Source organism: Gossypium hirsutum, chromosome A02 (assembly GCF_007990345.1).
Source record: "Gossypium hirsutum isolate 1008001.06 chromosome A02, Gossypium_hirsutum_v2.1, whole genome shotgun sequence".
Classification (NCBI taxonomy): Eukaryota; Viridiplantae; Streptophyta; class Magnoliopsida; order Malvales; family Malvaceae; genus Gossypium; species Gossypium hirsutum.
The window spans coordinates 13,937,827-14,009,915 of record NC_053425.1 but is presented as its reverse complement, the minus strand read 5'-3'; the positions used below and the strand labels follow the sequence as shown (position 1 = coordinate 14,009,915).

At 34.6% G+C, this 72,089-nt stretch overlaps 3 protein-coding genes across 3 annotated transcripts; 2 read left to right on the top strand and 1 right to left on the bottom strand.

Annotated features, from left to right (window-relative positions):
• The first annotated feature begins 30,147 nt into the window (after positions 1-30,147).
• LOC107951483 (SWI/SNF complex subunit SWI3C) lies at positions 30,148-36,167 on the top strand. Its single transcript, XM_016886546.2, has 7 exons — positions 30,148-30,472; positions 30,608-31,102; positions 31,833-32,368; positions 33,469-33,832; positions 33,928-34,001; positions 34,595-34,858; positions 35,488-36,167. Exons 1-7 carry the CDS (start codon positions 30,454-30,456, stop codon positions 35,953-35,955), a joined length of 2,220 nt encoding a protein of 739 aa, XP_016742035.1. The 5' UTR covers positions 30,148-30,453; the 3' UTR covers positions 35,956-36,167.
• Positions 36,168-36,455: 288 nt separating this feature from the next.
• LOC107951484 (uncharacterized) lies at positions 36,456-38,765 on the bottom strand. Its single transcript, XM_016886547.2, has one exon. It carries the CDS (start codon positions 38,763-38,765, stop codon positions 36,624-36,626), a length of 2,142 nt encoding a protein of 713 aa, XP_016742036.1. The 3' UTR covers positions 36,456-36,623.
• Positions 38,766-58,193: 19,428 nt separating this feature from the next.
• LOC107951485 (probable receptor-like protein kinase At1g11050) lies at positions 58,194-60,390 on the top strand. Its single transcript, XM_016886548.2, has one exon. It carries the CDS (start codon positions 58,348-58,350, stop codon positions 60,193-60,195), a length of 1,848 nt encoding a protein of 615 aa, XP_016742037.1. The 5' UTR covers positions 58,194-58,347; the 3' UTR covers positions 60,196-60,390.
• Positions 60,391-72,089: the final 11,699 nt, after the last annotated feature.

Genomic DNA, 72,089 nt, shown 5'->3' with positions numbered 1-72,089 from the left:
CCACACTGGTTTTACTTGAAGCTCAGCTAACAAGCTGCCATCATCCAACAAGCTTAAACGGGTAAGCATAGCCTTCAAGTCTGACTTAACCCTACGACTCAACACGTCGGCTACCACATTTGATTTGCCAGGGTGGTATTCAATCGTACAATCATAATCCTTCAATAATTCCACCCACCTATCCTGCCTAAGGTTTAGCTCCTTCTGGGTAGGGAGGTACTTCAAACTCTTACGGTCTGAATAAATCACGCACTTCTCCCCGTATAAATAATGTCTCCATATTTTTAGCGCGAAGACCACCGCGGCTAGTTCCATGTCATGGGTTGGGTAATTCACCTTGTGAGTCTTAAGTTGCCGTGATGCATACGCAGCCACATTTCCTTCCTGCATCAACACGCATCCCAAGCCCACATGCAACGCATCACTATAAATCGTAAACTCCTTCACAGGCTCTAGCTAAATCAACACAGGGGCCTCAGCTAAGACCTTCTTAAGCTTTCCAAAACTCTCTTGCTGCTTGTCTGTCCATTCAAACAGTACTCTCTTCCTCAATAACTTAGTTAACGGTGCAGCAATTACTGAAAAGCCCTCAACAAACCGCCTATAATACCCTTCCAAGCCTAGAAAAATTCAAATTTTCAAAACTGACTTGGATGTTTTCCAGTCTAACACCGCTTCAATTTTCCAGGGATCCACCTTAATCCCCTCAACTGACACCACATGTCCTAGAAAAGTAACCTCCCTTAGCCAAAATTCACACTTACTGAATTTGGCATACAACTGCTTCTCCTTCAAAATATGCAACATAATTCTTAAGTGTGCATCATGCTCATCCTCATCTCTAGAGTACACTAAAATGTCATGTATAAAAACTACCATTAACCGATCCAGGTAGGGTTGGAAGACTCGATTCATAAGGTCCATGAAAGCAGCAGGGCGGTCGTCAACCCAAATGGCATCACCAAGAATCGTAGTTCCCATAACGAGTTCTGAAAGTTGTTTTATGAACATCCGCCTCCTTAACCCTCAATTGGTGATACCCCAAATGCAGGTCAATCTTCGAGAAAACAGAAGCTCCCCTAAACTGATCAAAAAGATCATCAATTATTGGCAGAGGGTACTTGTTTTTAACAGTTAACTTGTTTAACTGACGGTTGTCGATGCACATTCACAACGTCTCATCCTTTTTCTTCACGAATAACACTGGTGCTCCCCACGGAGACACACTTGGTCAAATGAATCCTCGATCCAACAATTCCTAAACCTGTGCCTTAAGTTATACCAACTCCTTCGGTGTCATCCGATAAGGGGCGATGGACACCGAAGCCGTATCAGGTAACAACTCGATTCCAAATTCTACTTCTCTACTGGGCGGCAATTCCGGCAGCTTCTTGGGAAAAACATCAGAAAATTCCTTAACTGTTCTCAACTCCTCAACAATATGGCTCTTAACCTTCGTATCACTAATACAAGCCAAATGGGCTTCGCATCCCTTTCATACCAACTTCTCAGCCCTTAATGCCGAAATTACATTCGACAGATAGTTTCGACGTTCACCAATCACCACCACCTCTTTACCCTCCGCTGTTCTTAACACCATTCATTTTATAGCACAATCCAAGGTGGCTCGGTGTTTCACCAGCCAATCTATACCCAAGATTAAATCGAACTCACTAAACGGAAGCTCTATCAAATCCGCTAAAAAGGTAACCCCTTGGACTACTAACGGTACCTCCCTAAACAACTTATTCACTCCCACTGGCTGACCTAACGGACTTATCACAGTATTTTCATTTGCAGTAATTTCAAACATATCAACCAAAGGATCAATCATATTGTATGCAACATATTAATGCGTCGATCCAATATCAATTAATGCAGTGTAAGGTAACTCATGTATAAAGAATATACCCGTTGTCACGTTTGGGGCATCTCGTCTTCTCGGTGATGAGCGGTATAAATCAAAGTTGGCTGCCTCACCTCAGCATGGCCTACATTTCTGCCTGGTGGTCCAAGCCCAAGTCCATTGCCGTTATCGCCCCTACACTGCCCACGACCCCTTGGCTGCAGCTGACCACCCCTTGGTGGCTGGGCACCACTTTGGCCCGCAACTGGCACCTGAGCTGGCATTCTAGGGCAATTCCTCATCCTATGCTCCATAGATCAACAAGCTAGACAAGCTCCCGTCCTCTTCCAACACTCGCCCATATGTCTTTTCCCACAATCAGCACAAGGTGGCACCCCTGGATTAACAGCAGGGGGCCCTGCTCTAACTGGTCCATTAACTCTGGCCCTAGCCCTAGGCCTCTGTCTAACACCAGGAGTCTCAGCTTCCCTTTTATTCTTACCCTTTTCTTTTTCCCGACTTAAGCGCTCTGTGCGCTTTACCTCCTCCGCTATCTTTGCTTTTTCCACCAACTCCGACAAAACTCGTTCCATTTGTGGAGCTATCAATACTCTGAGGCTATTTCTAAGTCCATCCTCAAACCTAACACAACGCTCATAGTCCGTTGCCACCGTAACTCTTGCTTACCTACTAAGGCGTAGAAATTCCACCTCATACTCCGCCACAGATTTGTTTCCTTGGGTCAAGTTTAGGAACTCCATCCTTCTAGTATCCACATAACTCGCACCTACATACTTCCTTTGGAACGCAGTTTTGAAGAACTCTCAAGTGACCTGTTCAGGTTGGGTGCCCTCTTTCACTGTCAGCCACTACTGGTAAGCTTCTTCCCTAAGTAATGACACTGCCCCTTTCAACTTTTGTTTAAGAGAACAGTGCAAGTCCTCCTTTACCCTTCCGGTGGCCTCCAACCAGTATTCTGCCACGTTAGGAACCACACCAGCCACGCCTTTAAAGATCTCAGCCCCATTTGATCAAAGTCACTCCGGAATGGACCCTCGATTTCTCGTGCTGTTATTGGGCCCTGGAACCCTTTCCAAAATCCTCAGCATTGCCTGTGACAATGCATCTTCCACCGCGGCCCGATGATATGGCCCAGTCCCAGCTATGGGTGAGGCCGGAGCCTCTTCTACTCCAACATCGGGCATATGGCTTGATGCCAACGATTCAGCCCTAACACTTATGCGGCCTCGGCCACAGCCTCTTACACCTCTTCTAGCACTCATCGTTGTCCCACGTATTATGTGGATTAGGAATTTTATGAAGTTTTAGTTAGTTTTAATAATCAAACTGATGTTTTATGGAAGTATTAAAAGAAGGTTGTTTTCGTAAATCCTCTACAATTCTAATGTCCTACGGGCTTTAGTTCAATCTAAAAAAAACCATAGCATAATCATCTAAAGTAGCCCACTAACTACCTACATTATATCAAATAACACAAGCTTAAGAATAAAGGAACTTACTTGGTTCAACGTCGGAGACTCGATATGCCGCACAGCAAGAATTTTTTTCTTCCAAAACATTGTGATCCGAAATTTATTTAAAACAAAACCAAAATAATAAGACCCACTTCATATCCCGAGTTTTGCAACCTGGGCTCTAATACCACTAAATGTAACACCCTAAACTCGACTCGGGCGTTATGGCCAAATCTGGCGCGTCACATTGAAGTGTTCTAACGAAAACCTTATTTTCAATGAAAACCCTTTCTTAAAATGAGAACCTTAATTAACTTACAAAAACTCTCTTTCAATCGCGAAAGCTTGTTTAAAACATATGATTTATGAAAACCTGTCATTTTAAAATTAAGTTGCGAAAACATAGAAAAACAAACAATGATTTAGGAAACCCATGTTCAACTTCTCATATTTGCAACGCATAAAAACAACAATCCAAATAATATTAAAAGGGAGGGCCTTATTACATTCAAGTCTGAAATTACTTAATAAACTAGAAACTATATGCTCTTTTTTTTAAAAAAAGTCCAAGTCACCTTGCTAGCTGGCCACCTCCAAGTCCCTCCAACCATCAAACCTTCTACTGAGCATCACCTGAGAAAAATAAAAAAAAGGGGGTGAGTTTTCGAAAACTTAGTGTGTACGACCCTCGATGAATAATAAGCATTCATCAATCCATAAAATCATACATGCAATGCAATACAGTGCAACCCACCCCAATAATCCAACCGGTACACATCAACTCTGTCCTCCGATACAAATCATGTAGGGATATAAATATCAACCCACCCATCTGATACACATCAAGGGTAGCCCGGTTGTAGAACTACCTTCATTGCAGCAAGCTACCAATCACATATTGGGCTTAAAAGCCGTTGATAGACCCACGGTTGTCAAGAAACCATGCTATCCTCATATACTTCCTCCGTTCCATAATTCCCAACCCATATGCAACCTAAACAAAATATCATATGTATGCAGCAGATATACATGAACATTCATAAGTTTTACATTCCACACATAGGGGTATTTTAGTCATTTTCGCCCTTAGGGGTATTTCGGTAATTTCTCTTTTTATGATTTTGTTACTTACCTTGGCCCGTTAACAAGTCCCCCTTGGCTAAAGTGAACAGATACTATGCACTAGGTAGGATTCTAAAGAAGAGGAGGTGAGTCATTAAGACCGCTTAAGTATTAAACTCTTCCTAGATCCAATCCTAGACATTCATATACCCATTACCACGCCTTAACCTTAGGACTCGTCCACGGTCACAATTAATTAATTAAGTTTTATGTCAATTAAATAGTTATCAGATACTAGGCCCAAAACCCCTTACAAAGCCCAAACAAGTCTACATATATAAATATGGCCCACTAGGCCCAATCTCATTCATATAGCCCATTAGGCCTAAATCATATTCGTATGACCGATAAGGCCCAAATCACATTCATATACAAGCTTTCATATAATTTTCATCACTTAACATCAAGTTGTCAATTTTGCTTATTTTGGGCCCAACAGCCCATCGGGCCCACTTAGCCCATCCTAGCTCGGTTGGCCAAAACACGGCCCAAGTTTATGGAATCACCCATGGGTCCTCAGATAATCTATCGGTTTCCCCCTTACGAGTGCTCGCGCACTCGCAAGACAACCGTAGCCAAACTTTTGGCTTTTTGGCATTTTGGCTTTTGTCGATCTACTGTGTGTGTGCAGTGTATATACACACCTGGTAATAAAGTATGCTGCGATCCCCCTTACCACGAACCTACAATCGATATCACTCAATGATTACTCACATATACTTATCGAATACTTTACCAAAAGCCGAAGTCTCACCTTAACCTTACCTGAAACGCCAAGTCTTAATAGCTTTTCCTTGACCACTAATCACGAGTGCTACCCAGATCTGCATTAACCTTTATCATTAAAAACATATTGGGGGACTTGTATCTTGCATATGTCACCCTTTTCTACTAAAGCCTATTCGGCCAACCTTTACCGAAGTGAAGAACACTTACCAAAGTTTCAACACCTAGGGAGCAAATCGGCAGAGATCCAAAAGACTGGGATTCGATACTAATCCTACCAAACCGATTAGAAGAAGTGAGGGAAAGAGTGATCTATACTAGCAAAACTGATTGAGAGAGCAAAACACTTACACTAGAATCGGTCGAAGTAGAAAGAGTAGTAGCGGCACAGAGGATATTCGACTCTTGAGACTTGTATGGTGAAAAAGGTTATTCGGCACAAAGAAAAGTAGAAATCGTTCAAAACCAGAGGTGAATCAAAAAGAAAACTTTGAGTAGGGAAGAATGGAGAATCGGCACAAAGAAAATGAAGGAAGAACAAGGGATTTTCAACTTTTAGATATTTGGAGAAAAATGTGTTTTCTGGCAACAAGGTGAGGGAGAAATCGACATTAGCCTGGAAACCTCACATTTGGCATCTATATATAGCCTCTAGCTGAATTTCCTATCCCCTAATCCCCAATTCAGCTCCACCTCTTTACATTCCTCATCTCCTAATTTTTCTCCCTAATAACCCCTTAATCCCCTCCTCAAATTTCTCCTTTTATCACTCCCTACAGAGTTCACATTCAATGCCAACACTATCCATCCCTTAAGTAAAAAAAAAATCCTTTCTTTGAGAAAGGAGGGATTCGAACCCCTTACCTCATTGCCTTGCATGTGACGCCACTTGCCACTACACCACAAGGATTTCTTGTGTCCAATTCTTCCTTCATTTATTTAAAAGACAACCTACTTGCCAACATGGTTCTTTTAATAATTAAACCATAATTTCCCTCATCCCTAAGTTCGAACTCAAACCTTAACCAAGACCTACTATCACATAATTAACACTTGAGTAGGAATGTTGAACACAATATTTTTATCAAAACCGAAAAAAATTAAAGTTCTGGATTTTGGGATTTTTGGGGTGTTACATTGTGTGATATACTGCATATCCATTGGGTTGGGATTTTTTGGTTGACGGAGGAGTTCGTGGAGTATCGGTGGCATATGAAGTCCGTATTATTCGTAGTCAATACACTGCACCTGAAGTTCCGAGGGGAATGGAAATTTATCGCACTTTTACTGCCAGCTTGTCTGCATTTTTACTGGCAGAATTTTCTGCATATTGTTATCAATGGTTTTAACCACAACGGGTTTAAGCCGATAATGTTTTGGAGTTCGAATGACGAGTTTTGGGGAACTCGTGGTGTGTAGCGGATGGTATGGGTAGGAACCTTTTTGCAATGCATCATGCTCACGACATATTCGAATGTTATTGATTTATGATATGTATTGTATTGTATTGTGTTGTATTGAATGGAATCAAAGTTACTAATTGTTACACATATGAATGATGTCCTATGCTCATACACCGTTTGACATCAATTTGATAGTGGCTATGTAATGATATCAATTTGATGTTTTTGTCTGTTTAAATAATTGTTTGACCCACACTAAGCTTTTCAAAAGCTCACCCCCCAATAGTGTTTAACTTTTCAGGTAAACCTCAAAATTAGGACCGGACTCGGCATTTGAAGAATCAACTTGGATCTCGGACTATTCTTAATATGTATTACTAAGTCTTTATTGGTTTTGGCTTGTAATTATTAATTATTTCTAATCTGTGGCTTGGTAACTTTTCTTTTAGGGATTTTTGCATGCATGGATTACTCAAGCATAATAACCGAATAATGCATTATATCGACCTTAAGTAAAATTTGATATTGTTCCCTAGTTTCTTCTGCATTGCGAAGGAACCGTTTTTGAAAAAATAAATCAATAAGGCAACTAAGTTTCCAAAATGACTTGAAAAATGGTTTTTCAGCTACATTAGTTTAACATCGGTTTTTTTTTTAAAGAAAAGCAACAAGCAAATGGTTTTTCAAAAACAACACTATCAACAATAAAATTAATCCTAAGTATATACGACCTAATGAATGGATGCTTTTAAGCTAACTCAAAGTACAACTACGATTTTCTCTAAAATGAGTTTATTTAAAGTCTTCAAAAGTAACATAAGTTAGCTTAGCCATTTCAGTGGCTAATGTAGCCTTCTCAATCTAGCTATAACGTCTAGGTCGAGTTTGGGAGGTTACAGATCAAGTAAAATTAAATTAATCAAAATAATTAGAATTGATATGATATTTTTTAAAATTAATTTTCAAGTCAAACAATTGGCCCAATGGGTAATTAAACTTGAAAATTGGACCTGAGACCGTAAATTGGGCCCGGGAGCCCAAAACTAAGACCAAGACCCAAAAACAGGTTGAACTGGGCTTGTTTTGGAAAATCGGGCCGACGGTCCAACTAGTGGCTCGGGATGCCGTAAGGGTGTTGCACCTGCATCACTAGATACGGCGGTGCCAACTGCTGCAACAACGGCATCCCAGTGGCCGGCGGCGGTTGGTCTTCAATGGTTGAACAGTGGAAGAGTTACACTCCTAATAGGACTTTACTAGTGAATTTGATTTCAGATTAAATATTCCAAATAATATTATTTTAATAGTTTAATATTAAATTTAATTTAATACTTATTTTATTAATATTTTATTAATTTAATATTAAAGTAATTATCTTAATATTAAATTTAATGCAGATAAACATTCTATTATTTTAATATTATTTTAATATTAAAGTGATTAAGTTTAATTATAGTTGAACTCTCTAAACTCTCCCTATATAAAGAGAGCCTTGGGTTATTATTTTTTACACACTTGAATTTAAGAGAATTATTTTTTACACACTTGAATTCAAGAGAAAGTTGTAGAGCGAAAATTCTCTGAATAGATTATTCCAGAGAATTTTGGAGATATTTTTTTAATTTACAAGTTGACCCAAAAGTTTAGAGAAATTACGAAATTACCCTACCAATGATTTTTGTGAAATTTTTTCTGATTCGAAGTGAGCCCACACTTGGTAGACGTAAGCTTGAGGATAGCGGAGAAGACTACTCAGTCGAAACGCTCATCCTATATGAATCGAAAAGGTACAATTTTGATTAAGTATTTATTACTTTATATATCACAACTAAGATTTTTGTTTTGGAAAAAATTTTAAAACTTTAGTTTTTCCCTAAATTTACTTTACGCTGCATTTTCCCCCCTTTTTTCCAACACACTATATTTGACTCATAAATATTAAATAATAATATTTACAAACTCACTCATCGAAATTGTGGTCCGGAAACCACTGTTTTTGACAACACTGAAAAATGGGTTGTGACATTGATTTTTTAGCTTGATTAGATGATTATATGTTATGTTTTGGCTTGGAATTGGTATGTTTTGAATAGGTTTAAATGATGTCAATTGCATTCTTATGACCTATTTGGAAGGCTGGTTTGAGATAACAACTAAATGGCCAAATTTTACAAAAAATATATTCCCAGTCCCAACGTCGGTCTTCCCTCGTCATAACGTCGGCCAACAATTTGTGACATTTCAATGTCAAGTGGTCTGAAGTTGTGACATAACATACTATTTGGCAATGTCACGACATGGAGAAAATCTAGTCACGATGTCAGCGCTGCACTTTTCAAACTTTGCAATTTGGTCATTATTCGATCTCAGGTTAACTTTAGAGCTTACGTAAGCTCGTATTAAACTTGAGAAAGGTTTAAATTTGTTTTGAATGACTTATATAATGGTATATGATGATTTTCAACTTGAATTATTCGTTAAAGGTCTGTAATTGTTCCATTTTGTATTGTAGCATTTGCAGCTCCGTCCCAATGATAGGGACGGGTTCAGGGTGTTACAGAAATAGTATGTGACATCTCTACGAGAAATGTCCTATAATGTTACAGCGAGAAAAGGAACCCCATTGTCTCGACGAGCACAAAATAGTAAGTGACATCGCGGTGTCGAGTATCCTGACATCATGACATGATAAATTGTTTGGCAACACCATGATGTGGAAGCAATGATGTCACACGTCAACTTTGAATTTTGAATTCTTTACAATGTGGTTCTAATTCTATCTCAAATTAACTGTAGAGCTTCATATGCTCATACAGGACCTGTAGACTGTTGAATTTTGTTTTGTATGCATATTTGAGTTAAAAAAACTTTATCAGTTAATAGTATGAATTGACTATGTTTGATCGTTGTTGCTCCAGCAATGAATGCGACACCTTGTAACTCGAACTCGGCAATCGGGTTGGGTATATAATGTTACATTTTACCTTAACATTAAAAAGGAAATTTATTTTCTTTAATGTATTTATTGTTGTATGTGACATGAATCTTTAATTGCTTTCAAATGTAAAGGTTGTAAATAAGGATAAATATGAAATGAACTGTTGACATTATAAGTAATAAATATATTCACTATTTATTATTATACAAATTAATTGGTTTAGTTGTAAATTGTGTTAGTAGTAAATCACCACTTGTAATAGCCCGATTTTGGGCCTAGACAGAATTAGAGGTGAGCATTTGATCGAATCGAATCAAAAATTTTCGAGTTAATAGAATTTTCGAATCTTATTTTATCATCCTAACTTAATTTGAAGTTTTCTCGAATCGAGTCGAGTGAGATGGAATTCGAATCAAATCGAATCGAATATATTTGTTCGAGTTAACTTTTTTTTAAAAAAATGACTTTAGTGTTGTTTATTTTTATGTAATTTTTCAAAAAAATATTTTTTCATACAACAAAAAATTGAAATAAATATGTGAATAAATAAGTGAGTAAATAACTAAAAATAATTAAGAAGAAGGAATGAGGGTTTATTTTAGGGTTTTTTGAGAAAAATAGATTTTAGAGTTTGAATTAAATGGAAATGGAGAGAAGAAGAAAAATAATTTGGGGTTTGGAATTTGCTGGGGGTTTGATTTGGGGAAGGAATTGGGATTTGGGAAAATAAATCTTTGGGACTTGGGCAGACGGGCTTAGGGAAATGAAAAATATAAAATCTTTGGGCTTGGGGGAAATTGGGTTTAAGTAAAAGCCTAAAATTTTAAAAAATTAAAAAAATATATAGTTTATATTCGGTTTACTCGAATTATTCGATTTATTCAAATTCGAAAATTCAAATCGAATCGAACTTGAAATTCGAAAAAAAATTCGAGTTGATTCGATTAACTTGATTCGAATAATTCGAAATGTAACACCCCGTACCTGAGACCGTTGCCGGAGTCGGACACGAGGGGTTCGCAGACTTAAATCACTTATTTTCACAGTCCATTTGAAAATTTTCCAGACAAGCTGGTTACTGCGTCACTGTCGCCTTAAAATTCATATCTTGAGTTTCAAAACTCGAAAACCAGTTTCGTAAATTTTTCCTGAAACTAGACTCATATGTTCATCTACAATTTTTTTTCTAGAATTTTTGGTCAAGCCAATTAGTACAATTTATTAGTTAAAGTATCCCCTATTTCAGGGTTCGACTACACTGACCTTTGTGCATTACGACTTGGATATCTCCCTGTACAGGGTTTCAATACTGATGCTGTTTGTTTCTATAGAAACTAGACTCGAAGAGGAATCTATACATATATGGCATGACTTCTAATTATCTCTGGTTAATTTATAATGAATTTCCAAAGTCGGAACATGGAATCCAGAAACCGTTCTGGCCCTGTCTCACGAAAACTTAAATATCTCATAATATACTGTTCATATGATCGTTTCGTTACTTTCCTATGAAAATAGATTCATCAAGGTTCGATTAAATAATTTATTCACTATTTAATTCCATTCCTACTATTTTTAGTGATTTTTCACATTCACGTCGCTGCTGCTATCAGCATCTATTTTTAAGGTAGACTTTACCTATTACATAGTTTCCATGATTCAACTAGCCCTTTTGCATAAATAGCACAAAATATGATCATGATTAACCATTCCAATGGCTAATCATTCCCAAACTTTTCCATACCTCTTAATGAACATCATACAAGACGATTATAAAATTAAGCTCAAAGTGTATATAAGCCATTTTCGCATGGCTATCCAAATTTATACAAAACCAAAGGGTCCATGACCAACAACAAAACGGGTAGTCCTATACATGCCATTTCAAAGTTCAACCAAAAGTGTACCAAAAGGGGCTTTGATAATGTGGGCGACTTCGACTTCGACTTCGACAATCCCGAGTCTGATAGCTGACGAACCAAAATCTATAAAACAGAGATTCAAAGAACGGAGTAAGCATGTAATGCTTAGTAAGTTTTGAGCAATGAAATTAGGCTCAACTGAAGTATAGCATTCATAAAACTAAACGGATAATTCCATATACACATATATTCTCAAAAATCAGTCCTACTTCACATTTCCAACCCTTATATTCATACATAAGGGATCAACTTAACCAAAAGCCGGAAGCTCCTTAATCGACTGAGCGAATACTATTTAAGAGGAATCAATTAATCCAATGCATGTACAACACATACCTCGTTATTGAGATTTTACGAGCGTATTAATTGAAATTATTACAGCAGATCGCTCACTCCAAAACCCAAGTAATCTTCGGGATTTAGCCGGATATAACCACTTGCACAAGGCCTTCGGGTCTTAGCCCGGATATGGTCACTAGCATAAATGCCTTCGGGACTTAGCCCGGATATAGTCGCTAGCACAAATGCCTTCTGGTCTTAGCCCGGATATAGCAACTCGCACAAATGCCTTCGGATCTTAGTCCGGTTATAGTCACCTAACACAAAAGCCTTCGGGACTTAGCCCGGATATCATTCGAATAATCATGCACATATATCAATAAATCATGACACATCCATATTTCATTTTCATTACCAAAGCTCAAACACAAAACACTTATCACACTTACAAATTTCGGCTCAATAGCCACATACAAAGAGCATGATTTTGATTTACTCAAGACATAATCTAATCGAATCATAATCTAAGCTCCATTACTCGAAAACTTACCTCGGATGTTGTCGAACGATTTCGGCGGCTATTCGATCACTTTTTCCTTTCCCTTATCCAACTTTGGTCCTCTAAGCTCTTGAGCTAATTCAAACAAATTTAACTTATTAAAGTCTCATTATGCTAGCTTATGGCCGAACATGACAATGAATTTGATGGGTCATATGGCCACCTTTAGCTCAAATACAAAATGGTCATACGCATTTTTAATCACATTAAGCAATTTAATACAATTCATTCGAACATCAAAAGAGAAGCTCAAGGTACTTAGCCCATATATACATTAGACATTAGAGTCACATATGTACGAAATCACGAATTGAATTCAACATATTAGCTAATATTCCCCTTAGCCGAATTTTCTAAGTCAAGATAAAGCCATCAATATGCTTACCTATGGCCGAACATACACATCAACTTATGTACTCATTCATGTGGCCGAACATACATGTCTATGTTGAGGCCGATTGCAACACTTAATACATTTTACAAGTATGGTCATTTGTAATGACTAAACACCATTTTGTTTCAAGTTCAAAACTTGGCAAATACACATATATACACTAGTAAATCAAACACTAACATTTGCACTTCACCTTACTACCATTCCTCATCCAAATAACGTGAACAACAACCATATTTCTCTTCTACTTCCTACCATGGCCGAATGCATCACAACACCATACCATTTCAATTTTGGTCATGGTTAAACAAAGAACGTAATGTCTCACTCAAAAATGCTAAAAAGAAGATTCAAGAATCATCAATCCACCATTACATGCATCATTACAAAGCTTCACTTTTAGCATGCAAATGACATCAACACAAATCCACCTTAGCCGAATATCATCTCCATGACATAGTAAAGATTTGAACCATGGGCTAGTTAGAACTCAAGCTAACTACTAAAATATACATGAATCTCATGGAGCAACATCAAACATACCTTAGCCTAGTTACATACATGGCCGAACCTCTTCAACCTTTCTTCTTCCTTTCTCCTTAAAGTTTTCGGCCAAAGATGTTCAAGGATGAACACTTTTTTTTTGTTTTCTTTCCTTCAACTCACAGCAATGGGGGGGAAACAATCACACACATTCTTTCTTTTCTTTTTTTTCTCATCCTACTAACACTAATACTTTATTGCCCATGCTCTTTATTTTATTATTCCTTACATGAAGCATTAACCCAACATGTTTATGACATGTTTTAACCATAACATTTTGTCCACCCTCATGCTCATGGCCGGCCACTACTAATTAGGGGGGGAAAATTAACATGCAAGTCCTCCCTTTTGATTACATGCACTATTAGATCCTTATAGATTAGCCTATCATATTTCAAAAGTGTCACACAAGTCCTATGTACTACATTCACATGCAATTAACTAAATCGAAGCTTAAAATTTTCGCACATTCATATTCACATATTTTAGACCATAAATATCAAATTCAAATAATTTGGTGACTCGGTTTAGCGGTCCCGAAACCGCTTTTCGACTAGGGTCACTATAGGGCTGTCACACGAAATTCGAAATTCGAAATTTTTTTCGATTTTTTCAAATCGAATCGAATTTTGCTCACCCCTAGTCGGAATAGTAGTTTTGGGACCACGAATTTAATGCAGTAAAACTTGTTTTTATCACATTTTTATGGTCTACAATTTTATGGAATGATTTTGTGAAAATTTCGTTCGAAAATTTTGACGTTTGAGCACTCAATTTAGCAAAAAGGACTAAATTGTAAAAAGTGAAAAAGTTAAGTTCTACATGCTAGAGATGTCTAATTGTTATGATTGAAGGTCCTTATATGGTAATTAGACCATTTTAATTTAATTTGGACAAAAATAGATATGAGGTAAGAGAATTTTAGTATTTTAAAAAAAGGGCATTTTGGTCATTTTGTAATTAAATGAATTAAAAAGCAAAAATCAAGCCAAAATCCTTGTCCATCTTCTCCCCCTTGTGTTGAAATTTAGAAGGGAAGACATAGCTAGGGTTTGGTCACTTTCAAGCCCGATTGTAAGTCCGTTCTTGCCTCGTTTTTAATGCTCTTTACATTTTTGAAGTCGTTATCACTCGATCTATCATTTTCTACCTTTAATTTAAGAAATGATTAAGGTCTAGGGTTTGACCCAGGTTAGATATGTGTGTATTTGGATGTCTAATGGTATAAAATGTATGTTTGGTGTATGATAAACAACTTTTGCTAAGTGATTTTTTATGAAAATGTCAAAATGACCTATTTGTAAAAAGGTTATAAAATGTGTGTAAAAGTGTGATTAAATGAAAATTGTGGGCTATTATAAGCATAAAATAGGTTCGGCTAGGCTTGGGAATTGAAGAAATTGAATCTATTTCAATTTACGAGCCTAGGGACCAAAGTGTAAAAATGTCAAAGTTTAGGGTCAAAAATGTAATTTTTTCATAATATGATTTTTTAATTGATTTGAGTAATGTGAATAATAAGTGAGTTAAATTTTCTATTATAGATCAAGAGAAATGAGGTTCGGACCTAGATCGGGGGAAAAACAAAGTGTTTGACGATTAGGTCTCATTCCTATTATTTTTGTACCGAGGTAAGTCCTTATGTAAATAATGCATTATTTTAATTATGTTTTAAATGCTTTATTATTGTATGAATTCTGATTGACTCATGGACGTAATCGACAAAGTTACGACAAGAGTGAAATCCCGGTTGAACCTTAGGAATAGATAGGATACAAATGTCATGACATTAGGGTTACCGAGACTATGTGTAAGAACATATTTGGGATATGGCGTCAATATGAGACTTTGTGTAAGACCATATCTGGGATATAGTATCGATGTGAGATTTCGTGTAAGACTATAGTTAGGCTATTGGCATCGATACGAGATTACATGTAAGACCATATCTGGGATATGACATTGGCATGGTACCGTGTGTACGGAACTCTCGAGTATCCTTTAGTATTCCAAGTGGTTCAACGGGTAATTTAATGAGTATGTCAAAGGTGAATTGTATGCAAATCCAATTCGAGATGACTTAGGTATGTACGAAAAACTCATACGTAATGGGCTCATTTTGTGATGAACCCTCAATAAGGTTATGATTGAGTAAGTTATGATTATAAGATCTTAATAATATTTCTGCCAATTATCGTCATTTTAATTGTATGTTAAATTTTGGGTTATGATGCCTATTATTTGCATGGGAACTTACTAAGCTATATAACTTACTCCCCTTTTCTTTCCCTTGTCTTATAGTGTCACCAAGCTAGCTTGGGGATCGGAGACTATCAGAGATCCACTCACACTATGAACTGATTACTTTGGGTACCAATGAATTTGACATTTTGAGTTATGGCATGTATAGGGACTTGGTTATTTTGTTATATTTCATAATTGAATTGGCCTAATGTGTTGGCCTATATTGGTTGATAATTCATTTTGTAAATGGTCATTGAAATTGGCTAACATTGGTTTAAGTATATATGCATATGATGATGTTTTCATCGATGTGGAAATTTGCATGGTTTAAGTTAATAAGTGTGTGATGATTGTATATGGTAAATGGTAGCATGTGAATGATGTGTGGATGTCTTGATTGTGGCTGAATTGGTTGAATGTAATTACTTGGATTGGTGTTATGTTTTGTTGTGTAGGTGTGTGCATAAAAGGGTGACAAAATGGCTTGGTAAATAGCCTTGTTTTTGTCCACACGGGTAGACACACAGGCATGTGTCTTACACACGGCTTGCCCCATGGGCGTGTGTTCCGGCCGTGAGTCCCCTGCACCTTAATTGTTGCAAAACAAAATGCTCAAAATTGAGCACACAGGCAGAGACACGGGCGTGTGTGTAAGCCGTGTAGATGACACGGCCTTAGGCACGAACGTGTGCCCTGGGCGTGTGAAGTCTGCACCTATTTTATGAAAAATCATAATTTTTAAATTGACCACACGGCCTAGCACACGAGCATGTGACTTGGCCGTGTGTCTTCAATTTATTCTTGAGTGACAAATAGAGAGTTACACGGGTTAGGGACACGGGCGTGTGTAAGCACACGACCTGCTCACACGGGCGTGTCCCAAGCCATACTGGCGTATGGCTCTTAAAAACATGAAAAATTTTCTAAGTGTTTTGAAATTTTATAAAATTCTCAGTTTAGTCCCGAACTACTTCCAATGCATGTTTTGGGACTCGTAGGCTTGTTTTAGGGACAATTTGAATATATATGAAAAGTTTTAAATTTGGATGGAAATTTATGTTTCGGTTTTGAATGTTTGCTTGTGTTTACGTCCGGTAATCCCTCATACCCTATTCTGGCGTCAAATAGGGTAAGGGGTGTTACACAACTCATTATCAAATACGAAAAAGTGTATTGAGTATTATGATTAACATTGCAAATATGAATAAATGTATTGAGTGTTGTAAATCCATTGTTAAATGAATGTCCATATAACTCCCAAAACTCTCAAAATCATTATATTGTAACTATTGTAATTCTTATAACCTCTAAAGAATTTATAGAGTAACTTTCTCATTTTGTAACCATGATGATTGAGGCTCTATAAATAGAAGGCAAGTATAAGCTTTTGGTACCCAGTGAAAGTTGAACCATCCTTTCATTTTTCTCTCTTGTTCATTCTATAATTCTCTTAGATTATACTACATTATCAGCATGAGCTTACTAAGGTATGAGAATAAGTAATCTAGTCGTGCAACATCCTTATCCATTTGTACCTGGTTGGTCTTTAATTTTTTTTTGGAACTAGTTGGTTCCTAAACTTGTATTCCGTCAACTAGGTTGGTACTTATAAACTTTTAGAAAAATATGTTTTTTTTTATAAGCGTTTAGACTATATATTTTTATGTAAGTCGTTATAGTATAATATTTTATAAAAATATGTATTTATAGTTTTTATAATATATATTTATAATTTTTATAATATAATTTCATAAATTATAATATAGATTTTAATAATATATGTTTTATGTAAGCCACGATAATACAATTTTTATAATATATTTTTAATACATATTTATAGATTTTGTAATATATTTTTATAAATTTATATTTTATGTATTTTTTAAAATAATAATAACCTAAAAATTGATATTTTATAATAAAAAATAAAAAATATATAAAGTTACCAAAAAAACACATACATATGTATTTGAACAACCATTTGCTTAGCTTCATTCTTGATGTGAAAAAATTATACTTTTTAAATTAATTTTTATATATTCATATATTTTTAATATTTTAAATTTATGTTTACCACATGGAGTACTGAGAGATTGCCACGTGGCACCACGAGATTAGCTGGCAATGTCATGTCAGCACAAACTAACGGTATTAGGGCAGAGGTACCAACTTGGTTGACGGGATACAAGTTTATGGACTAATTAGGTCAAAAAAAATTAGGGACCGATTAGATACAAATGGACAAGTTTAGAGGCCAAAATATATATTAACCTTATCTAAAACTTGATTTTAAAAACGAGACCTACTTTAGATATAACTAAAAAAGGAACTACTTTGGAACTCAATAATTTACCTACAACTCTATGTTTCTATATATGCTCGCATATGTGCAAAGAAACCATAAAACGAAACATACCACGTGGTTTAGAAAACGATTTTCAGTCACATAAAAAATTTAAAAATTTGAAAACCGAACTAATTTATTATATTTATAGTAATATTTTTTCCCAAAAAGTACTTTTGTTTTGTGTGAGACAAAATTGTATTGTTCCCAACTTTCAATTGAATGACCTTCTTCACTATCCTCGTACCCTGAATAGCATTGAGTGTGGACTCAAGCAACATGAATCAAACACATAATAAGAAACGATTTAATTACTTTCAGTAGGAAAATAATTATTGAAAGTATTTCTTTCAAATAAAAAATGGTAGAAATTGTAGTTATCAGAAAATAGAATTTATTCTTAGAAAATAAATTTTAACTACTTTTTGAAAGAATAACAATATATGAAACTTGTAACTCCCTAATTTTTGAGATTTTCGGGATTTCTGTAATTTCCAATGAATTTTAGAAATACTGTGTTTTGACTATCTGGTGTGGGTCTGAGTATGTTAATGGGCCTTTAAAAGCCCCAAGAGTAAATTTAATTCGAGATAATTCCTGAATTTTTAATCTTGAAGAGAAAGGGTTCTGGCGATATGGGCCTTTAAAATTGAGGTGGTAAAATAGGACACAAAAAGATATGTGGTAAAGTGGCATGTGGCACCGCCTAGGTGTTTGGAGAGTGACATATGGATGTTCAGGGGGAGCCAGAGTTCAAGTCACAAGGTAAGCGTGTTGTTACTTTTATTCTTTTGTGTGCATGTGCTGGGCATGTGATAGAGCTTAAGTGGAAATTCGGCTAGGGCTTTAGGAAGGTTGGGCCGTGGGTCTAAATGGCCATTAGGGAAAGCTTTATTTTCTTTTTGTTTTGCTGAATTAGGGTTAGCCACCTAAAGCCTTCCCTTTCATTCTATTCTCTTCTCAGTATTGCAAAAAGTTGAAAACGCAAAGTTAGATCTCCTGAGTGCCGAATTTTCCTTCTCTTCTCCTCTCTTCTTCTATTTTCTTTTCTCCTTCTTTTCTTCTCTAGCCGAAATATTCCTACCATTCTACTCATCTCCTCTTTCATTCCCATTCTTTTCTAAACCTCTATAGCCGATTGCCATAAAAGTCGAAATCTCGAAAGTTATTTCTTGTGTTGATTTTTTCTAGCAAAAATCCTCCTATTTTCTTTATCTCTTTTGGCCAATTTTCACATCCTCTAAACCTCAACCCCTGTCGGCAATACCACTGCAAAACCACCATACCAAATCATCTTCCTCTTCACAGTTCCAAAAGCTGAAAACACCATAGTTTTTAGGGACATATAGCCGAATCTTTAGATCTCTAAGATTCGATTTCTGCTAGTGTTTAAGGGCTGGATCTGCATCAGATCTGTGTAGAAACTGAAGTGGAATCATTTTGGTTGAAAGAACCTGTGGTAGGTACTCAGATCTATTCTTTATTTCTGGTTTTAGAAAAGCCAAAACCCCTATACGCATAGGGTGGCTATCGACTAAGACTAAAGGGTTATTAGTTTTGTTTATTGTTCTGTTATGCATTTAGTGTGGATTTAAGGTCAAGCAATCAAGGAGCATAGAGGGTTGACACTGTTGGAGCATCTAGATCTGGTAGTTGGAGATCGATAAAGGTAAGGGTTAAAGATATGGACTATGGCCGAATATGGTAAGGGTTTGATGTGTTAAGTTGTTATCGAGTTTTAAGCTAATGTTATAGTAACCGATTGTAGGCTACTTGTGTGTGGAATATAGGCTGCTCGTGTGTGGAACTCGTCAACGTTTCGTCGTAAAACAGGTGTGTAAACAACACCGACTAGTAGACTAGATCGGCAAAAGTCGAAAAGCCGAAATGCCGAAAAGCTGACATTTTGAGAACTTGCGAGCGTGCGAATGCTTGTGGGATTGTTTGTATTGATAATTTTGGTAACTTCAATAGTAAGATTGCAAAGTGTGCAATTTTGTGCACCTCGGTGAATTTGGGCTTCGATGGGTCGAAATTGGGTAATGGGCTAACGGGACCATTTCGGTAAAAACGTCCGGTAAGTATTCTGAAGACACGTTAATAACTGTAATGAGCATGAAACCCTAAAAAGACTGATAAAATTACTGAAATACCTCTGTAAGGTAGAATTACCGTAACACCCTTAAAGGGGTAAGTTTACGATTACGCCCCTCGAGGGTAAATAACTGTTCTTACGCTATAATCTGACTGTCTTTCTGAAGCATGCCTTGTTAATTATATATATTCTGCATACATGTCATACAGCATGGGGTTGGGTTTTGTTATGGAGGAAGAACCCGTTCTAGTGGCTGTGCCACATATTCTGATATAAGCAGCTTTGTTGCGGATTATAGTTAGTGCCGCAACCGGTGCTAACACTGTAAGTGTAGGGATGGCGTGGATGATTTATTCCCCACAGGAAGTGTAAGGATAGATGGAGGCAAGTGCAGGGTTGGATGGGGTTATCATGATTAATCATATGAGACTGTTTTGTTATGGGCTAACTGTATTGAAATGGGCCCAACTGTGTTAATATGGGCAAGGCCCAATGTATCTCAACTTGTAATAGGGCTACGGCCAGATTGATACTGACATGGGCTAGGCCCAGTATACTATAATACTGTAAGGGGCTATGGCCCAGATTAATATTGATATGGGCTAAGGCCCAGTTAACTCTGATTTCTGAATAGGGCTTAGGCCCAGTAAAGCTTGAACTGATTTGGGCTCTGGTTGGGATACTTTACACACTAAGTTTTCCAAACTCACCCCCTTTTTCCCATCTTTGCAGGTGAGCCTTAGATCGGTGGACTTGGAGCTGTAGGGATTCAAAGTGGCCATGTGGACTGTTTAAAATAAGTGTTTATACCTTCACTTTTATTTTAGATTATTTCCTTTATGTTTTCGGGTTTTTAATTTGTAATAAGGCCGCTTTAATTATTTGTAATTGTTTTTAGCATGTTTTGTTAGCTTAGATATGATATTGTTTCAATTGTTTGAAATTGAATAGCTCTAGGGCGCGTTTTTAAAAGAAATTACCTGATTTCAAAATATCGCGAAACAAGACAAAGCTTCCGTAACGAAAACGTTTTCAAAAATTAATAAGTGCTTTCAGAGCTTAAAACGAAATGGTTTTTCCTGAACAAACACTCAGTTAAAGTGTGGCAATGGTGGTGTGCATGTCTAAGGTTGAATCCGTGGAGAGTTAGGTACTTAAGTAGTCTAATAGACTCACCTCCTCTCTTCTGGCTTCCTACCTGGTGCACAGCTTCTATTCACTTTAATATATAATGAGGATATTCTTTAAACACTAAGAAAGACTTTAGATAAAACATGACTTTTCTAGTAACGCTTCAATGTGACACGCCAAATTCGGTCGTAACATCTGGGCCGGGTTTGGGTGGTTACAAAACTTGTATGTGAATAGTTCTATCAATGTCATCTATTTACAAGAAGAGATAAGAGAATTTTGGTTGAATAAGAATAGCACAAATAATATTTATTTTAATAGAAAACACTACTCTAGTCTAACTAGAAGAAAGGGAGGCAATGCATGTTGGATCTGGTGCACTAAGTGTAGTATATTCGTTTGTAAACTAGTAATTTTTTCGAACAGTCTGGTTAATAAATAAATTCATTAATTACATTAATATACTTCGTATAATTTTCCTCACATGGTTTTTGTAAACAAAGCAATATGGAAGCAAATGTTACTCATTGGTTGTCTATATGTTTAATTAATACTAAGCGGTATTACGTGATCGGATCGTATTACGGAAAGGGAAATTGTATTAGTAGACAAATCTAAACATGTCCTTAGTCTAATCAGAAATGAGCAAACCGATTAAAATACTAATATGTCATCTATCAAGTCTAATTGGAGAGATGCCTTGTCTTGGGCATTGGAGCGGATGACTCCCAAAAGATAGAAACATAGATGTGACTGAATGGACTGACAGTACATCGCACAAGACCCAAACAGAATAAATCTTGCATTCATTTATGGATTTATTCACTTGTGACAGTCATAGTGTGGCATAACTAAATCCTAAGTGGATGGCAGACTATATATAGTTACTCGTACATTTTGATGTAAGTAAAAGCTTGAGTTCAAATAGATAAGGAACCGAAAGTTGGTGTGTTAGGTGTACAGCTTTTGTAGTATGTAGCTCCACTCACAATAGTGGGATTCATAGCCCAAAAAAAGAGTAAACAATATCCTCTCTTAGCATTACATGGTTGATGAAAAGTAAATATGGTCATGGGTCTTCCGTCTTTGTGATGGATGACTTGATCGTTATTTGATAATGATTGACTTTTCATGAAAGAAAATGTAATGGTTACCATAAGATAAAATAGGATCATATTTGGAGACTGAATATTATCCCAAAGAGATTATGGATATCCTATGAGGGTAACACACTTATGACAAGGTCATTGGACGAACACTAAGTAGTTACTTTCGTAATGGTATGTCGTTGAGGAGAGCTCAGTCATGATATTATAGTGGAATGACTTGGTGACTAAATGAGTTTATAATTAATAGGCAAAAACCCAAAACTTAATTATAAATTCTTTGAGCCTTAATTACATATGTCCAATTAGTCCTTCAATTCACAAGTTAGCTAGGTATCACTATTAAATTGCATGTGAGGTAGTTCTCATACGAGTTTGTTTCACTGCTATGTGACTTAATTGCCTAATTTAATCCAAGAATCGTCTTTTCTTTTGCATGTTTGGTGTTTTTTCTTTAGGACAAACAAAGAGTTAAGTGTGGGAGAATTTGATCTGCCATAATTTGATATGGCAAATTAGGCTTTCTCGGTATACTTAAAGAACTTATTCTCAAGAAAATTAGTGTTTTTTTATAGTTTTTCATAATTTTTTATATTTTAAGATAATAAGCGTAAACATCTCATTTTTACTCATTTTGTGACCCAATTTGGCCAATAGTTCCATTAGGGGGCCTAACGTGTGGTTGAGTGGTATATGGACATGTTGGAGTTTCAAAACGAGTGAAAATGACACCAATAGGTATTGCGATATCCAAACCTTGGAATCGTGATACCTCCAACAGCCTTGAAGAATGGAGACACCCTTCAGTGGTATCGCGATATCCAATTTGGGTATCACAATATCCACCCTCAAAAAAGATGCCCAAGTTCGAAACTGACGGGGGAATCGCGATATTGAAATCGTAAGGGAGCAAAGTTAGACAAAAAGAGTAATCTTTGTCCACCCGAAACAACAATCACACAAGGTCCGTGTAGGGGTGATTTTGGAAACAAAATTTCATCAACCATCAGCCTAAAACAGCCAATTTTGGCTGAGGAGAGAGGAGACAAACATTAGTTTAGCTGTTAGCTTTAGTTTCTCTATATTTTCTCTTAGTTTTTCTGCAACTTTTCTAGGGTTTTTATTTTCTCTTCTCCTTTTTTAGTTTTAGATTTTATTTTTCTGCACTTACTTCTTATTCTTAGTGTTCTTAGTGTTAGTTAAATTAGTTATCACTTTAGCTTAGGTTTATTTGCACTTTCAGTCCTTGTACCTTGGTTGTACGACATTTGTAGTTTTAATTTAATGTATTTCAATTTCTTTTACTTTAAATCTGCTAAAGTTTGTTCTTTTTATATTTATTGCTTTAGATTTTCTTATTGAATGTCTTTAGTTTCATATTCTTTAAGTTTTCTTGCATAAAAATCTAAACTTTTATAGTTTTCTCAAGCTTTGCTTTAATGCCTTTTTTGCTTATTTTCATGACCATTAGCTTTATTTTCAGCATGAGTAGTTAAACCTCAAAGGGGGTTTGTTGATGGATATATGGGTAAGTTGATTTTTTAGACAATGAACTAAATCAAATGGACCTAAAAACTTAGGAATTGATAGCCCTAAGGGAATATCTAAATAAGTGAAACTGAGAGGTAATTTTGTTGTACACAATTCATTCGTCTCGGATTAACCGGTGAGATCGAGAGATAAACCTGATTAATTTGTCTAAGTTGGTAAATTTGAGATCGAGAAATAAAATTGATTCACTTAGTAATTTAAGCGATTTAAGTCCCTCATTCGAAGACTGGCAAACTGCATCGAAATCAACCTATGTAATAGCCTATTTTCAGTGAAATCGGAATAGTAGTTTCGGGAACACAAATCCAAGTCAAAAAGAAAATTTATTTTAATAATATTGCATGGTCTGCATTATGATAGGAAAGACGTATAAAAATTTCGATAAGAAAATTTTACCGATTACATGTTTAATTATAGAAAGGACCAAATAGCATAAAATGCAAAAGTTGAAATCTAGTAGCTATAAGTATCAAATAGCTATGTAATTCAAAATTTGAGGTCCTTATATGGTAATTGGACCATTAAGAAAAGTTAGTAGATTTTTTTCATGATTCATCCATGGAAAATTAGAAAAAGAAAAGAACTAAATTGGAATTTGGAATAAATAAAGATGATAATAGCCTAATATCATATTATTTCATCATCTTCCCCAAATTTTCTATGGAAACCCTAGGAAAGAGAAAGAAAATCAAGCAAGCTTAATTAGGTAAGTAATCATGTCTCGTTTTTAGTAATTTTTATATTTTTGAGATCAGAATAACCTAATCTAGCTATTTTGGGGATCAATTTGTAAAGATATTAAAGTATTGAAATTTTTCCATGGATGAATATGCTGAAAATTTGAAATTTATGGTAGAAAATGAAAGGTTGTTGATAGATAAACAACTTTTGTAAAGTGAATTTTCATGAAATTGTGATTTAGGGACTAAATTATAAATATGTAAAATTAATAGAAATTTCTAATTTTATGAAATATATGTGCTGTAAATGTTATATATAAAATCGGTTAGGCTTGGAATAAGGATTAAATTGCATGAATTTTATTTTTCAAGCCTAGGGTCAAAATTGTCATTTATGAAAAGTATAAGGGCAAAGTGGTAATTTTTCCTAAAATGTGAATTGAATTAAATTGAGTATGAAATGGATTAAATTGATGTTAAATTCATTTATATAGATTCGGAAAGACCTAATACTGAGTTGGATCGAGGAAAACAAAAAAAGTATCGGATTAGTAGATCCTTGTACACGAACGTTTATCGAGGTAAGTTCGTGTAACGAAATTATATATATTTTCATGTTTGAATTGAATGTTGTATATGTGAATTATGAATTTATTATGTATATGAAATTGATTATATATCCGACATGCCCGAGAATTGTTAAGTCCCATTTGAATAGATGAAATTTGATCGATACAAGTTTTTCCCGAATTGGTTGTGGTCTTGCATATGTTGCGGACACACCACAGCTCGAAAGAGCATCCTGTTATTAGACCTCTCGAGCTTCCTGTTATATGGTTCTTGTGAGCTTCCTGTTCTAACTCTTCAGAGCATCCTGATAGGTTGTGATCCTTCATGTGTTGTAGACATACCTTAACTCTTATGAGCATCCCGATATATGGCTCTTCATGAGCTTCCCATTAAATTGGCTCTTTATGAGCTTTCTGACAGTTCTCGCTTGAACTTCTCGATATATGGCTATTCGGAGCTTCCCATTACATGGCTCTTATTGAGTTTCCCGATGGGCTCTTCGTGAGCTTCCTGATATGGTTCTTTGTGAACTTCCCGATTATGGCTCTTATGAGCTTCTCGTTACATAGCCCAGATAAGCTTCTTGATAGACTCTTTGTGGGCTTCTCGAAATGGCTCTGTGTGAGCTTCCAGTTACAAGGCTCGAGAGTGTGCTTCCTGATTATGTGCTCTAAAGAGCACCCTCGTATATGAATTAACGAATCAATGGTAAGTACATCTTGTTTGTACTACCCGAGTATCCATCTATATTTCAAAGATTCAACGGAAAAAAAACCCTGATATGAGAAAATATGAGAATTAAATTAATTATATCTTGAATATCCCTGATCTACCTGGAAATAGCTGTGTGATGAGCTCATCTCTATTTTCTTGATAATTATATAAAATTTTATGACTAACTTGTTTGGTGAAAACATGTGTCTAGGCAATTGGCCACATAGTTTTGGATGCATGTCTGTATGCTTACTTTAAATGAATATGATTGGTAAGTTAATTTTCTATTATACGAACTTACTAAGCATTTGAAATGCTTACTCAGTTTTCTTTTCTTTGTTTTATAGTGCTCAGAAGCTCGTAAAGGTTAGAATCGGTTGGAATATCATCACACTATCCTTCAGCTCATTTTCGTTTAATGACATGTATAGGATAACTTGGCCAATGTTGGCATATAAATGGTTGTTTGTAATCTAGCCATTAGAATGGCTAGTGACGATATTTTTGGTGAATATATATATGAGGTTATAGTGTGGTTAATACATGTATGTTTGGTATGGTTAGATTGAAGAATGGTAAATATATATGTCCTTAAAAAAGTAAGTTTGAATACATGTGATGATAGATCATGTATAATGTTAATGTTGGCTTGGTTTTAATGCCTTGAATTGATTGGTATATGTATTCAAGTATTAATGTAAGTTGAAGATAATTTGGGTGAGAAAAGTGGCCATTAAAATAGCCTATTTTTGTCCACACGGTAGACACACGGGCATGTGTCTCAACCGTGTATGTTACACGGCCATGCGCACAGGCGTATGGTTTGGCCGTGTGTCCTTTGCATCTTTAAAATTTAGAAACAGAATGCTCAGAATTGGCCACACGGGCAGAGATACGAGCGTGTGTGACACACGGCCTAGCACACGGGCGTGTGTCTTGGCCGTGTGAACCCTGCACCTAATTTTTGAAATTTAAATTGTCCATACGGCCTGGCATATGGGCATGTGGCTGGCCGTGTGGCTCAAGTAAGAGAGTTACACAGGTACGGACACGGACTGGGACATGACCATGTGCCTCACATCGAATGGCCATACGGCCTGAGACACGGGCATGTCATCTAGCCGTGTGAGCCACATGGCCTGTGCCCTATATTTAAGAAAAATTTTGAAATTTCGCGAATATTTTTTTGAGATTCTGGTTTAGTCCTGATTTGATTCTAACGTGTATTTGGGGCCTTAAGGACCCAATTAAGGGACGACGAATATGAATAGTAAATAACATAAATTTTCTGTAATTGATTTGTAAACTCCGGTAATGCTCCGTGGCTTTGTTCCAACGACGGATAGGGGTTAGGGGTGTTATAACCTACAACCGTTAGGAATTTATTGGTTAATCTCGTACTGTTGTACTATTTATAATTTGGTCCTTAGATTAACATATTTAATTTTCTTGCAAAACTTTCTTGTTATGATTTGCTATACTATAAAATAATACAAGTAGTCGCTTAAACTCTATAATATATGCTATTTATCACTCAATCGCTGTCTCTTTTGGGTTTGACCCCTTGGATACTTCGTGTTCCATTAGAACTATAAATATTACAACTAACTTATACGCTTGCAGTGAAACCATACTTTAAATTTGCTTTATAAAATCGTTTGTTTATTGCGCACGCATGCACGTAGTTACAAATAACAGTAGCAAAGAATATTTCAAATGGTTTTACCCCATATTAAACCAACATTAATCCTCAAATTACCAATAAGCCATTCAACCAAAAAAACGTGAAGAAGGACTATTAACTCCATTGGATCCCAATAAACTTCTCCAAAGTCTAGTGATCTCTTGACACTCTTTCAAAACTTGTAAGACTAGTTCCTTCATTACTCCACAAATTGAACACGTTGGATCCTCTACCATACCTTCTCTGCATCCGTGTGACATTCGTTAACAATCTATTTTTCATTGCTTGCCATAAGATGTAAAGCTTAATTGTGCTGAAAGGGATGAATTGGTGATTCAAAACTTTGCAAGAAAGATGAATAAAAATTGACACAATGATATATAGTGGTTCAACCCCAATTGCTTACACTCATTACCTTAGCTCTTTAAAATTAAAGGTTTCCCAAATCCATGAAACCTTTTAAGGATAAGGTTTCACTTTATAACATTATCTTTTGAATAGACAAGATAGACCCATTTCCCATTAAAGTTTTCTACCCACAACCTTAAGTGACCTCTCACAAATTTTAGAAATGAATAGTTAAAAAGAAATGCCTACCAAAGGGTTATATACAATAATCAAGCTCAGTTAAATGAATTACTAACACTTGAAAATAATGAAAGAAAATAAAACCCCAAGTGTGAACAAGAGAAATATGAAAATTATAAGTGAAAGATTGGATTTTTACACAATAAGCTTTATGAACTTGTTTCTTGTCTTCTTTTTTTATGTTCTTGAGTTATATTTATACCTTTCATTGATTTCTAGTCGCTTAGAGTAATTAGAGGGAAAATTGAGTTGTTGAAGACATTTACTTGAACATTAAATGCAGTTGTAAGGGCCTATGTTTCGCTACTTGGACTTTAAGTTCTGATACCCTGCTTAAATAAAGTAATCGTTAAAGCTATAGGTACCAGACTCTAAGGTTATGTTCAAATACCTCTTGCTTTAGGGTTCAGTTCTTCTTCATTTGGGGTTCAATACCCCCAAATGTTCAAAAATTGATTTGGCACCCCAAGTTCCAGAGCACATAAGCTTGGGTCCAATACATAGTAATATATATAGACACTTATGCCCAAGGGGTTCAATACCCTTAAAGTCAGTAAGTTGTGTTATGGTATCCTTACTAATGGTATTGAACCATAGCCTAAGTTATGCAAAAAATAAGTTTTAAAAGTACTTTTAGGAGCTTCTAATCTTCATAATTTTTTTTAGATGTTTAAACAATTTTGAAAATTACTTGAAACTATTTTTTGAAGGTTTAACATGAGATCTTATAAAATTTAATTAAGGAAATATTCTGTTATATCAAAATATTTAAAAATAAAAACTAACATAAGAAAACCCGAATACATTGAAGTATAGAGCATTCCCAAACAATCTTCCATTACATTCTTTTTCACCCCAAAGATCTTCCATCAAACTATTATAAGCTTCTCTAAGTGAAACGATGTTATGGATCCACCAAATCTTTGATTAACAAACTATACACACAAATTTTAAATTGAAAGTTGACTTGAAATTTCTAAGTCAAATTTATTGATAACTTTGAAAGAGAAGTTACAATCTCTGGATTTCTTTACAAAGAAAACTTATTTGATTCTTCTCTTTGATTTAGCTGTAATCCAAAGTTGTCTAGACTTGGTCTTGGATGGATGTGATTACTTCAAGGGTCATGTTGACTTCTTCTTGAAATAGGTTTGGACCTTTTTTCTTTAGTTGATTTGGATCGAAAGACAACTTTTTTCAGAAACGACTTTTGTCTTCTTCTCCAAATATGAACTGGATTGGAAGGTTCATCAAAATTTCTTCAAGTTCTTCAACTTCTTCAGATAATTTTGATGAGATCTTTTGGGCTTCTTGAACTTGTGAATTTGCATAATGGCTTGGGGCCACCTCTTCTTATACTACTAATTACTTGAATAAAAGAAAGTTCTACAAGTAATTAAAGTCTTTTATTTATTATTTTTCTCTTATTAATTGATTAAAGATGAAATAATAATTTAATTTTATCATTTAATTATTTTATTTTTAATTAGGGATAAATTTATCTATTAATTAACTTAAACTAATTAGAGAAAAATAATTATGATGTCATCAAATTTTCACCATGATAAGTTTGGCTCGACTTACAATAACTTCAGCTTGATACGTGACACTTTGTAATTGGTCCGGAAATTTATGATCACATGAATCTCTAGGAAGACCTAATTGTTGTATTCAACTGTCAGACCAAAGCCGCATCGTAGTGTCATCCTAGTGACCACATCAAATTAACTTTATGAAAATCCTAGATTTTTTATAAGTGATCTCTATGGAGCATAACAATTAGCTCTTTCTATTGAATTCAAAGTATCTTATCCAGTCGATAAAAAATATTTTTAATTGAGAGTAACTTATGCTTTGACAGTTATTTGTGACTCGTGTAACTCAACCAACTATATCTAAACTTAAAATTTTCATATTTAATTGTGTTTCTATGACATATATGATTTTTAAAAATAATTAAAAAGTTTATAAAAACCGGTTTTAGCTAGGTTCACTAATCAATAGATTTTTTTACTTTTCATTGGACTTGTACCTTGACCGGTTAGATCAATTCAAAAAATATTGATGAAACCCAATGTTATTAGAACTCAATTGAATTGAGAACTTGTCAATATATCAGTCCAAACCAGGGGAATAAATGAATCTCTAAATATAAGATTAAATCGAAAATCAATGGTATGTCGAGATTCGATACCTATTTGACTTTTATAACATTGACTAAACGTTGGTGGGTAACCAAGTGAGCCCACTAAGCCTACTCACGCCAAGATCCCAAAGGAAAAACGGTGAAGTGCGGGAGGGGAAAAGTTAAGAAACAGAGGGCAGAACCAAAACAAAGAAGAGAAAGAGAAGAGAAAAGAAAAGAAAAGAAAAGGAAAGTCCCTATTCACTTTCTCTTTCTCCTTCTCCTTCTGCTAATATACTACTACTACTACACCTTTCTCGTCCCTGCAATTTTAATCCCCCACCCCACAAAATTCTTTCGCCATTTCACACACTTCCTCTCTGTAATTTCACCTTTCACTTCTAATTCAATCCAATGCCTGCTTCTTCTTCAGGCAATCTCTCGTCCCTCTTTTTTCTTTTAATTATTTTCTCATTTTCCGTATCCAATGATAATAAAATTTAAGTTACCCTAATTACGTTTTTCATTTTTCCTAGAATTAATTTTTTTAATTTTTTTTTTGGGATAGATGGTCGAGGTAGATGGAAGCGGCGGAAGCGAGAGCGAAGATTGAAGCACCAGCTGGAAGAAAAGGATGTGGTTCCGGAGGAAGACGATGAAGAAGAGAACAACGATGACCTTGACAACTCCGGGGACGATGCCGCCGGTGTCGCCACGGATCCATCCTTACCGGGCTCCAGCGAGAGTGAGGTCCTGGCCGGCGGTGGACTTCGCATCTCGGAGTTCCCTCCCGTGGTGAAGAGAACCGTGAACTGTCCTCACGGTTCCGTAATGGCGATCGTGGCATCTGAACGGGCGGGTTTGATTGGGGATAGTAAGGTGCATCAGCAGGTTGAGCTGGCGGTTTTGGAGAATGTTTCGCACGGGCAGATACAGTCGGTTTCTACGGAAGCTCCCGTTGTTGATCCGGAGAAGTATGTGATCACCCCTCCTCCTATAATGGAGGGTCGTGGTGTTGTTAAGAGGTTTGGGAGTACGGTTCATGTCCTGCCAATGCATTCAGGTTCGGTTCCGCTGTCTCTTTAATATCTTCATGCTTTAAACTTTTGCCTGGTTTCAATTTTGAGTCTGACTTTGGCTAGCCGAAAGAATAATCTGGAAACAAGTTTAGGGGGTTTAATTTCAACAAATTTCCTATAAATCAAGGGTATAAATAGATGGAGCTTATTTATATTAATTGACTGTAAGTGGTATTAAGATGTAGGATTGAAGAGTTTCAAAGGTTTGACTTTCGTCTGTTTCTCGTAGTGAACGCAAGCTGCTAATATTTGGTGAATGTTCTTTCTTTGTACCTTTCAAAAAAAAAAAGTTCTTTCTTTATCAGCTTGAATTTAAGATGCACTGTTGGAAAAGTCTTTTGAGAAAGTATATAATTTAAGTTCCTTTTTGTATTTGACTGGGGAACTTTATAATCGTTTTTTTTATGTGAGTTGATTAGTATCTAGACTAGACCTTCTTTTGATTGGACTCTAAGAAATGTCTTGAATCTTGATCTAGCTCAGACAGGAGATGTAATCTAAATTAAAACAAAAGTTAAGCAATTTAAACTTGGGTTGGTTTTATTTACATGATATGTGTGTCGTGTCATGTCATGTCATGTCATGTCTAGCATTAGTAGAAGAAATATGCATTATAAACTCCAAGCTTATGTTGCACCCTCTCTCTTTGTGAACTAAAATCTTCTTATTCGTGTATTAATAATTGGTTGTGTTTGTGGGTTTCCTTGCAAGCAGAGTGGTTTTCACCAGCCACAGTGCATCGTCTAGAAAGACAAGTTGTGCCACTTTTCTTCTCTGGGAAGTCACCTGAACACACGCCAGAAAGATATATTGAATGTAGAAACCAAATAGTTGTCAAATACATGGATAATCCTGGGAAGAGAATTACAGTTTCTGATTGTCAGGGGTTGGTAAATGGTATCAATAATGAGGATTTAACTCGGATTTTTCGGTTTCTTGATCACTGGGGAATCATCAATTATTGTGCAGCTGCACCAAGTCATGAGCCATGGAAAGTTGGATCCTACTTAAGGGAGGAATCAAATGGTGAGGTTCATGTGCCATCAGCTGCTTTAAAGTCTATTGATAGTTTGATCAAATTTGAAAAGCCGAAATGTAGGCTTAAGGCAGCAGATGTTTATTCCCCATTGTCATGTCATGATAACGATGTCTCTGACTTGGACAACAGAATACGAGAGCGCTTATCTGAAAACTATTGTAGTTCTTGTTCTCAGCCTATTCCCACCTCATATTATCAGTCACAAAAGGAGGTATGTGACTTTATGGCCATCTTAATATTTATATTTTTCATGGTAAGCCTTGATAGTTCTTTCTGATGTTCATCTGACCAATTCCTTGCTCCATATGTACAAATTTTACCTTGAAAATTTAATGAACTGCAGAAATATAATTTAATGAACTGCATACCATGTATGAAGGGATGGTTTGTGCAATATTTATTAGTAGTTTTTCCCTTTGTTTTTTGGGGAAGAATAATACCATTCTTGAAATTGTTAGAGAAAATCCATTTCGCTTAGGATTTTGGCAGCTTTCGCTATATCAGCAGAGTCACTCCTAGGTCATGCCACCTTTGAGTTTGGAGCTCAAACACTTTTATCTGGTCATTCATCTGGCAGTTCCATAATGTTAGGAACACTAGGACCTGGTGTACTTTTCCAAAATGTTTGTCATATATGATATTTATTACCGTTTCTTTCATCTATACAAAATGGAAGTCCCTGGAAGTCCATGTTAGGTAATTTCTATTTGGTTTTGGTGGTCAAGAAATGAACTACTATAGATTTCTATCTTTACTTGTAGACAATGAAGTTTCTTGCTAGAAGTAAGCACTTGTTTATGGTAACTAATTCTTGTTCACCATAGGATGTGGTTTACAAAGATGAGTTTTAGTGTTTGGTTTGACTTGATTTGACTTGTTCACCATAGGATGTGGTTTACAAAGATGAGTTTTAGTGTTTGGTTTGACTTGATTTGATTTGGTTTCTGATCATATATACTCTTTCAGTGAGTAGCTTAGGTTACTTCTCGGTATATTTTTGGATTTAATAATTTATGGTGGCTACAAGGCATAAAAAAGTAAGCCAGACAAATCATACAAATTAGTTAGAATGGTTACTTGCTTAAAAGTATTCTGAGAATTGAATCATGAGGTGAACATTGGTCTGGTGTCAGAGTGAAAGGACTAAACTTTGATAAGTGCATCATAGTGGAGCTAAGTTTAAAGTGCTGTTGCTTAATCTGAAATGTTAAGGTTCACATGAAGCACTTTGGGATTTCATAAACTGTCTTTTAAGATGTTGATTTTCTGAAATCTTTATGTTAATAATGCTCATTTGTTGCTATTTGACAGGTTGATACGCTACTTTGTTCTGATTGCTTCCATGATGGGAGATTTTTTTCTGGTCATTCAAGCATAGATTTTGTTAGGGTAGAGTCAACAAAAGATTATGGTGACCTAGATGGAGAAAGTTGGAGTGATCAGGAAACGCTAATGCTGCTTGAGGCATTGGAAATTTACACTGACAACTGGAATGAAATAGCTGAGCATGTTGGTACCAAGTCAAAAGCACAATGCATACTTCATTTTTTACGTCTACCCATGGAGGAGGGTCTATTGGAAGATATGGAAGTCCCAAGCATGCCCAAATCAATGATCGTTTCAAATGGAGATCGCTGTGGAAGATTGCACTCAAATATGAATGGGAGTCTACCAGGTTTGTTATTTAGTTAGTGTCTTTAGTACTTATCCTCTATGGAAATGAAAATATTAAGTCCTTATTTTTACCCCTAAATTTTGCATGCTTTTTAGGGCCCAACCTTCAAGATGCAGATTCCGAAAGCAGGCTTCCTTTTGCGAATTCTGGAAATCCAGTAATGGCTATGGTATGCTGCTAGCTTATTCTGGCACCAAATTACTCTTTCAGTCTTATTCTTAACTTTGGGATTGTTATTTTATGAAAATATTACTGTGGAGACTGAGCATAGAATCAATTATTGTTTTTTTTTCTCTAGTAATGGCCTCAATTAAACTATATTAATTAATGACACTTCATCTATTCTGCTGGTATCCTGGATAACCATCTTTTGGCACAAGAGAAAAAGGGAAGATGCAAAAGCTGCTAATATTGGAATTATCTTTTTGGTCAGCCAAATAAGAATCATGATTAGTATTAGGACAGCTTTTGGTGTCGTAACAAAGTTGCGTTGAAAGCTTATTTCCTTACTGCAACAGGTAGATGGGATGAGAAAAACTGTAAACAGATTAAAAAGAATGAAAGAAGCTGACGAGGGTTGAATTGCTTAACAAATATCCCAATTAGGCATTTCTTATTTTGGAGAATCTCATTTCATCATTAATAATTTCCATGCAAGAGAATTTTTGCCCCAAGAGATGGTGATGAAATTTTAAACAATGATGGATCTAATTGTGTTGGTAGCTTTTTCTTGCATGGCTCTAACTAGTGGAAATATTCTAGGTTGCTTTTCTAGCCTCTGCTGTTGGACCCAGAGTTGCTGCAGCTTGTGCCCATGCATCATTGGCAGCTTTGTCTGAAGGTGAGAACTCAGCAATAAATGGATCTATTGATCAAAACGAGGCGGAGGTTCATCCACTACCTCCAGAAAAAACTAAAGCTGCTGCCAAAGCTGGTCTTGCTGCAGCAGCTATGAAGGCGAAACTCTTTGCAGATCATGAGGAACGAGAAATTCAAAGACTGTCAGCTAATATCATAAACCATCAGGTTTTCTTTTGTCTTTTTCACATGCATCTTCTTTCCCCATATATTCCTGGAAATATGCTGAACAATTGTTACTGAAAAATGATTTGACCATCTTTTAAAAACTCGAAACCAGGTCAAATGAGGACTTATTATGTAATTGCATGATGTTATTCAGAGAAAAACTGGAACAAAGGAAAACCCAAATTGGCATGCCTCTTTCTCTGAAACTATGAACTTATATATGCCTTAAATTGAAAGATTCTTTGAGAAGCTCGACATCTGTATTCTGCTGCTTGGCCAGCAAACCTGTCTTTGGCTTCTGCTTCTTAGTTGAAATTTACTTTTGCTCTTGGTTCGCATATCTGTTACACCCGTGTATATACTAGGTTTCTGTGGTGGGAGATTTGATAGATTTGGTGTTATATATCGAAGCTCTATATTGGGATGCCAGTGTCTCTTTAGCTTCCCCAACAAGTACCTTTTATAATTAATATAAGATTATGTGATTGTGATGGATGTTGGAAAATGCACCTACTAGATATTTGGAGCTTCCACCGAAAATTGATACCCCTAGGACATCCTAAACATTCTATTTTTTTCATACCTTAGATTTGTATTGTAGATGAACTTATTTTCAAGCTGCTTTGCAGTTGAAGAGAATGGAGCTGAAGCTGAAGCAGTTTGCAGAAGTAGAAACCTTACTCATGAAAGAATGTGACCAAGTGGAGAAAACAAGGCAAAGGTTTGCTGCAGAGAGGGCCCGCATTGTATCAACTAGATTCAGTCCTGTTGGTGTCACATCACAAATGAGTCTTCCTGGTGTTGCTTCTTTCATGGCAAACAATAACATCAGCAACAACAGGCAACAGGTAATGTCAACCTCGCCTTCACAGCCACAACCAAGTGTTTCTGGATATGGCGGCAACCAGCCAGTAAATCCCCATGTGCCATTCATGCAACGTCAACCAATGTTTCCAATGGGCCCAAGGTTGCCCCTTACAGCCATGCAGGCATCCACTTCGGGATCTCCAAATGTCATGTTCAACTCCCCGGGGAATACACAACCCACTATTAACCATCCATTAATGAGGTCAGCATCCGGGACTAGCTCTGGTTAAGGTTGAAATGGAAGATGGGAGTGTAAATTTGGATTTTTAGGGTTGATTTCCATTGGCATTGTTGCTGGGTTTCCGCACTTAGAAGAGAACAGGTAGCATGGGTAAACGGTGGAAGCCTCATGCAGCTTCTTGTATGCATAGAAGTTACCTGAACTAATGTTTAGGGCTTGTGTAACATCATATGAGTTAAGGTAGCATTCGGATTTTAATTATGAATTTCTTGAGATTAATTACCGCAAATTCTGCCACAGTCATCCTTAACATGCTTTGATAGCCCAGCTAAGATCGTAACTAAAAGACCTTAATAAAAAGAAAGCATACACATGCATAATTACTGACATTTAAATGAAAGGAGTTCAGGGTTTTACAGTTTTTAATTATCTGGGTAAAAGATTATTTATTTACAAATGTTTGGATAAAATTTTCATCTATGGTTTGGGTTTATACAAGTATAATAACCCAACCCAGCCATTTAAGACCAGTGAAATTTAAAATAGGAGTGGAATAGAATGTCCTTTCCAGATTCCACAAACTAATTACATGAGGAAGGGGCATACATATGTTCATTATTTCCTTCGCTACTATCTAGTCCAAGAAAAAGAAAACAAAGATTAGGTACACCATACAGATTTACAATACTCCAAAGCACATAATTACACCATACAAATTTAAAATACACCGCAAAGAGGCTTGGCTAACCCCCATGGTCCGACCAACTTGGTTCCACGCCCTGGCATTTCATTCAGCCAATGACAATCCTCAAATGCACATTCGCCCTTCCTCGGCCATTCCACGTCAACTGGATTGATGTACAATGGGGCCCACGTAGGGGTCCCATCTTCATAAGAATTGTGGGTCAGTCTCTTCAAATCAGAACCGTCCAATTTCATTGTGAATATCTCACCATATGGTTGGTAGTGATGTGGGTTTGAGATTGGCTCTGCTGATATTCCACCGTAATCCGTAGTGAATACCAATAACTTCCCATCCGGACGAAATGACGGGTGGTTGACCCGTCCGGATGAACCGCTCCTAAGCAACCTTCTTAACCCGGTACCGTTCGGGTGAATCATATATAACTCGAAACTACCTGACCCTGGATTATGTCGATCCGAAGAAAATGCAATCAAATCACCATCTGGTGACCAATTACACATTGTGTCCGTCCACGGACCATCTGTTAGTCTTTCAATCCAACTCGTCTCCCCTTCGATTGCATCCATTATATATAAGTTCTTGTGACCCGACCGTCCCGACCTGAATACAATCCGTTTCCCGTCGGGTGATGGCGAGGGAAATGCATTGTTCTTACCATCTATGGTCAACCTTTTATAATTTGATTGCTCAACATCATCAACGTTGATGGATACAATATCAACTTCAGTACTCACACTTGAAAACTCCGGTCCAGCACTTGTGTATACAATTCCCTTTCGTACCGGGTCCCAAGCGCTTCCAAAAGCATTCAAGTGGAAAACCTGGCGCAGGTTCGAACCGTCCCGGTTCACTACATAAACACCGGGGAAATCCACGTAGGCTATTCGGTCACCCGCGGGTGAGAAAGAAGGGAATGAACCGTACATTCTGAAAAGAGAGAGATTCCGCACTGGGCTTTTAACATTTTCAAGCAATAATTGAGTAGCTTTTGCTCCATTACTTTCTCCCCTACACTTATGGTACCCAACTCGGGCTGAGTCGGGTGATATGAACGGGTTTAAGTGATGGGTTGTAGGAGAAACATGCCGAGTTAGCTCAATAAACTCGTTTTTAACAGTGTCAAACAGTTCTATGTGGCGAAAACTTGAATTGGGTCTTCTTGTAGCTACTGCTATGAACTTATGGTTACCTGGGGATGTAGCTGGGGTGAAAGCGTGGAGACCCGGTGGTGTGACTCGCTGAATCGTCACCGACTCGGTAGAAACGGGTTTGTTTTTAGGGAAAGTTGCTTTGTAAACGCTTATCCACTGGTCTTCACTTCTCCTATGGAAGTACAGAGTTGAGTCATCAACCCAACACGGCCACCCACCGTGTTCAACAACCTTGACTCGGTGAGTCCCATCACGAGTCAAGAAAACATAAATATCAGTACTCAGTTCTTCCACTTCCCCACCCCACCCTTCTTTCCCATACGAAGCCACAGCTGTCCAAACCCCAGATGGAGACACAGCGGGGCTAAAGTCGGCGATTCCGGAAGGAGTGAGTCGTCGAGTCAACCCGGTTCCTAAATGAGTCGAGTACACAGCAGCCCAACTCGTCCTGGGTTCACCTGGGTCCTCATGAGTTGACACGTAAATCAAATTCTCTCCACTCAAACTCGGCCTATCTTTCATTGAAACCCTATTCTTGCTTTCTTCTAAACCCAACAACGGAGCCTGAAGTCGGACGGGAACTTCAAGTGCCGATCTCGATCTAGTACTTCCCGGCGCACTGTAATAAAGCGCGTCGTAGTAAATATTCGGCATCCCATTGCGTTCCGTCACGTAGACGAGCTGGAGGGGCGGCGGAGCTTGTGGACCTGGGGTTCGAATTAGGCTTCGGTTATGTAGCAGAGAGAGAACAGAGGACGGTGAGGTCGAAGGGAACTGGCCGTTGAAGTTGACAGATTCGCCGTCGGTAACCCGAAGTTCATTGGAAGGACTTGGTGGGTCGGAAGTTGGAAGAGTATAGATGTCCCAAGCATAATTTGATCGGCCAAGTGTAGTAAAAACGATGGTTCCGCCGTTGCTCGGATCTTCATACTCCGACGCCGCCGTGCATAGTAAAGCGAAGAAATGGAGAAGAAAAAAGATGCAAAGCGATTGGGGTTTCATGGCTTAGCTTTACTCAGACACTGCACTGGCTTTTTTGAGTGGGAAGCTGTAGGTATTTATTGGATGAGATGTTTAATTTTAGGTTTAATTCTGCTTATACTCTTTTGTATTTTCAAAATTTTAAAATTTAGTCTCTTTATTTTTTTATTTTTTTGCCAGAACTCTTTATTTTCAGTTTGGATAAACTATAAGAATATCACTTATATATGGTTTAAATTATGTTTTGGCCACTAAAATTTAATTTTTTTACATTATGGTCACTAGTTAGCATTATCAATTTATAACATTTTAGTTATCCAATGCTAAAAATTTCAGAAGTTCCTTTTTCTTCAAAATTTCAGAAGTTTAAAGAGTAGGAGGATGGAAAGTAAAATTAGACCTTAACTTTAATGTTTGATTTTTTTTCATTAGTTTTCTTTCTATGTGGTAAGGGATGACGTTGTTTGAAAAATTTGTGGATCCCACATTCTAATATATCCACGCGAGGTAGTAGAAGAGTCGTTAGATCAGATATGTGGTTATGATGTGTTGATTTTGATTTTGGGGTCTTCTGTCAATGGGGCGGATGTTGTCAATTTTTATCCACAAGAGTCGAGAAGATGCTATTGATGTTTAAAACTAGTTTTTTTTTTTTTTTGGAACGTGGATTACTGTGATTTGTTAATTGTTATTAATTTCAAATAATTGGAGAAGTTGATTTTTTTTTTTTTAAACACTGCGAATACAGATACAGAATAGGGGATATATAGGGTTCGATTTTTCAATGTTTGTATCTATCACTTCAATGATAATTTTTTCACTTTTATAATTAAAATACATTCTCATCAATAATGTTCATCTCTTGAACAGATTAAGTGTTTTCTCAATCAACACAATCTCTTAATTAAATAGAGATTTCAAGATTTACTGACATAATAAAGATTTAAATCAGTCCCACTTAAACAATACCTAAACTAATTGAACACAATATATATAATAATAACAAATAAGGTAAATAAGGATTTTTGGCAATTGAATACAATATAATAATAACAAATAAAGTAAATAAAGATGGTTGGCAACTAAGTCTTCAACATTCCAATCCGATCTAACTTTCTTGATTCAAGGGATTAGATAGTATGATGTGGTTCAATTCTTCAAACTTGTTTCTCAAAGTGATGTGATTTTCATTGATTAGTTAGATACAATCTACAATATCAACACAACCCAAAAATCCAGTTCAATAAATTGCCAATCACCTAAATATGAAAATGGGCACTTCCTCGAGTACATATGTTATTCTGTATTTTCCTACAAATTATTTATTGTAATATATAATTTCAAAAGTTAACTTTTTCATTTTTTAAGGGGATTATTATGACATGATTGTCGAGTTTAGGATAATATTAAATCATCATAGGAGTGTGCACTTTGTATGCTAAAAGCAAAAGAACTTCAAAATACAATCAACAAAATCTCAACTCTTATAGGTGTTTGATCTACTGTAATTCAGTGTAGCAGATTAAACTATTTTTCGCACTTTAGAAGCTTTAATGCAAGTTGTTAAGTTTTAGTTAAAGTTTTTGTAATATTATTTAAACTCAATAAAGTGTGTAATTTGAGTCTTTTATTGACCTTAAAGGCCAAATGAGGCCTAAAGGTGAGCTAATATACTTTGTGAGTGTGTAGGAGACCATTAGTGTAACACCCCTATCCCATATCCGTCGCTAAGATAGGGTTACAAAGCATTACCAGAATTTACAGGTCAAATACAAACATTTCATATCATTTAACATGCCTGTCAGAATCAATTAGAAACAAGTCGAGACTAAACCGGGTACTCAGAAGATTTTTCAAAAAATATCAATTTTTTTCCAAGATGCAAGGAATACACGCCCGTGTGATCTGGCCGTGTGTCTCACTCGGTCAAGAGACATGTAACAGCCTGTTTTTAGTGAAATCGGAATAGTGATTTCAGGACCACAAATCTGAGTCCGAAAGAAAAGTTACTTTAATATTATTTTATGGTCTGCATTATGATAAAGATATCGTATGAAAATTTCGTTAAGAAAATTTTACCGATTTCGTGTCTAATTAGATGGAAATGACCAAATTGCATAACATGCAAAAGTTGTATTCTAGTAGCTAAAGAGATCAAATAGCTATGGAATTCAAATTTTGAGGTCCTTATATGGCAAATAGACTATTAAGAGGAGTTAGTAGGTAAGTATGATGATTCATCCATGGAAAATTAAATAAAGAAAAAGACTAAATTGGAAATATAAATAATTAAGATGATAAAAATCTAATATCATCTTATTTCATTATCTTTCCCAAATTAAAAAGATGGAAACCTTAGCCATGGAGAATTGAATAAAGAGAAACTTATTTGGCCTAATTAGATCCGAATAGACCAAATATGGAATTAGATCGAGGAAAAGAAAAAGTATCGAATTAGTAAATTACAATTCACAAACACTTGTCAAGGTAAGTTAGTGTAACTAAATTGTATAATTATATGTTTGAATTGAATATTATGTATGTGTTGTGTAATTGACACGTATGAGATTCAATCACATGTCTGAAAATGTCTAATAAATAATAAGTATCGGTTAGATAAATAAGATTCGATGGATACAGGGTTCCTGAATTGGCTGCGGTCTTGCTTATGTTGTGGACACACTATAGCTCAAAAGAGCTTCTCGTTATTGGCCCTCTCAAACTTCCCGTTATATGGTTCTTGCGAGCTTCCCGTTAATAGCTCTTTAAAGTATCCCGATCGGTCATGATCCTGCATGTGTTGTGGGTACACTGCATCTCTTATGAGCGTCCCGTTATATGGCTCTTCGTGAACTTCCCGATTAAAGGCTCTTTGTGAGCTTCCTGATTAATGGCTTTCCAAAACTTCCCGATATGGCTCGCTTGAACTTCCCGATATATGGCTATCCAGAACTTCCCGATTAATGGCTCTTTGGAGCTACCCGTTATTAGCTCATATGAGCTTCCTGATTATGGCTCTTATGAGCTTCCCGTTATACAGCTCGGATAAGCTTCCCATTATACAGCTCACATGAGCTTCTCGTTATATGGCTCGAGAAAGAGCTTCCCAATTATGTACTTTAATAAGCATTTCCGTATATAAATTAACGGATGATACATGAATTGACGAATTACAGTCTTGTACACTTCGTGTGTACTACTCGTGTATCCATCGAATAATGAATGACTCAACGAGCAAAGTTCTGACATGGAATAATATAAATCTAAGATGAATTGTTACAAGTACATATATTTGAAATGTAAGGATATGATTTGTATATGTTTCATAAATACTTGATGTGGAAAGTATAAGTATATGAAAATTGATTATTGATCAGCTTATATAAGTTTCTTGATATTTATATGAATTACATAACTAACATGTTTGATGAGGATATGTGCTTAGGCAATTGACTAAATTGCTTTGGATTTATTTTATATGCTTACCCTAAATGTAAATAAATGGTAAGTTAATTTCCCGTTATACAAACTTACTAAACTTTAAAGCTTACTTTGTTTTATTTCCTCTATTTTTTAGTAACCCGGAAGCTCGTTAAGGTTGAAAGTTCGTCGGAGCCACATCACATTATCATTCGCCCCTTTTCAGTATATATATTAAATCAACTTTGGTATAATAGCATGTATAGGTTAATTTAACCATTGATGGCATGTAAATGTTTTGTTGTGATTAGCCATTTGAATGGCTTATGTTTGATACATTTTGATATATATAAGTATATGGCCTTATCATGGTTGATATGTGTTTTGGTATAATTGATTGATGGTTAACTAATAGGCAAATTGTAACATGGCTTGAGTTGGTATAGTTGGTATAAGTATGAATATATATATATGTAAGTGATCAAATTGTTAAGCATGGATACTTAATTATATAAGATGATAACATATGCATAAGACTTGGTTATGGCTTGATTCAAATGTTTTATATTGGATTGGGAATGTATTTAAGAGTTAATATAGGTGGAAGACAAATTTGAGTGAGAAATAAGGCTTGGAAATGGCCTTATTTTGTCCACACGGGCAAAAACACGAGCTTGTGTCTTAGCCATGTGTCAAGCACATGGGCGTGTGTTTTGGCCATGTGTCCCTTGCATCTTTGAAGTTTTAAAATAGAATACTCAGAATTGATCACACTGCCAGGCACACAAGCCTGTGGCTTGACCGTCTGACCCCTGCACCTACACACGGCTTATCACACGGGCGTGTAACTTGGCTATGTGACCCAAGTCAAAGAGTTACACGGGTACAGACGTGGGCTGGGATTTGGCCGTGTGTGTAACACGCCCAACCTATATCCGTCGTCGAAACAAGGTTACAGAGTATTACAGGAGTTTACATAACAAATACAATTAATTCAAGTCATTTACTATTCATATCAAAAACCAATCATATTTAATCATATTGTCCCTTAAATAGACCCTCGAGACCCAATTTAAAATTTTAAAACAAGTCAGAACTAAATCAATAACTCAGAGAATTTTTCATAAAATTGAATTTTTTCTTAAATACAGGGGTCACACACCCGTGTGGGTAGGCCATGTGGCTTACATGGCCAAATGACACGCCCGTGTCCTAAGCCATTAAGGTATAAAAGCCAATTAAAAAGTTTTCATCTTCGATTATTCTTCTCCTCTCCACCGCCTATGCATGAAGAAAGTCGTAGAAACCATTTTGAAGCTTCAATGCAATTGCCCTTTACATGGTAAGGAATTTAAAGCCCGTTTTTCATAAATATTATATTTTTGAGATTGTAGAAGCTCGATTTAGCTAATTCAAACATTATTTTTCAAAGATGTTAAAGTTTTTAGAAATTGCCATTGATGAATGGTTGAAGCTTTTAGTGTTAATTTGTCAGATTGTAAGCTTAAAAGTGAAAAATGACTAGTTTGTAAAGTTGGATTGCTAGTTTTTGAACATAATGGCTAAACTGTATAAATTTCTAAATTAATGTTAAATTTATATAATTATGGATAATATAGAGTTATAGAAGGTTGGAATTGAGATCGGTTTTGAAATTGAAGCTCAAATTTGAAAGTTATGGCAAATTCAGTTAAGGATTAAATTAAATAAAATGAAAAATTTTAGGGACATTCAAAAAATGAAATTGAATTGATACATGCACATAATAGGATGATAAATTATTTGTGAAATTGATAAATTGATTGGAATAATTGTATAGATCGAAAATTGGACTAAATCGAAAAAAATTAGGGAAAGGACAAAATTGTTGAATAGCCCTTAAAGTTTCAACTTGTTTACTGATTTGACCAAGTAAGTTCATATGGTATGGTTATATGTATTTTTAATATATTCTTGAATTATGAAATTATTTTTGTGTGATTGTAATGTGAATTGTTTACAATTTGGTACAAAAAGGTGTGATATAGACTAAATCGTAAAGAAATGATAAATTTATTAATAAATTGAATATGATGAATTGAAATTTTATATCTTTAATGAATTGATATTTGATTATGACAGATTGAATAGTATTTGTATGAATTTGATTAACTATCGAAATAGAGGATTAAATTGAATAATTTGTAAAATAAGTATGACCTTGTAATTGAATTTGATTTGAATAGAATTTGATATTATATCATTACTAAAATATTATTCGTAGCTAAAAATGATACAGGATCATCGAAAGGGAAAAGAAATACGAGAGTCGATGACAGGTGACATGAGCTTTCGGTTTGTATTTCTATGACCCGAAACTAATTTTAGTTAAAGCTTATTCATGATATATTGTATTATATAAAATTAAGGTAAGATATTAATAGATATTGAGTTGAAAATGCTAAGGGTGGAAGTGAATATCCAGGCAGGGAATGAATTGAATAGTATAGAAAGTTGTATGAATTGATTAATACATGAAATTGAATATGAATAGTGATAGTATATAACAAAGCATGTGCTTGGTAAAATCCCTTGTGTTTTGCTAAGTTTGGGATGTTTGAATTAGAAGCTAAAAATGCTTATAATTATGTTTTGCAAAACTGGTAAATAGAAGTTGATATAAGCAGATTATATGTTTTAATATTGGTAGATGATATGATAGAATTATATAAATTTGGAATGGAAATGTGACATAAATGATTAGTGCCTTGTTGGTATAGGTATGTTTTGAACATGTTGAATTGCTTAGATAGGTGATTTGGTAATATGAGAAGTGAATTGGTATGAGACCACTTAGTAGTTGGTTAAGTATTACATGCATTCTTGACAAAGAATTGTAGGATAGAATGTTAAAGTTGATAGGTAGAATGCATATGGTTATTGGTGTATGTTTTATACATGTTTTATGTGATAGGATGAAATGAATTAATTAAGTAGCTTAAATAAGTATGCATAGGTAATGTGAACAATTGTGGTATGAATTGATGATAGTTTGAATGAATAATTGAGTAAATAGGTTGAAATGGTATGATTAATGCTAATTTGTGCCTTATTGAATTGGTTGTTTTTGGAATGATTATACAAATGTGAATGATACTTATATATGCATGTTTGAGTTTGATATGATATGGACATAGATTATATGAATGTTGAGAAATGTGCTTATATTGTAGTAAAAGTGTAACTGATTTCTATGTATTTGAACGATGGATAAATAAATAAATTTAATTTCACATTTCATTATTATATATTTTGTGTTTTGGATATGGATAGTATTGGCTATCCAAGTGACTGACTCCATGGGTAGAGACATAGATGTACTCACTAGAAGAATCATACATTGGACAGGATCCAAGTTCAATTAATTCTAAATCCATTTGTGAATTAATTAACTTGTGACGTTCATAGTGTGACTTACCTAAATCCCGAGTTAGTAACTGACCATGCGTATGTAACTCATGTGCTTTGATATTATTAGAGGCTTATGCTCTGAAAATGATTGAGTTGATAGCCAATATGTTGGGTACATGACTTGTGTATGACATGACCTTACTAGTAACAATGGAATTCATAGCTCAATTAAAGAATTAACGATATCCTTTCATTGGCATTGTGTGGATTGATAAATATGAAACGTGGCCACGGGTTGCTTGTTCTCAAACAAGCAATTTATCACAGTCATTAGTTGGCAGTGGTCATATTAATCATTAAGAAGGTACAATGGGGACAATGAGATAAAATAAGATTGTATTGAGTGAACAAATTTAACTCAAAGGAATCAAGGATATCATATGAGAGTAATACACACATGGCAAGGTCATTGGACAAAACAGTTAGATAATTTGCTTTATTAAAGAGTATACAATAAGGAGTTTTCAATCATACTACTTCTTTTGGACTGACTCCATGGCTAAGTAAGAATTATCGAAACGATGCTTCTGGACATAATTGCAATTACTCGAGCCTAATTGTATATGTCTGATTGGTCCTTCCGCTAGCTTAACAAAAACTTGAACGGATTGCATTTGAATCAGAACAAAATTCTACGACTTTGAAAATAATTTAATTGAGTCGATTTATATAATCTGGAATTAAATTAGGTAGTCGTGTGAAGTGTTCAATTAGAGAATTTGATTACAAAATTTTCTTGAAAAATTAATTTTGAAAATATTAGTGATTTTTAGGAAAACTAATTTTGATCAGGTAAAATTAAATTAATCAAACTAATTAAAATAAATATAATATTTTGAAAATTAATTTTCAAGTCAAACAATTGGCCCAATGGGTAATTGAACTTGAAAATTAGACCCGAGATCGAAGATTGGACTCGAGAACCAAAAACTGAGATCGAGACCAAAACTAGTTGAACTAGTCTAGGTGTATGAAATTTGACTAACGGTCCAACTAGTGGCTAGATTGGACCGGTCGGACCATCACTAGCCAGGACCGAACCAACAGTAGTTGAGCCGATCAGGCCTACTTGAGAAAAAACTACGACGGTTTGGGGTGCAGGGGGAGTCACGCAGGTAATGGCACCACCGGGCACGATGACTACGACGAAGACGATCCGACTGCCGACGGATGGTCGACAACGATGGTTCTTTTGGTAGAGTAGTGGAAAAATTAGAATCCTAGTGGGACTCTACCGGATAACTTAATTTCAAATTAACTTTTCCAAAGATAATATTGTTTTAATGAATTTATAATTAAATTAAATTTAATATTTATCTAGATAGTATTTTATTAATTTAATATTAATATGAAATATTAAATTTAATTTAATATTTATTTGGAAAATATTTTAGTAATTTAATATTAATGTAATTAATTCCAATCCTAATTGAACTCTCTCTAAACTTTCTATGTATAAATAGAGCTTGGATCATTATTTTCATATACTTGAACTCAAGAAAAGTTGTAAAGAGAATTTCTGAACAAATTATTTTACAAAAATTCTAGAGATATTCTTGGTATTTATAACTTGACTCTAGAAGTTTAGAGAAATTAAAAAATTGCCTCATTGGTAATTTTATGAATTTTTTTATTGGAAAAGAGCCTACTTTCAACAGACGTGAGCTTAAGGATCGTAGAGAAGACTACTCGGTCAAAGCATTCATCCTAGACGAATCATAAATGTATGGTTTTAATCAAGTGTTTATTACTTTAGATAACACAATTAAGTTCTTGTTTTTGGAAAAAAAAATTAGAACTTTATTTTTCCTTAAACCTATTTTTCGCTGTATTTTTCAAATCCAATTTTTCAAAAACTAGTATCAGAGTTAGGTTATACTTTATCTATAAGTATAAAAAAGAGAGAACGAAAAATAGAATAAATAGTCTAAAATTAAAAATATTAAAGCAGATAACGGTGGTTAAGAAATTTTTGGAACCTCTTTGGATGATTTTTTTTTTAATTTCTCCAAATATTCTTTATTAAGAAAATAACAAAGCAGCCTAAAATTTAGATTTCAGGCAATTTCCAGCCAATTAGCCCACCTTGGAGATTCGATTTAGTTGAAAATCAAAGTTTTGTTTGGTTTAATTCAATGTAAAAATTCATTTAAATTGATTTAAAATTCTTTTTATTTATAAATGGTAAGATTTAAATTTAAAATTTTTTTAACAATCTCATTATATGTTTTGATTATATTTATTTATTTTTAATATGATGCTTAGAACTACTCATAGTCCCTTCACAATTCATAAATAGAAGGACAATGCACTTCTGCGCACTCGAACTTGCGTCCTCCTGTATTGACAATAATGTTTATGCCTATCAAATTAAAACTTAATCAATAAATTTAAATCATTTTAAAATTAAGATTGTACCCTTAAAATCAAATGTATATCTTTATTAATAATTTATTATATAATATTTATCTAATATTAAAAACATTTTAAACATTTAAAATTCAATTTAAATTCATGTATTGCAAACAGTTGTTTTGTTTTTCTTCTCAAAATAGAAAAAAGTACCAATTTGACGAGGGAACCATGGTTTTTCAATTTATAAAGGAGTAAATGTAATTCAGTAAAAGTATCAGAGTTTGATTGCATTCTTTTGTTATTGATTTTAAAATAAGTAAATTAATCAATGTACATTAAATTAACAAGTAAATTAAATTTTTTGTTAAAATGTTTATTTATTTCTACTGTTAAAAATTAATCAATATGTGTCGGCATAAGGTATATATGCCACCTGTAACTGTTAGCTTATTTTATCAGCCATTCTAATTTTTAACAATAGAAATGGATGAAAATTTCAACATAAAGGACTAATTTGCTCTTTGATTTAATGCACATGAATTAAATTTCTCATTTTTAAGTAAAAAGACAAAATGTAATCTGGCTCTTAATACATGAATTTTCATGATAATTTACACATGTAATTCTAATTAAATATTTATATTATTATTTAATTTCCTGATTGTTGGTATCACAAGTCAATCAAGAATTAATTTGGTTAGGAATATTACGAAAATGCTCTTCTGTAACTAAAATAAATTATATCATTCGAGGGTACTTTAGTCTTTTTATTTTATAAAAAAACTAATAAAAATATGCATATAATGGAATTTGGACTCACATCAATAAGAATAGTAAAATTTTATTTTTACTATTCAACTAAAACTTCATTTTAAAATATTTTATACTTTTTTATTTTAATATGCACAAATTATTATATCCATCAGTATATCTATACTTATTATTATTTAAGCTCCTAACTGAGTTAATGTTACGAGTCAACCAAATACCAACTCAGTTAGGAAAATTATGAAAATGTACTTCCGTAATTAAAATAAGTTATATTATTTGATGGTACTTTAGTATTCTTATTTTAAAATAACCGATAAAAATACACATATGGTGAGATTTGAACTAACACAAATGAAATTGGTGAAATCTTAAATTTTCCACGAAACCAAAACTTCATTTAAATGTATTTTATACATTTTTAGTTTAATATGCACAATTAATTATCTCCATCAATTGTTTATCTATACTATTAATAAAATGCAATTACCCTTAACCAAGTCACCAACTCGATTAGAAAATTACGGGAATATCCTTCTATAATAAAAATAAATAATATTATTTGAGGACAGTTTTGTCTATTCACTTTAAAAAAACTAATAAAAATATACATATTATGAATTTTGAATTCACACCAATTGTACTAGTAATTTTTTTTAATTTACCACTCAACTAAAGTTTTATTTTAATATTTTTATACATTTTAATTTTATTATGCACACTTTATTACATCCATCAGTTGTATAGACTAATAATGTATTTGATTGAGTTGGTGTCACAAATTAATTCGACACCAACTTAAGATTGATGACAACACCATAATAAACAATTTAATCTAATTTTTTCATTTTAATAACATACATATTTCATGTGTTATTATTAAATTGGTTTCAAACCATAAGTTTTATTTTTTATTGTATGCTATTTTTAAATAAAAATTTGTCTTCTAAATTTAAGTCTCCATATGCATACACGTGTGATAAGATTTTTAATATTAATAATGTATTTGATTGAGTTGGTCCTACAAGTTAACTCGACACTGACTCAAAATTGATAACAATACCGTGATAAACAATTTAATCTAATTTTTTATTTGAATAACATAAATATTTCATGTGTTATTATTAATTAGTTTTAAACTATATGTTTTATTATTTATTATATGTTATTTTAAATAGACATTTGTGTTTTAAATTTGTGATAGGATTTCAAATATTAATAATGTTGTTAATTAAGTCGGTGTTACAAGTCAACTCAACATTAAGTCACAATTGATGACAAAATCAAAAGAAATAATTACAGTGTATTTAATATTATTATTTTAATATATTTATGTTTTTAAATTTTATTATATAAATATTTTAATCTATTTATAATTTTAATATCATATATATATATATTATGTGTTATTAAGTAAATTAAAACCATACGTTTAAGATTTTCAATAAACTAATTAAGCCTTAGATGGTGCAAGGTGAGACGTGTCTTGGTGCTGAAATAACTGTTAATCTAACAGAAAATGCGGAAAGGAAAGTAAAAGATAGGGGTGTGAGGTGAAGGTCATCCGCTTTGGCTAACTTGCTTCCTGCATACTTTCTTACAAACAGCATCCACTAAACACGTTTCCACTACTCAATCACATGCATTTAAGCAAGCATTTGTCATAAGGTAGTTCAACCATTTCATTAATTATAAAAATTAAAATTCTTTTAATTATTTTAAAGAATCAAATAAGCTTAGGTGAGTCAAGCATGCTATGCCTGTGAAAACTTTTTTAAATCAGAATCAACCATTCTTTTAGATTTTATTTAAGCATTGGAAAGCAATCAGAAATGTAAACTCTCACGCTCTGATAATTTAAACTTTATTATTGAAACCTAATCTTTACCACAGCCTCTTTCAAGGAAATATATAAATACTAATATTTTATATGGTTTTTACCATTCCCGATTTAATTATTTATCTAAATGGTTTACTATTAAAATAAAAAAAATTAAAAAATAAATAAGAAAGACTAGGAAAAAATAAATACACATTTAAATAACAATAATATTTATTGGACCTATTGAGGTTGAAGTTGAATTATGCAACGAACACAAACAAAAATTGAAATAGTCGCAAACAAATATTTACGTAAAAAAACATCCTCCAAAATGGATAAAAAATCATGGACAAAGAAAACTTCACTAAAACGGCAAAAAACTGAAAGAGGAGTACAATATGTAGAAAAAAACAAAACACCGAACCTAAAATACAAAGTTTTTCTGAAATTCACATGAACTCTCTTTTAATTTTGATGTTGTTATTCTAAGCTATCTAGGGCTGCTAAGAGGCCTATTTATAAGCAAAATTTTGTGTACAAATATGACTAAAACATCTCTAGAATAATCAGAGTTAGATTAGGAAATGATAACAGAGTTTAACTAGGAGATGTATGGAGTTATGCCTCGTATTTTTTAACTTTTCTTTGTCCAGTTAAACTTTACTTTTTGTTTATTACTTAAACTCTAATTAGTGTAGGTTATTTTAATATTAGTTTCCCACTTAAACTCTGATTAGTGTAATTTATTTTAATATTATTTAATCTACAAATTGAGCCTATAAATAGGCCCTTTTTCCATAAAAGAAAAATAACCCATTACACATTTAGGTATTAGCTTTTACAAGCTTTCAGAGAATTTTGTGTTTACGTTTTGAAAGTTCTTATTTCGGGTTTCGGGGTTTAGTTTTATCTCCATCTTTTGTACTTTTAGTTTTTTGCCGTTTTAGTGAAATTATTTTTTGCACGTGGTTTTTTATCCTCTTCGGATGGGGTTTTTCACGTAAAATATTTGTGTTCAATATTTTCAATTTCTTTGTTATTTTACTTGTTTGTTGCTTAAAGGGGTATATCCCTAACAAACTGGTATCAGAGCTAGTTTGATTTTCGTAATTAACTCATACAGATATGACAGCAATAAGGTTTGATATTGATAAGTTCAATGGCATCACAAATTTCAATCTGTGACAAGTTCGGATGAAGGAAATTTTGATTCAACGCGATCTTGAGAAGATCCTTGTAGAGAAAAAACTTGCAGACATGGATAAATCAGAATGAGATAGATTAGATAAAAAGGCTTTATCCATGATTCAGTTATGTATAATAAATAATCTGTTACAAGATGTTTTGATGGAAAGAACAACATTCACCTTATGGAAAATGTTAGAAACCCTTTACGGGACAAAGTCTGTGACAGCCCTATAGTGACCCTAGTCGGAAAGCGGTTTCGGGACCGCTAAATCGAGTCACCAAATTATTTGAATGTGATATTTATGGTCTAAAATATGTGAATATGAATGTGCGAAAATTTTAAGCTTCGATTTAGTTAATTGCATGTGAATGTAGTAGTGACACTTTTGAAATGTGATAGGCTAATCTATAAGGATCTAATAGTGCATGTAATCAAAAGGGAGGACTTGCATGTCAATTTTCCCCCTAATTAGTAGTGGCCGGCCATGAGCATGAGGGTGGACAAAATGTTATGGCTAAAACATGTCATAAACATGTTGGGTTAATGCTTCATGTAAGGAATAATAAAATAAAGAGCATGGGCAATAAAGTATTAGTGTTAGTAGGATGAAAAAAAAAGAAAGAATATGTGTGATTGTTTCCCCCCCCATTGCCGTGAGTTGAAGGAAAGAAAAAAAAAGTGTTCATCCTTGAACATCTTTGGCCGAAAACTTTAAGGAGAAAGGAAGAAGAAAGGTTGAAGAGGTTCGGCCATGCATGTAACTAGGCTAAGGTATGTTTGATGTTGCTCTATGAGATTCATGTATATTTTAGTAGTTAGCTTGAGTTCTAACTAGCCCATGGTTCAAATCTTTACTATGTCATGGAGATGATATTCGGCTAAGGTGGATTTGTGTTGATGTCATTTGCATGCTAAAAGTGAAGCTTTGTAATGATGCATGTGATGGTGGATTGATGATTCTTGAATCTTCTTTTTAGCATTTTTGAGTGAGACATTATGTTCTTTGTTTAACCATGACCAAAATTGAAATGGTATGGTGTTGTGATGCATTCGGCCATGGTAGGAAGTAGAAGAGAAATATGGTTGTTGTTCACGTTATTTGGATGAGGAATGGTAGTAAGGTGAAGTGCAAATGTTAGTGTTTGATTTACTAGTGTATATATGTGTATTGGCCAAGTTTTGAACTTGAAGCAAAATGGTGTTTAGTCAATACAAGTGACCATACTTGTAGAATGTATTAAGTGTTGCAATCGGCCTCAACATAGACATGCATGTTCGGCCACATGAATGAGTACATAAGTTGATGTGTATGTTCGGCCATAGGTAATCATATTGATGGCTTTATCTTGACTTAGAAAATTCGGCTAAGGGGAATATTAGCTAATATGTTGAATTCGATTCGTGATTTCGTACATATGTGACTCTAATGTCTAATGTATATATGGGCTAAGTACCTTGAGCTTCTCTTTTGATGTTCGAATGAATTGTATTAAATTGCTTAATGTGATTAAAAATGCGTATGACCATTTTGTATTTGAGCTAAAGGTGGCCATATGACCCATCAAATTTATTGTCATGTTCGGCCATAAGCTAGCATAATGAGACTTTAATAAGTTAAATTTGTTTGAATTAGCTCAAGAGCTTAGAGGACCAAAGTTAGATAAGGGAAAGGAAAAAAGTGATCGAATAGCCGCCGAAATCATTCGACAACATCCGAGGTAAGTTTTCGAGTAATGGAGCTTAGATTATGATTCGATTAGATTATGTCTTGAGTAAATCAAAATCATGCTCTTTGTATGTGGCTATTGAGCCGAAATTTGTAAGTGTGATAAGTGTTTTGTGTTTGAGCTTTGGTAATGAAAATGAAATATGGATGTGTCATGATTTATTGATATATGTGCATGGTTATTCGAATGATATCCGGGCTAAGTCCCGAAGGCTTTTGTGCTAGGTGACTATAACCGGACTAAGATCCGAAGGCATTTGTGCGAGTTGCTATATTCGGGCTAAGACCCGAAGGCATTTGTGCTAGCGATTATATCCGGGCTAAAACCCGAAGGCATTTGTGCTAGCGACTATATCCGGGCTAAGTCGCGAAGGCATTTATGCTAGTGACCACATCCGGGCTAAGACCCGAAGGCCTTGCGCAAGTAGTTATATCCGGCTAAATCCCGAAGATTACTTGAGTTTGGGAATGAGCGATCTGCTGTAATAATTTCAATTAATACGCTCGTAAAATCTCAACAACGAGGTATGTGTTGTACATGCATTGGATTAATTGATTCCTCTTAAATAGCATTCGCTCAGTCGATTAAGGAGCTTCCAGTTTTTGGTTAAGTTGATCCCTTATGTATGAATATAAGGGTTGGAAATGTGAAGTAGGACTGATTTTGAGAATATATGTGTATATGAAATTATCTGTTTAGTTATATGAATGCTATACTTCAGTTGAGCCTAATTCCATTGCTCAAAACTTACTAAGCATTAAATGCTTACTCCGTTTCTTTGAATCTCTGTTTCATAGATTTTGGTTCGTCAGCTATCGGACTTGGGAGTGTCGAAGTCGAAGTCGCCCACACTATCAAAACCCCTTTTGGTACACTTTTGGTTGAACTTTGAAATGACATGTATAGGACTACCCTTTTTGTTGTTGGTCATGGACCCTTTGGTTTTGTATAAATTTGGATAGCCATGCGAAAATGGCTTATATACACTTTGAGCTTAATTTTATAATCGTCTTGTATGATGTTCATTAAGAGGTATGGAAATGTTTGGGAACGATTAGCCATTGGAATGGTTAATCATGATCATATTTTGTGCTATTTATGCAAAAGGGCTAGTTGAATCATGGAAACTATGTAATAGGTAAAGTCTACCTTAAAAATAGATGCTGATAGCAGCAGCGACATGAATGTGAAAAATAACTAAAAATAGTAGGAATGGAATTAAATAGTGAATAAATTATGTAATCGAACCTTGATGAATCTATTTTCATAGGAAAGTAACGAAACGATCATATGAACAGTATATTATGAGATATTTAAGTTTTTGTGAGACAGAGCCAGAACGGTTTCTGGATTCCCTGTTCCGAATTTGGAAATTCATTATAAATTAACCAGAGATAATTAGAAGTCATGAAATATATGTATAGATTCCTTTTCGAGTCTAGTTTCTATAGAAACAAACGGCATCAGTATTGAAACCCTGTACAGGGAGATATCCAAGTCGTAATGCGCAAAGGTCAGCGTAGTCGAACCCTGAAACAGGGGAGACTTTAACTAATAAACTGTACTAATTGGATCGTCCAAAAATTCTACAAAAAAAATTTGTAGATGAACATATGAGTCTAGTTTCAGGAAAAATTTACGAAACTGGTTTTCGAGTTTTGAAACTCAAGATATGATTTTTAAGGCGACAGTGATGCAGTAACCAGCTTGTCTGGAAAATTTTCAAATGGACTGTGAAAATAAGTGGATTAAGCCCGTTAACCCCTCGTGTCCGACTCCGACAACGGTCTCGGGTACGGGGTGTTACAAAGTCTCTGGCTAATTGATTAGTGTCGAAACACCAGTTGTACACGTTTTGCATGAACGAAGGTGAGCACCTTAGAGATCACATGAGTCAATTTATTACTCTTTTGAATGATTTAAAGAATGTTGATGTTCAGATTAACGATAAAAATTAGGCTATATTATTATTGTACTATTTGCCCCATTTATACAAGTCTTTTAGGGAAACCTTGATTTATGGTAGAGATAATCTCTCATTCGATGATGTAAAGGGTCATTTGTTGAATAATGACAAACTCGACAATGAGTTTGGTTCGAATAACAAGTCAGATATGCAAGCCTCAATTTTTGTAGCATCAAGAAAGCAAGACAAAAGATGTTATTGTAAGAAGTTAGGTCACACCAAGGTTGATTGTTACAAACTGTGAAAAAAAGGGCTGTTGAGAGCAACGAGGAATATTTAGCTGGTGCTAATTTGTTAATGACATGGTGATGATTTCTTGTTGGTGTCAACAAGTTAAAACCCCGAGCTTACGTCTGAGTGGATCTTGGATATGGGGTGTTCTTTCCATATGTGTCTCAATAGAGATGATTCTCTACATACAGTTTAGTTGAGGTGGAGTTGTGCGCATGGGGAATGACCCACTCAATAAGGTAACCGGTATTGGTACTGTTCAAACCAAATGCACGACGGGACAATTAGGACACTGTCAGATGTTAAACATGTGCCTGACTTAAAGAAAAATCTCATCTCCTTCGAAATTTTGGACTCGAAGGGTTGTAGAATTAACATCAAGTCAAACAACATTAATGTATCCTGTGTGGCTCTCGTTGATGAAAGGTAAAAAGATTGGCAGTCTTTATGTTTTGGAAGGATCAATGACGACCAGTGAAACAAGACGTCCCTCGTCTGTTAAAGAGTCAAAGTTGACTCATTTGAAGCGGAGACAACTTGATCAAATGAGGGAAAAAGGTATGATTGTTTCGTATAAAAGAGGCTCTCTTTTGGATGCAGGTTTTGAAAAGATAAGACATTGCGTTTATGGAAATCAGACCTGGGTCAGTTTTGATTTGGCAGTGCACAAGTCGAAGACTAGAAGGCTTCCAGCTTCTAAACACAACTTTGACTGAGTTAATATCTTGCATAGTTCGAGATAAGCTCGTGGTGGGCTCTGGCAAAGAAGGCGTTGTGAAAATACGAGTCAAGGTGAAGATTTGTGGAGTTATGCCTCGTATTTTTTGGCTTTTCTTTTCCCAATTAAACGCCGTTTTTTGTTTCCCACTTAAACTCTGATTAGTCTAGGTTATTTTAACATTATTTGACCTATAAATTTAGCCTATAAATAGACACCTTTTCCACCCTAGAAAAATAACCTATTACAATTTAGGTATTAGTTTTTACAAGCTTTCAGAGAACTTTGTGTTTACGTTTTGAGTGTTCTTATTTCGAGTTTCGAAGTTTAGTTTTATTTCCATCTGTTTTACTCTTTATTTTTTTGTTTTAGTGAGATTATCTTTTGCCTGTGATTTTTTATCCTCTTCAGAGGGGTTTTTCCACGTAAAATATATGTGTTCTATCTTTTCAATTTCTTCGTCCGAATTTATTCCCAATAAAATAAAACTCGATTAAGTGGGGAACATGTTGCTACATTATGATGTCGCATTTGGCTCGTCGGGACGATGGGTTCTTCTCGTCGGGACGTGGTGTGTGGTGTCGTCGGCTCTTCCTCATCACGACATCAGCTTTGTTTCATTCGAAATGTGAGGTACACTGTACAAGGCCAAAGTTAAGACTTGGGATGACGGCCAGCAGCAATAAAAGTTGAGGCTTGAGTTGAGAGAAAAGCCGAAGAGAACACTAGAACAAATGCAACACAAACCATAGCAACAACAAAGACTGAAAGAAAGAGTAAAGCTTTTGTTTCGGTTTAGGGGTATATTGACTGACACTAGGGCTACAACTACCTTCAATTATTTTTTAACTTTATATTTTTCATTTGTTTTATTTTAGGATGAGTTGGGTTTAGTATATATATAAATACAAGTTTGAAATTTGTTTTAATTGATGAAAATATTTTTTTTGTTATTTTATTAGATTGACTTCTAAAAATAATTATAATTTGATATTATGATAATTACAAATAACATGTGCCATAAGTAGATGTGATAATTACCAAAAGCAGTTGTAATACTTACAAATTGTATTCACATTTAAGTATATTATTATAATTTAATTTATATCTATTAATTGTCATTTAAATTTAATTTAAATTTATCGATTAAGTCTTTAACTTCGATTGGTATGGGTATTGTCTCCAATGTAAGAAGACGTGAGTTGAAATATAATTACTTTATTAAAAAAAATTAACGTAAAATTGAGTATTATTTAAAATAGAGTTCTAGGTATAAAATAGAAAAAAAATTATTTATTAATCATCTCTATAGTGTATTGATTGTTTATATTGATGAAGAGGCGTGATTTCCATCCAACATCAAGATAGACATGCATTTGAAATAACAAGATATGTTTATGGTATATAGAAAATTATGTTTACCCAAATATTTAGGGAAAGACCCGTCTATATCTAACTCCAAAACAGAACTGCATGCTTTTGATGCATATATGTAATTCCTCAATTTTTGATGCATTTTGTTTAGAGGTCAATAGTTAAACTGAATGTACATGTGGTATTTGCAGAATCATTGGTTTTTTAATCAATTATTTATGCAGGTGACTTTGATTCTCCTTGTGGATAGGGTCTTAGATGCTATATTAATTAAAAATAAACACGTAAAATCTCTATTTTCAAGGTTTTTTTTTAATCTTAATAAATTTAAATAATAAAACAAAGTTTACATTTAATATGAACACCTACACCTCTAATTTTACTTGGGTGCTCAAAACTTGACCAATCAAAGTCAAAACTCTTAATAAACAATTACAAAAGCCGAAACGTGAAGTTTGACCAGCGCCAGCCAAGATTGATAATTCTCTGCTGAAAACCAAAGCCTTTATACGATCAAAAACAATTCCAAAATGTCCCCCAAAGCCGCCATTGATTCACACCATCATATACAGCAAAACTCACCATGGGAAACTACCTTTTCTTCTTCTTCATCTTCATCTTCATCATTCCCCTTTTCTCCACCACTTCCGCCATTGATTCAAACGATTCTTCATGCCCCATCGATCTAAGTTACGTCGAAACCTTCCCATGGAACCAAACCACATGTCTCGACCCTCAAGGCAACCAGTGCTGCCAAACGCTCATCAGTCTCTTCGGCATGGGGATGGCCCAATATCTTAAAGAGACCTCCGTTTTTCAGCTGCCGAATCCCACGGTTGCTTCTTCTTGTCTCTCTGGTTTTCAGACCCAGGTTGCCGCCAGGTCTGTCCACCCATCTCTGGTCACTTCTTGCTTTAAGAACTCCACCCAATTCGTCAGCAATGTTTCAAACTGCGCTGGGATTATAACAGTCCAAGACTGGGTTCAAAAAGTTGGTCCAGTCACTGCATTAGATACTGCTTGTAAAGGTGATGTGACTGGTTTGAATTGCAGACCCTGTATTGAAGCTGGTTACAATGTTTTCTCAAAGTTATTTAGTCTTGATCCAAATTCCACAAAGTGTTTTGATTTCACTGTTTTGTATGCCATTGGTGTAATCAATGAATTTGGTCCAAAAGATCCAGGGGCAGCTGGTTGCATACTTGGCTTGCCATTGGATAGCTCTGTTAATGAGAAATCAAAGAGAAAATTAAGCAATGAAACCGTGTTAAAATTGGTATTTGGTTTCTTGGGTGCTTTTGTTGGTGTTTTGGTTGCTTTTGCACTGATAATTTTGTATAGGAAATGGGATAAGAAGAACAAGAGAAATGCTCCACACAGAAGATTCGTGAGCAGTTTCAGGGCGAGTGTGTTGCCGAATTCGGGTGCCAAATGGTTTCATTTATCAGAGCTCGAACAAGCCACCGATGGATTTTCTCAGAGGAATTTGATAGGCCGAGGTGCATATGGAGTTGTATATAAAGGAACACTTGCAGATGGTACTTTGGTTGCTGTGAAACAGATCCTCGATTTGGATTTGGAGGGAGACGAAGATTTCTCGAATGAAGTCGAGATCATAAGCAAAATCAGACACCGGAACCTTCTTTCGCTCCGAGGTTGTTGTCTTACGAGTGACATAATGAAAGGCAGAAGAAGATATCTGGTCTATGATTTCATGTCAAATGGCAGCCTTGGTGACCATCTATTCAATGATTTCACTTGGCAAAAACTGAGTTGGCCTCAACGGAAGAACATAATTCTTGATGTAGCCCAGGGTCTAGCTTACTTACACTATGGAATCAAACCATCGATTTATCATCGAGACATAAAAGCCACCAACATACTATTAGACTCGGAAATGAAAGCGAAGGTTGCGGATTTCGGATTGGCAAAGCAGAGTTTGGAAGGGCAGTCTCATCTTACCACCAGAGTTGCAGGCACACATGGTTATTTAGCACCAGAATATGCACTCTATGGACAATTAACAGAGAAAAGTGATGTTTACAGCTTTGGAATTGTGATCCTTGAGATCATGAGTGGGAGAAAAGTGATTGACACATCAAATTCATCCTATCTAATAATCACAGATTGGGCTTGGAAGCTTGCGAAATCAGGCAATGTGCAGGAAATTTTCGATGAATCGATAAGAGAGGAAGGACCGAAAGGTGTGATGGAAAGGTTTGTTCGGGTTGGGATTCTCTGTGCACATGTAATGGTAGCTTTCAGGCCAAAAATTGCAGAGGCTCTCAAGATGTTAGAAGGTGATATTGACATTCCCAAGTTACCAGATAGGCCATTGCCACTCAGTCATGAGTCCTTCAAATCATCCTTGGGAAGAATTGCATCAACAAGTAATACATCAAAATATAACTCAAATATGTCTGTAGTATAGATTGATTCTATTCTTGGGGCTAGGCTTAGGAAAAAAACCCAAAAATTGATTCATTTAGGGTTAAATTTAGACCCTAGTTAGTTCATGTAGTTATTCTTCAAAAAGTAAAGTAATATAGTTTCCTTCTGTAGAAAAAGGATATGGTAGCTAGTCAAATTGATTAACTAATAGTGTGAACAACATTTTTTGCTGCTATACATTGTATTGTTCATAAATTTCCAATCAAACAAGTCACTTGTGATTCTTCAGTTCAAACTTTCAAATATAATTTTTTGTTTGTGTTCTATCTGCCTTGGTTTCAATTCACCATGAGGTAAAAGAAGTCCAGCTATTCTTAAAAATATTAGACATTTTCTAGAGTAATTAAAAGTACTTAATTACATGTGTTTTTTGTGCAATATATGATCATTTTTATGTTATGCACCTTGGCGTAAGATCTAGTAAAGGGTCTAGACGAGGAAGAATTCTTACTTTGACGCATGGTTACTCCAAATTCATCTTTGACAAACCCCCTTCGTAATAAGTAAAACTAAAACTATTAATAAAATCTGATATAATAAAGAAAATAAATAAAACTAAAACTCTTATTGCAATAAAAGCATCCACATCAGTACTCCCCCTCTCGCAGTTGAGCTTGTCCTCAAGCTCAAATTCAAAATAAGCTTTAGAACTTATCCAAAATCATCTATCTCATCATCATCTTGCTCGCCTTCAACATCTGGTACTTCTATCCAAAATAACCTTTTACATTTGTGTCTCATGGAATAAGACTCGTCACAATTATAACACAGCCCCTTAGCCTTTCTTTCTGCCATTTTCGCCCATGTCAATCTCTTAATAAATGGTGCAGAAGAACCTATTTTGGTTTCGTTGTTTGTCCCCCTTGTTGTTGGAATGTTTGAATTGCTACAAGTGTTTTGGGAAGTTGGCCAGTTTAGGATGGCTCGAGGTGACAGTTTGGAAGAGACCTTTTGTTTACATTCCAATGTGTGAGCCATATTCATTGCAACTCTAAGGTTTTTCGATTGTTGTATCTCAATATCAATTCTAAGTTCTTCTACCAACCCAAGAGTAAAAAGGTTTAGTTGTTGTCAAGGTTTAAGATCAGCAGTTCTGGCCAATAGTGATTTAAATTGGTGTTGATATTCCTCTACAATCCTAGTTTGTCTCAGGTTGGCAAGTTCCCCCAAAGCGTTATTACTCATAGGTGACCCAAACCTCACATGACAACACTCTTTGAAGCACTTCCAATCAAGATTTGTCTTCTCTTCTTCCATTTGATCAAACCACAATTGTACCTCTCCTAAGAGATGGAATAAAGCTAATTCTACTTTATTTTCTTCGTTAGTTCATTGATTGCCAAAAAAAAATTCACATCTTTTCAGCCACACTAAAGGATCTTCAACATCATCATAAGTGGGAAATTCTATTTTAGAGTATCGTGGCACCATGCACCCACCTTGTTGCGAGTTTGAATTTGTAACACCCCGTAAGTAAGAGATGCCAAGAATTATACTTTCGGGACCTCGTCTTAACAAATTGGGCTTAAAAATATTATTATTATATTTTTGAGAGTTACTTTAAAAATTAATTAAATTTTAATTATTAAAAAGGGACTAAACTAAATAAAAGACAAAAGTAGGAATTACTACTGGATTTTAAAATAGAATTTATAAAAGGGACTTATTAAGTAAATAAGCCATGTCAGATATATATATTAGATAGTGGATGGTTTCAATCTACTTTATTAGTATTATATGATTATAATATATTAGAAAATAAATAATAATAATAATAGATAAAAGATATAGTAGGTGAAAAGGAGATAGGGGAGAGAGTAAAAATCATTGTTTTTCTTGGTTGCTGAAAAATTGAAGGAGCATGGGGAGGGGGGAGGGGGAAAAGCTATTCGACCATGTAGACAAATGCATAAGTAAATTTGTGAGTGAAATTTGATGATTTTTGCATGAAATTTATGTTTTTGAAGATATAATGCTATGAATTAGTTTACCATGTTGAAATTTTGAGAGTGAATGGAAATTTTGAGAGTTGCCATGGATGAGAAATTCAAAAGGTTTGATGTTATTTTATTGAATACTAAATGTTTTTAATATGATGATTTGTGTATAAATTTTATAGATTAAATTGGTCATATTGAGTGGTGGTGTTATTGATTATATTTCCTAAGGACTAAAAGGTTATAATTTGAAATAACACAGCTTAAATTGTTAATTTGGTGAAGTATAGGGACTATTTTAGTGAACTATTCCATGCTGGAAAATTTGGGACTTATTTACTAAGTTCATTAAGTATATATAGATTATTTTGTAAAATGAAATTGATTAGCAATAACTAGAAATTAGATAAACGCTGTAAATAAATTTAGCAAAGTATGATGTTATTAAATTTAAGATTTTAGGGTTTGATAATGAAATTATGCACTTTGGTTAAGGGACGAATCAACCAGACGTGAATCGTGGAAAAATGAAAGTAACAGAGTAGCTAACTGTCTTACCATTACGACAATTTTGTTGAGGTAAGTTCGTAGACTTGAACTTAATTTTACTTCTAATTACTATTTAAATTAAGTAATGTTAAATTTGTTCACGATATAAAATGTATCCGTATTATTGAGTATTGTAAGGAAAATAAATGAGGAAAAATGTAGAAGTAAGCAATTGTATAATCATCAATACGCTTTGACTAGCGCTAGGCGCAATATTTGTCAGCTTGTCTGGCTAGTGCTAGGCACACAATCGTCGGTTAATCTGGCTAGCGCTAGGCGCAATTCACCGTTGGTTTATCCAACTAGAGCTGGGCTCACAATTATTATCATTGGTTAATCCGACTAGCACGGGGTGCAAATATTGTTGGTTTATCCAACTAGAGTTGGGCTCACATTCATTATCGTCGATTAATCCAACTAACACTAGGTGCAAATATTGTTGGTTTATCCAACTAGAGTTGGACTCACATTCATTACCGTCGATTAATCCGACTAGCGTTGGGCGCAACCTCTTCTGCGGATTACCGCTACGCACCGCGTCCTACATCGTTAACTAATATTACGATAAAGTTATTTAAATTATCGAGAGATTAGAATTCTTATTTGGCTAAGTTAGAGATTTATATTAATGGAATTGGAATGATGTTTAGCTAATAAATGGAACCTATTAATGATAAATTGATTTACATGTTGCAGGTTAGATAAATAGTAGAATTGGGCTCGGCATCCTATAGGAATCCCGTACTCAATGTTAGTGACATTTCTTTTTGTGTTTTGGCATGTACCTAGGATGCAAATTCAATGATAGTGTCATTTTTGTTTAGTGAGCTTTAGGGTGCTAGTTTTTGTAAATGTATATAAGTGTAAATACCTTGTTGACATCTTACACTATATTGAAAGTAATGTTTGTCTAAATGAATTGGTCATTTTTAGTGATCTATCTAGATTGTCTGTTTGATAGCATATTTGATGAATGTATATATGAGACTTGGCAATTGCTTGATATGTGTGTATGCTTGAACTTGTTGAATTGGTACATTAAGTATAAATATGTTTAAGCAAGTATGTGATATAGTGTTTGAATAAATATCATGACATATCATGCATAAAACTTGGTATTGGCATTGATTTGAGAGTTATAAATTGGCTTGTATATGTGCTTGGATGTTATGGGTGAGAAAAGTGGCTTGAAAATGGCTTATTTTTTGTCCACACGGGCAGAGACACGGGCGTGTGTCTCAGCCCCGTGTGTGTCCCTTGCACCTAAAATTTGAAAATTAAATTCTCCACACAGCCTAATACACGGGCGTGTGGCTCGACGTGTGACCCAAGTCAGATAGTTACACGAGTAAGGACACAGGCTGAGACACGGGCGTGTGCCTCATTTTGAACAGCCACATAGCCTGAGACACGGGCGTGTCATTTGGCCTTGTGAGACACACAGCCTGGCCACACCGGTGTGTGTCCCCTGTTACTTTGAAAAATTTATATATTTTTTGAAAAATTCCTTGAGTCTCAGTTTAACCTCGAACTAATTTTAATGATTATTTTAGACTTTGAGGGCTCGTATTTGAGACCATATGAATGTTTATTAATAGTTTTTGAATTGAATGAGAAATGTACATGAAATGTTTGATTGATTGAGTTATAAGTCCGGTAATGCTCCGTAACCCTGTTCTAGTGACTAATACAGGTTTAGGGTGTTACAAAATTCCTTTTTCTGGCTTTCTGTTGCCTTGTTCCTCACTGTTTTTCTCTGAATACCCTTTTGTTGTCTTTTGGGCCAAAAGAGATAACACTATCATCTGTTCTTCTAATGCTTGTTGCCTTGTAGCCATTAGTTCTATGAAATCCTCCAGTTTGGCTGTCAAAGTCTCTTCATCACCCATAATAGAAGGCTCGGATACCAAGTTGTTATGCACCTTGGCATAAGATCTAGTCACGGATCTAGACGAGGAAGAATTCTTACTTCGACCTATGGTTACTCAAAGAGGCAGATTCATCCTTGACTAAATCCTCTCCTAAAATAACGCTTCTTTTTTTTATAGAATAATTGATTACCTCTTTATTTCATATTGACAACCTTTTATAGACTGTTAATAACAAAGGAAAGAGTCATAATTGACATAAAATAGAATTCCTAACTTAGAGTAAAATTAAAACTCTTAATAAAACATGATATAATAAAGAAAATAAATAAAACTAAAATTCTTATTGCAATAAAAGCATCCACATAATTTTATTAATGAAATAATACCTTTCTTGTATTGACAATTAATGGTACATTGATAATCTTCACTAACATACCTGTATCTAACATTCACTCACTCTGAAATCATAGTAATATAGCTTATACGTATCATTTTATAGTTCATCAACCTATGTTTACATCGCTATGGACGATGCGATACCTGTATGAACAAGCACACAATTGATTGCATAAATTACTACAACAAGCACAAATGGAAAAATGGACAAAAAAATGGACAAAAAAATAATAAAAATTTTCAAAGTTCTTCATTCAACTTAGAGCTAAAACATGTGACTAATAGTAAAATCCGCAAGATAATTTCAAAGTTCAATCATTGATGATTGTTGAATACAACTAGGCCTTACAACATGAAAATGTAACATTCTAATCAAATAACAGTTATGGAGAAAAGGAATATCATTTCACCTCAGTGCCTCTTTGTTTTTGGTTCACTTTTAGAAAGTATCACTTTTGAAATCTTGTTGACCTTATAAAGTAATCTAGTTGAGAACAAGAAATTGCCTCAAATAAAAACGATTTAAGAGCATTTATTAGTATGTATATTATCTAATATATCCAGATTCTTTATTTAAAAATAGAATGCAACATGTTTGGATATAAGAATAGGAATGATCCTTCAATTATATGAAAAGAAAAACTTAGAAAGGAAAAAATTAAGTATATCTAATTTGGATAAACATATTCATATTTAACACTCAACCTTTATATTACTCAAAACTCTAATAAGTTCAAGTGATTGATAAGGGTATATGTCTATTATGGATATGTTTAAATTTTTATAAGTTATATTCTCATAGTCATGTCTGGATAAGCGTTTGGCACCAGTATTTTAAGAAAAATGAATGTTAGAACAACATAACTCACCAGAGTCTAAATAAAAATTTATTTTCACAAACTGAATTCTTTTGAACAATGGAGCTCTAATTATTATCATTGTGAAAAAAATAAAATAAAATAAAGAACATACAGATTTTTACGTGGAAACCCTTTCGAGAAAAAACCACGGGCAGAGGAGAAGAAATTCACTATGTCGAATTCGAATTAATTACAAGAGGAATAGACTATATCTATTTATAGGCTTGTAAAGCCATATTCTAGTAAGACTGAAACACCTTATTCTAATAAATATCAAATATATGAAATATAATAAGGTTAAAAAAAACCTTATTCTAAAATAAAATAAAAGAAGTGTAATTCTATATGGATTCTTCTTTTATTTTATTTTATCACTGTATTTTATTTAAATAAGGATTCAGGCCACTTAATTCTAACAATCTCCACCTTGACACGAATTCTCAATGAACAAGTTCTTCATCGCAAACTCTCAACGAACAAGTTCTCCACCTCTTCCATAAAACCCCCTTAAGGGTTTAACTTCAACAATGGACACCAACCAAGTCTAAGCAATACTTAAACTTGTTTATCGGAAGTGACTTAGTCATCATATCTGCAGGATTTTCATGAGTACTAATTTTGCTCACAACAATATCACCACGAGTAATAATATCACGAACAAAATGATACCGAACATCAATGTGTTTTGTTCTCACATGAAACATTTGATCTTTTGTAAGAAAGATGACACTCTGACTATCACAAAATACTGTGCTGATTTGAAGGTCTTCATTTAGTTCACTAAAGAGTCCCTTCAACCAAATAGCTTCTTTACAAGCCTCAGTAATCGCTATGTACTCAGCTTCAGTGGAAGATAAAGCGACTGTAGTTTACAAAGTGGCTTTCCAACTAATTGTACAACCTCCGATTGTAAAGACATAACTTGTGAGAGATCTTCTTCTATCAAGGTCTCCAGTAAAATTAGCATCAACATACCCAATCACTCCATCTCTAGTTCTTCCAAACTGTAAGAAAATATCAGTAGTTCCTTGTAAATATCTTAAAATCCACTGAACTTCTTTCCAATGTTCTTTACCGGGATTCGCCATATATCTGCTAACTGCACTAACTGCATATGATAAATCTGGACGTGAACAAACCATAGCATACATGAGAGATCCCACTGCACTAGAGTATAGAACATGTGACATGTACTCAATCTCATCATCTGATTGTGGAGACAAAGCCGATGAAAGTCTGAAATGGGCTGCTAAAGGAGTACTAACAGGCTTAGCACTCTGCATATTGAACCTGCAAAGAACTTTCTCAATGTACCCCTTCTGACTTAGGTACAATTTACTTGTTTTTCTATCTCTGAGAATCTCCATACCAAGTATCTTCTTTGTTGGTCCTAAATATTTCATCCTAAATTCTTCACTTAGTTGGATTTTGACCTTTCTTATCTCTCTTTTATCTTTTGCTGCTATCAACATATTATCAACATAAAAAAATAGATATACAAAAGAACCATCACTATTTTTCTTCAAGTAAACACAATTGTCAAAACTACTTCTTTTGAAATTATGAGAAGTCATAAAGGAATCAAACCTCTTGTACGATTGTATTGGTGACTGTTTCAAACCGTAAAGGGATTTTTTCAGTAAGCAAACATAGTCCTCTTTTTCTAAGACTGTAAAACCCTCTGGTTGTTGCATGTAAATGTCCTCCTCAAATTCTCCATGCAAAAATATAGTTTTTACATCTAATTGCTCAAGCTCCAAGTCATGCATGGCCATAATACCAAGCAAAGCTCGAATCGAACTATGCTTAACAACTGGAGAGAACACATCTGTGAAGTCCACTCTTGGAATTTGACTGTAACCCTTTGCAATAAGCCTTACTTTATATCTGGGTTCTTCAACTCCTGGAGTCCCTTCTTTCTTTTTAAACACCCATTTACAACGAATAACCTTTTTACCTTTAAGAAGTTTTACAAGATCCCATGTTCTATTTTTGTGGAGTGATTCCACTCCTCTTGCATAGTAAACATCCACTTTTCTGAGTCTTCACAACTAACCGCCTCAGAATAATTAGATAGTTCTTGATTCGTATCTATATCTTCAGCCACATTTAAAGTTTAACCAACTAGATCAGCCTCGGCATACTTCTTTGGAGGTTTAATTTCTCTTCTAGTTCTATTTTTGGCGATAGAGTATTGCGGTGAAGAAGCAACTCTATTCTCAATTTTTGTACTGGCTTGAGGAGTTGACTCTGTATTAATCTGATGCTCCACCTACTTTTGATTTTCTTTATTAGAAGAGTCTTTAAGAGATAAGTTAGGTAGCATAGCAGTTTCATCAAAAACAACATCTCTGCTAATCGCAACTTTTCTATTTTCAAGACACCATAACTTATACCCTTTTACACTAGCTTTATAACCAAGAAAAACACATTTAATGGATCTCGGTTCCAATTTTCCATTATCAACATGAGCATACGCAAGACACCAAAAGATCTTTAAATCAGAATAATTAGCAGGATTACCAGGTCATACCTCTTGTGGAGTATTTTTCTCAATGGCAACGGATGGGGATTGGTTGATCAAAAAACATGCAGTAGAGGCTGCTTCGGCCCAAAACGACTTTGATAAGTTGGCATTTGACAACATACATCGAACCTTCTCCATGATCGTTTTGTTCATTCGTTCTGCAATGCCATTTTACTGTAGAGTATGGCGAACTGTCAAGTGTCTCACGATCCCTTCTGACTTGCACAATCTATTAAACTCATCAGAACAGAACTCTAAGCCATTGTCTGTACGGAGCTATTTTATTTTTTTTTCAGCCTATTTTTCAATCATAATTTTTCAAGACTTAAATACGGAAAACACATCACTTTTCTGCTTCAAGAAGAACGCCCAAACTTTTCTAGAAAAATCATCAATAAAGGTTAGCATATAATTAGCTCCACCTCTTGAAGGCACTCTAGATGGTCCCCACAGATCAGAATGAATATACTCTAACGTTCCCTTCGTGTTATGGATTCCTCTGGTGAATCAAACTCTTTTTTGTTTCCCAAAAACATAATGCTCACAAAAATTCAGTTTAAAAATTCCTTACCCATCAAGAAGTCCTCTTTTGCTCAATTCTACCATGCTATTCTCACTCATATGCCCTAGGCGCATATGCCAAAGTTTAGTAATATCATCATCTGATAAGGAAGAAGAAGCGACAGCTGCATCACCAGTAACAGTAGAACCCTGTAAAACATATAACTTGGCAATCTTTCTCTGCCCTTTCATCATAACAAGGGAACCTTTGGAAATCTTTAAAACCCACTTTCTGCTGTGTATCTGTATCCTTTTGAATCAAGAGTACTCAACGAAATTAAATTTCTTTTCAATTCTAGAACAAGTCGTACATCACTAAGTGTTCTGACAACTCTATCAAACATCTTAACTTTAATTGTTCCAACACCTGCAATTTTACATGAAGCATTATTTCCCATCAAAACAACACCTTCAGACACTATTTCGTAAGTTGTAAACCAATCCCGATTAGGACTCATGTGGAAGGTGCAGCCTGAATCAAATATCCACTCCTCGCTTACTTTAGAATCATTGACAGAAGCGACTAGAAGTTCACCATCATTGTAGTCTTCTACAACATCAGCTTCACCGAAATTTTCTGGTTGTTTTCCCTTTTGATTTGCATCATCTCTTTTAATTTTGTTCTATAGCTTATAGCACTCAGATTTAATGTGTCATTTCTACTTGCAAAAATTACAAGTTTTACCTCTATTTGAAGACTTTGATCTACCCTTAGGTTTACCACGAGGATTCCGTTCTTGTGTCCTACCACGATCATCATTAGCATTCCGATCTTGTCTCTCACGAGTAATAAGACCCTCTTCCTGAGAGTCGGGTTTAACCACAAGATGCTTTATCTTATCATACGAGGTTAAAGAATCATAAACCTCATCAACTGTGAGAGACTCGTGGCTATATAAAATCGTGTCTCTAAAGGTTGAATAAGACGGGGGCAACGAACAAAGTAGAATCAACCCTAGATCTTCCTTATCATACTGAACCTCCATGGCCTCCAAGTTTGAGAGAATTTCTTTAAACACTGTTAAGTGTTCGTGTACAGACGCACCTTTCTCCAAACGATGAGCATAAATATGTTGCTTCATATGCAACTTGCTTGTTAGAGTTTTCGACATACATATTTGTTCTAGCCTCTTCCATAATGCAGCGGCAGTCTTCTCTTTCATCACATCCTGCAGAATTTCGTTGGACAAATGCAGATGTAATTGTGTTAACGCCTTTTGATCCTTACGCTTCTTTTCTTCATCTGTTAATGTCGAATGCATCTTATCTATCCCTAGCAGGGCATCATCCAGATCCATCTGCGCAAGAACGGCTTGCATCTTAATCTGCCACAACGCAAATCTGGTGTTGCGATCCAACAGCGGAATTTCATACTTCAAAGATGCCATTACCGTGGTCGAGATAAATAACCCGAAAGCTCGGATACCAATTTGTGAAAAAAATAAAATAAAAATAAAATAAAGAACACATAGATTTTTACATGGAAACCCTTTCGGGAAAAAATTATGGGCAGAGGAGAAGAAAATTCACTATGTGAAATTCGAATTAATTACAAGATGTATAGACTATATCTATTTGTAGGCTTGTAAAGCCATATTCTAGTAAGACTGAAACACCTTATTTTAATAAATATCAAATATATGGAATTTAATAAGGTTTAAAAAACCGTATTCTAAAATAAAATAAAAGAAGTGTAATTCTATATGGATTCTTCTTTTATTTTATTTTACCACTGTATTTTATTTAATTAAGGATTCGAGTCACTTAATTCTAACAATCATAAAACCAAGTCTAAGGTTCAAACTCATCAGCCTAGCTCCATTAGGAGTCTATAAGAGACATTTAACAACAAGTACCAACTTCCCTCTGTCTTTGACATCAAGTTGATTCGCAATCATAAATGAACTTGCTCAAACATGTTTGTTTCAACATGGTTAAACTTACCAAACCATGTTGTCAATGAATTGAAAATTTTCTCATGAAGCATACAGTTAAAAGAAGATAATGAGTCAAGCATCTTAGCATTACCATGTTGTGATACCAACTCGATGAACGGTACTAGCAGTAATCTGTACAACCACCTCTGCTAATATAACTGCTAAAAGGAATACAAGTAGAGCAAATATATGTTAAACATTTGTGTGGAAGTTGGATTAATTTACTCAAAAATGTCAAAAAATTTAAAAATTACCAGAATAGGTTGATTTCTAGAAAAATTATGGGAATAGGCCATTTTTACGAATATGCTTCTAGCTGTAAGCGTTTTTAGCGTGTTGTCAGGAAAACACTCCCAACTGGACATGTTTTCTGCCAAGTCACCTAAAAACGTGTAATGACCTAAAATTCACGGGCACCAAAAAAGTGAGTTATAGGGTATTCGTCTTAGTGAAATAAGTTCGAAAATAATTATTAGAAATATTTATGAGTTTAGTAGTGTGTCTAATTAGGTTTTAATTAGGTGAATTTAGCTTAATTTAGAGTAATTAGTAAAAAGAACTAAATTGAATAAGAGGTAAAAGTTTAATTCTAAAGTAATAAAAAATAAAAAGGATTAAAATGGTAATTAAACCATTTACAAAAGTTGAGGCGGCATATATTTATTAAAATGTAAGATTTTATTTAGGTTATATTTAAATATTATATATAATTATTATAATTATTAATTATGATTTTATATTAGATTATTATTATTAGTATTATTATTAAATAAATTAAATAGTAGATAATTGTATGGTAATAAAAAAATGTACATGTGTAAAAATTATATTGGTATATTTGTAATTTAAATACTCAAATTACTTATAATTTAAGTATAAATATATTTTATAATAATTAAATGTATTAATTATATTATGAGATTTTTTTATATAATTAATAAATTAAAGTTATGGCAAATGTATGAGGATGATAGGGTACAAACGTAATAATATGTATGTTTACAAATGTAATATATGTAATTGATATTAAAATAGATATTTATTAATTATTATTATGTTAAAGATATTTATTAAATTAAATAAATAAATTATGAGATTTTTGTTTGATAAACAAATTAAATAATGGTAATTTTAATAAAATTATTGGTACAAATATAGAAATATAAGTGTGACCAAATGTAATACTAATATTTATTTTTAAATAGATATTTGTTGAGTTAATTAAATAAAAAGTAA

Excerpts from the sequence above, each read along its gene's own strand:
- LOC107951484 (XM_016886547.2), bottom strand. The coding sequence starts at position 38,765 with ATGAAACCCCAATCGCTTTGCATCTTTTTTCTTCTCCATTTCTTCGCT.
- LOC107951485 (XM_016886548.2), top strand. The coding sequence starts at position 58,348 with ATGGGAAACTACCTTTTCTTCTTCTTCATCTTCATCTTCATCATTCCC.
- LOC107951483 (XM_016886546.2), top strand. Across the intron at positions 33,833-33,927 it reads TATGAATGGGAGTCTACCAG|GGCCCAACCTTCAAGATGCA; the intron begins GTTTGTTATTTA and ends CATGCTTTTTAG. Across the intron at positions 34,859-35,487 it reads CTAATATCATAAACCATCAG|TTGAAGAGAATGGAGCTGAA; the intron begins GTTTTCTTTTGT and ends GCTGCTTTGCAG.